Source organism: Triturus cristatus, chromosome 5_1 (assembly GCF_964204655.1).
Source record: "Triturus cristatus chromosome 5_1, aTriCri1.1, whole genome shotgun sequence".
NCBI lineage: Eukaryota > Metazoa > Chordata > Amphibia > Caudata > Salamandridae > Triturus > Triturus cristatus.
In genome coordinates this window covers 19,358,747-19,430,835 of record NC_140587.1, presented here as the reverse complement: position 1 = coordinate 19,430,835, position 72,089 = coordinate 19,358,747, and the positions used below count along the sequence as shown (strand labels likewise).

At 42.9% G+C, this 72,089-nt stretch overlaps 1 protein-coding gene across 1 annotated transcript; it reads right to left on the bottom strand.

Moving 5' to 3' along the window:
* Positions 1–14,679: 14,679 nt before the first annotated feature.
* Positions 14,680–59,403, bottom strand: LOC146829977 (fish-egg lectin-like). The gene is made up of 5 exons (XM_085604006.1): positions 59,365–59,403; positions 53,513–53,525; positions 49,930–50,172; positions 43,523–43,862; positions 14,680–14,824 (listed from the first exon to the last, which is right to left on the bottom strand). Exons 1-5 carry the CDS (start codon positions 59,401–59,403, stop codon positions 14,680–14,682), a joined length of 780 nt encoding a protein of 259 aa, XP_085460132.1.
* Between the last annotated feature and the right edge of the window lie 12,686 nt (positions 59,404–72,089).

The following is a 72,089-nucleotide window of genomic DNA, read 5'->3' as shown; positions in this document are numbered from 1 at the left end:
TATGGTGTGTCAAACCCTGATGCTAATCACAGGTGGCCGTAGGACGGGGAGCTCGTGGGACCGGACTGACCTGGGGCGGTGGAGCCAAATCGCATAGGTCACAGAGAAGTCAATGGAAGGCGCATGTGTTCTGAAGGCCTGCACTTGTCCTTAATGTGTAGCCTATGTGAGGGCAACCATAAGATGGCCACTGCTCCAAGATGGAACCCACGAAGTCAATGTGTAATATCGTATACAAAGTGCATTTATCGATGAAACGTTATGCAAAACACTTGTACATACCGCATTGGCCATTCGCGGTTCGCTGTTACCGGAATAGGCAGGGTAGGGCCCTGCCTCCTATGCGGTCCCAAATTGTGTATGACACAGGTGTTTTGGTATTTCCCACATCTATGCTTTGTCAATGACATACGTACTCTTCCTCTTATGATGTGTTGCAGAATTTGTGCATGTGTGCTGGGCTTTGTGCATGTCTTTTGCAATCACATTGGTGTAGCTCCCTACACACTCACAGTCTGGTATGTATGTTATCTTTTTTTATAGTATTTTTAGCGATGTGCTCCTAGTGCCCATCTCATTTGGGCACCTGGGAATAGCTGTGAGTAGCAGATTGTTTTACTGCTTTGATTTGTGCCTGATCACATCATGTATATTGTCCTTGTCCTCCATGGACAGATTAGTTAACCAAGTCTGCCTTCTTGATTTTTAGTGGCTTGGAGCTTTGAGGTACAGAGGTTTGTGTGCTTGTGTTCTGCTGCTGGGACTTGCACCCCTCCTCCGCACCCAGGCCAGCTTAATCCTCATAGACAAAGGCTCACTGACAGTGAGGGGAGTGTAGTGGCAAGAAGGCTGACACTGCTGCGTGATGTAGAACTTGTATACAACTCCCAACAATGCCTTGTGCACTTGACTAACACAAGGAGATGATGGACGGAGCGCTGAAACTTTGCAGACACTCACCCCCAGTCACTGATTAGGCTTAAATCAACATTCTTCAGCTCATTTTGCCACCTCAGTTCAGACCCAGCTCTACACAAATCAGTCTTGACCCTGTGCCTCATGGTATCAGTCCAGTCCAAACTGCAAGCCAGGTCTCCCTTGAACCGGAAACAAGCATCCCGGGAGCGGTTTCTGGGTAACACCCTTCTTCAGCAGGCTAGCTTGAATCCAGGGGCAAAGTGAACAAAGAGACCCACGTCTGGGCATACCCTGCCAACTTAGGGTGAACAAAGTAAAAGACAAGGAGATGATGGACGGAGTGCTGAAACTTTGCAGACACTCACCGCCAGTCACAGTTCGAGGGTGAATCCATCATCATTCTTTAGCTCACTTCGCCACCTCAGTTCAGACCCAGCTATATGCAAATCAGTCTAGACCCTGTGACTCATGGGAACAGTTCAGCCTGAACTGCCAAGCCAGGTCTTCCCTGAAACGGAAACAAGGATCCCGGGACCGGTTTCTGGGTAAAACTCTTCTTCAGCCAGGCTAGCTTCAATCCAGAAAAACAACGCAACAATCTTGCTGGGTCACTTCCATTTACTGTCTGGTAGCCATTAGCCCTGATGAACGGGTTGCATTTGGTGTGTTTAGGGATGTATGCCATGACTCAAACTCCCACCCTGCCCTGTCCTCCATACACCTTCCCAGCCAGACCAAGCAGCACACCTGTGACTATGCATTCTCTGAGAGTTAATGGAATGGAGTGCCAGGAAGATGGGTGAAATTGGTGACCGCTATGAGGAGCACAAGCTCATGATGTCAGTTTGGCTCAGAGCAAAGTCAAGTCCACAGTGTCAGCCATCTTGCTAGTACTTTTCCAATCACTGTGAGATGAGCACAATTCCCGGTGGTCTTGTTGGGCTATGTGGGAGGCAGAGTACTTGCACTGACTTCAACTCCCATCATACTCTGCCCTTCACAAACCTGTGCAGCCAGACCAAATAGCACACAGAGAAATATGCAGTCTCTGAGAGTGAGTGGAATGAAGTACAAGCAAGATGGTTGACACTGGGGACTGGTGTGATGAACATTGGGCCTTGATGGAAGTTTGTGTCCCAGCAGGTACAAGCCCCCAGTGTCATCCATCGTGTCCACACACTTTCTCTCCATCCCAGGCAAGGCGCGTCACAGAAAGCCTGTTAGGGATGAAGTGAGAGACTGAAGGGACCCTGTCTTTGTCTTGAGATGGACTCCCCGCAAGGGATGTCAGACAACTGCGAGCTGGAGTGACTGCGTGCAAAAACCTCAGCATCTCGCATCAGTGTGTCAGCAAGGAAGTCCTTTTCTCCTCTGACTACCTCAGCAACATATGGTGTTTATAAACCCAATGTGATACCCCAGTGGATATAGCTTGCTGTGTCATGTCCAACTAGGATGATGGAAGGAACGACCCTTATACATAGTTATTATGCAGGTCATGTTGTTCTGCTTTGTCCTGCTGTGATTCCAAGAATCTTTATGCATAATGGATGAGGCTACGTGTCAGAGAAAACCCCATGTCATTTAGGCATTACCGTAACTAGGTAAAAGGTCAGTCCCAAGAACCGTTATGTAGTGTAACGGCAGGGGAAATCTAGGTAAAAGGTCAAATTGCTACCTAAGTCTATATCGGGAACCTGTATGAAACATAACAATTTCCCAAATAATGTAGTAGACAGTCATCATTTGTGGCCTTGGGATGTTGCACACAACTCAAGATCAGAATATGTACACTGGCAACTTGGTTGCATGTCTGTCACATCAACTCTGAATCTAGCTACAAAAGCTGCAGTTTGTGCAGCTAATGACTAATGCCATTTTTACAATGCAGAGTGTGTACTGCAGAAGACTTGGAAGACACATGAGTCACCAGATAGAGGATACAACAACAGGGTTTTGAGGCTCAAATGCACAGTCAAACATGTAAGAGAATCTTTCTGCACTGGTGACAACACTAGTGGGGGCCTAATCTGTGGCTCACAAACACAATCCGCATAGCTAGTCGCAGTCCATGGGAAATGGAGACATCCGGTGAGGATGGAGGACATGTTCAGAATGGAATTTGCATTGACCAAATTTGGCACTTGAACACTTTTTCCAAATCCTTGAATCCATAAAGGAGACCTACAAATAATACATGTTGCCCTCAGACTCCAGGGCAGGGTACAATGTATGGATTGGGAGCACTCATTTATACCTACAAGGCCCATCCTTACCAGACCAGGTAACAGATTACAAAACTGCTGATAATACAAACACCAATGTAACTGGGTGAAATGTTTCTGTGTCACATGTGAGTGTGCTCACAGCGCAGGCTGTTCTCAGCACAATCAGGGATGTCATCGCAATGAGTCCACTTGCCTGGTGCCCCCACACCTTGTAGAGTCAAAGTTAAAATACCATCATTACCCACATATTTGTAGTCCACGGGGAAGCGCAGGTGGGATGTCAACACACATACCTGCATATTCACTAAAGGGGGCAATACACCCTTAAGCAACGTGCTGCCAGCCAATGTTCACACATCATGACTTAACATCAGAAGCAAGCACCACCTCCATCTAAGGGCACCATCACAGGGCATTGATGACCAATCAGTGACCACTACTGACCACAAAGTGCAACTTTCCACTTATGTCCACACATGACTCACACAAGCCAAGGCCAGGTGGAGGCTACTCCTCCTGTGATGTCAATAGTAATGCATGGGGGATATGTGTGTCCATGGTAGTTGCTGATGTGAGAGGAGTGCAGGGTCGAGTTTGGTATGTGCGAACTCGTGAGATTGAACGCTGCGCGATGATGCGTGCGGCGTTACTGTGTCTAGTGTAGAAGTGCCACTTCTAGAAGCTGGCATGTCTGTGTAATAAATGTGCAGTGACTGTCTGGCTTGTGATTGGCCTGGTGTGTCTGGCTCCAGGAGTCAGGATGGGTCTGCCCCGGTGGTGAATGGAGAGATCTGCATGTGATGGCAGGGAGGAGTACACCTGGGACTTGAATAGGGCTGGGCTTTCCCTACACAATGCTGGCCCCACCCCCTGTGGTGCGTCTAATGTCCCTGGCCTGTCCTGTGAATAGGGAGATGGGCTGAGCAAAACAAAGTGCTCAGGAACCAGTTGCATCTGGTTCGCCCCTTCCCTGCACCTTTGGGTACAAAGGATTTTGTGTATAAAAGAGGGGCTGTGACCCCATGAAAATGTTCTTGTTCTTGGACTAGAAACTACAAGGGGTGTGCTGCTGCTGGGGCTCAGGGGAAGGCTTGCCTCCCTGGGCCCTGCCCAGCCCCTGGATGCCCTGGATGCTGGAGGACTTCTTCTAGACCCTCCTGCCTGGCCTGAGGATGGCTGGGAGACTCTCCTTTCCCTTCCTTCCTAAGGACTTATTTTAATTGCTGAGGACTTTGTACTTTACTCTCAGCGCCTGGTGGGCGCTGTGTTTCCTCCTGGCAGCGCTGGGCTGCAATCTCCTTGGAGGGAATCCCCAGCTTAGGGATTCCCCCGCATCGTGTCCTTGAGCGGGTGCCCGCCCCGCTTGCTATTTCTTTATTCGTTGGTTGCGTATTGAGGGAGCCTACCCCTCATTGCCCTTTAAATAGCAGGAGCTCACCCTGCTTTATCGCCAAATTTTCAAGTTGTAAACAAAGCGGGTGCCACCCCGCGTTTCCCCGCCGCGGCCCGAGCCGCGTTCGAAGATTGCCGCCGAGTCCACAGCCCGCCTGGTTGTGGGCAGGGCCGCTGGACAGAAGCGGAAGTGCGGCAATATGTGGGAAGAGGAAGTCCCAGAGCCTCACAGGCTCCTCCTGCAAAGTCCCGGTCCCGAGATGGGGGACCGGGTGAAGACCGGCGCGTCGAGAGGACGGGGCTCTCATGAGGTGAGAGAGCCCCGCCATGACCGCTGCCTGAGTGAAGAATGCCGCCGCCTGAAGGAGAGCCCCGCGGTGCCAGCAGAAGAGAGAAGTCCTCCTCCCATCAAGAGCCGGTGAGTTGAGACGGCTACGGGGGAGGCTGGGTGCATTGTTAGTGCCGATCGCGGCACTGTGCTGGACTATTTTCTGAGTGGCCCCCACCTGATAGGGGGTCACTCCAACGAAGGGGGCATGTTTTGTCCGTTGGTGCTATAAGGGCCCAGAGGGGCCCGTGCTGTTCCCCTGTGCCCCTACCAGTTTTGTGATGTTCCCAGCTGCCCCACCTGACAGTGGGCAGCTGTACCGATGGGGGCAATATGGTTTAAGAAGCCCAAGAGGGCACTGTTGTGCCAGGGCCCCTTTCGTCCTTCCCTCAGACAGTTCATTAGGGGACATGTTTGTTTTCAGAGCCAGATGGCTCCAACGTGGGGCCCATTGATTTCCTCATATTTGACTTCCACAGCTGCGCAGCACTTAGTGCCAGCTGCAGCGTTTAGGTCCTGTTCTTGTCCCCAGCTGCCCAGCAAGTAGTGGGCAGCTGCTACGTTTAGGTTCTGGCGCAACCTGGACCCTAATGTGATTGAAGTACTCAATGAGAAAAATAGGTAGTAGTGTCCCTGAAAACAGGGAAAAACGGCACACCAAAATGCAAGATAATTTAGCCAGTAAATTTTAGGCGTCAACAATATGTAGAAATAAGTAAAAGGCTGTAGGGTGCTTAAAGCTTCAATTAGTGTCCACTACCTAAGGACACCATCCATATGTACAAGACATACAAACGTGAATTACTACAATTTTTAGAAGACTAATATTGCACACCCACACAATATATGGGTAAAGTACCCAACTGATACAAGTTTGTCAGTTCTTAATTAGATCATATATGCCTGTCACAATGTCAAGAGAGATGGAATCAATTTCTTCAAATCATTAAGCTGTCACAAGTTAAATCCAGAACCCTTGGAGTAATAGTTGTTTTTTTCATCCTTTCTTTATTGACACATGATAGTGAATTCCAAATACACGGACCAGCCGACACGTGTTTCATCTTACAAAAGACTTTTTCAAGGCAATAGGTTCAACGAGGTAGTTGATAGAGTATCCATTCATGTGGTTCGTAAACACGAATTCCCATATAAAATCATCCTGTGTGAGATCACACCATCCAATTGTAGTATATGCGCTTCTCTTGTCTCCAAAGTTCAATAAAACGTAAATACGAGCATCAAATAGTATCTTCCAAGTGACGTGCTAACTCCGTGATACGAGACACGTTCAATTACTCGAGTAATTGAACGAGACGGAAGGCTGTTAGATCACTCGACCGGCGGAAACTAGCAGTGAGTGCGCTCGTATCACGGAGTTAGCACGTCACTTGGAAGATACTATTTGATGCTCGTATTTACGTTTTATTGAACTTTGGAGACAAGAGAAGCGCATATACTACAATTGGATGGTGTGATCTCACACAGGATGATTTTATATGGGAATTCGTGTTTACGAACTACATGATTGGATACTCTATCAACTACCTCGTTGAACCTATTGCCTTGAAAAAGTCTTTTGTAAGACGAAACACGTGTCGGCTGGTCCGTGTATTTGGAATTCACTATCATGTGTCAATAAAGAAAGGATGAAAAAAACAACTATTACTCCAAGGGTTCTGGATTTAACTTGTGACAGCTTAATGATTTGAAGAAATTGATTCCATCTCTCTTGACATTGTGACAGGCATATATGATCTAATTAAGAACTGACAAACTTGTATCAGTTGGGTACTTTACCCATATATTGTGTGGGTGTGCAATATTAGTCTTCTAAAAATTGTAGTAATTTGTGATTGAAGTACTATTGTGGTTTAATGCTTATGTGTTAGGAAATGTACTGTGTGTAGTATGTTTTGCGCACCCTGTGTTAATGCTTATGGTGTTAGGAAATGTACCGTGTGTAGTATGTTTTGCGTACCATGTGTTAATGCTTATGGTGTTAGGGAATGTCCCGTGTGTAGTAAGTTTTGCGAACCCGGTGCCTTATACCTCTAGATATGATTTCTGCATAGGAGGTTGTTTTACCTGTTTAGGTTTACGTCAGGGAGATTATACTTCCCTGTGTGATGTACGCCCCTAGTGTCATTATACTTAGGAGGTAGGGTCTAATACGTTAGACTTGTGAGAGATTGCATAAGGTATTTATGACCCTGTGATGTATACAGGGTAGGTTTTATACCTGATTCTATTGTGATAATGCTGAGGTCATTATTGCGCCAGTAGTTACTGGTTGTGCTCTACAGTTGCAATTTGTGTTACAGTTGGTATATGTTCTACATTTACTATTGGTGATTTGTGCTAATTCTGACAGCGGTCCATGTGGCCCTGTCTTATGTAAATAGTCCCCTGTAAAAATCTGCCTAGTGCCAGTTGGCACAGTGTAAATTATGTGATTATCATCTAATGTGTTTATTATAATACAAAGGCTATTTTTTATATATAACCTTGTGTGGAGTTTCTTTTGTGGTGGGCCTAGGGTGTTGTTGCTGTGTGCGCGCGCAAACGCTTTACACATTGCCTCTGGGATAAGCCAGACTGCTCGTGCCAAGCTACCAAGGGGGTGAGCAGGGGTTATCTTTGGCGTGTAACTCCCCAGCCCTGACTTAGAGTGGTGGTCTCTGCCTGGCTTTGGCGCAAGCATTAGCCAACCAGAGATCCCATTTCTAACAAGAGGGTATTCTATTTTCAAACAATCTTGAAAAGCAGGTACTGGTGATCATGTTCCTATTTTGATTTGTAGGTTTTTCTTGAGACATCCTGAGAAACCCATAGGTTTGGAAGGGAGGTACACAGTTAGGTGGCAGGGTTTCAGGCGCTGGCGTCCCAAACGCCGAGTGGACGACAGCCTTTAACCATGCATTAACTCTGCGTGACGCCCATGGTGGGACGTTAATGTTTGTCCAGCAGTGTGCCTCCGGCCTCTGTGTGTTCTCTTCCATTCTTGTGTGGGTGCTTAGGGGCATATCAGCAACAACCGGCGATAATTATGCATTTATAAAACATTCCAAGAATGCTCCCCTCGTGTGCACAAGCTTTTATAAGACATTCTAAAAAGGTGTCTTTACCGGACTCCACTGGACAGACCACAGCTGCGTCCACTTCAGCTTCAGAAGGACCACGACCCACCACCACCACCCGCAACAGGCTCTCTGCAGGAGCTGGAACAAGATCACCACCGACCAGCTCACCACATCCCTGAGCCAGAACCCTCCCGCCAGCCCAACGGACCCCAACACAGCAGCCAACAACCTCACACAGTGGATCACCAACTGCGCAGACGACCTCGCACCACTGAAAAACCATCCCAGCAGGCCCAGCAGTAAAAGAGCCCCTTGGTTCAACGACGACCTCAGGAACTCCAAGAAGAACTGCCGTACCCTCGAGAAAGCCTGGCGCAAAGACCTGACTACAGACAACATGACCGCCCTCAAGCACACCACCCGCAAACACCACCAGCTGATCCGCACCACCAAGAAGACAGCATTCAAGGAACGACTAGACAACAACGCCCACAACAGCAAGGAACTCTTCAGCATCGTCAAAGAGCTCTCCAACCCCAGCGCCGGAAACAACGACATCACTCCCTCGCAAGACCTCTGTGACTCACTCGCCTCGTTCTTCCACAGCAAGATCGCCGACATACACAACAGCTTCGGCGCACAGATCACGCACCCAACCACCAAACCGACGCCCCCCACTACCACCCTCCGCGCCTGGACCCCGGTCAGCACCGAAGACACCATCCACACGATGAACACCATCTACTCCGGATCCCCAACCGACCCATGCCTCCACCACGTCTTCAACAAGGCCGACTCCGTCATCGCACCCCAACTCCGGGACATCATCAACTGCTCCTTCAACACCGCCACCTTCCTGGAGAGCTGGAAGCATGCCGAACGCAGCGCCCTCCTGAATAAACCATCAGCGGACCCCACCGACCTCAAGAACTGCCGCCCCATCTCGCTCCTCCCTTTTCCTGCCAAAGTCATCGAGAAGACCGTCAACAGACAGCTTGCCGCCTTCCTCTAGAAGAACGGATGCCTCGACCACTCGCAGTCCGGTTTCCGAGCCAACCACAGCACCGAGACCGCCCTCATCGCAGCCACTGACGACATCCGAGCCCTGCTCGACAATGGGGAAACAGGGGCCCTCATCCTCCTGGACCTCTCCGCAGCGTTCGATACTGTCTGCCACCGCACCCTTGTGCAGCGCCTCAGCAACATCGGAATCCAAGAGAAGGCACTTGAGTGGATCATCTCGTTCCTCGCCGGAAGAACCCAGAGAGTCCGCCTCCCCCCTTTCAGATCCGAGGCCACCGATGTCATCTGCGGTGTACCACAAGGATCATCACTCAGCCCCACCCTCTTCAACATCTACATGAGCCCCCTCGCGGCCATCACACGCCAACACAACCTCAACATCATCTCCTACGCCGACGACACCCAGCTGATCCACTCCCTCACCAACGACCCCGCGACCGCCAGAACCAACCTACACGAAGGGATGAAAGACGTAGCCGAGTGGATGATGAACAGCCGCCTGTAACTGAATTCAGACAAGACGGAAGTACTCATCCTTGGATCATCACCCTCTGCCTGTGACAATTCCTGGTGGCCCCCTGCCCTGGGCAGCGCACCCAAACCAACGGACCACGCACGCAACCTGGGCTTCATCGTGGACTCCTCCCTCTCGATGACCAGACAAGTCAACGCCGTCTCATCGTCATGTTTCAACATCCTACGCATGCTCCGAAAGATCTTCCGATGGATCCCCACCGAAACCAGGAAGACGGTCACCCAGGCACTCGTCACCAGCCGACTGGACTACGGAAACAACCTCTACACCGGAACCACAGCCAAACTACAGAAAAGACTCCAACGCATCAAGAACGCCTCCGCACGACTCATCCTGGACATCCCCCGACACAGCCACATCTCCGGACACCTGAGAGACCTGCACTGGCTCCCCGTCAGCAAGAGAATCACGTTCCGACTCCTCACCCACACACACAAGGCCCTATACGACCTGGGCCCCACGTACCTCAACGACCGCCTGACCTTCTACACTCCCACCCGCCAGCTACGATCGACCAGCCATGCCCTCGCCGCCGTTCCACGCATCCGAAGAGCCACCACGGAAGGAAGATCCTTCTCCTACCTGGCAGCCAAGACATGGAACTCCCTCCCCATCCACCTCCGTCTGACCCAAGACCACCTCTCCTTCAGGAAGCAACTCAAGACCTGGCTGTTCGAGCAGTAACGGACACCCTCCCCCTAGCGCCTTGAGACCCTCCGGGTGAGTAGCGCGCTATACAAATTTCTTGAGTGATTGAATGATTGATTGACCCGTGTATGCACAAGCATTGAGAAGCATCAGTGTCTATCATGCAATGTTTTGTCTTATAAACAATAACCATTCCAAGATGGCTGCCTACATGTGCATGTGCATTGCGTCACACACGCAGTCACCTCTGAATGCTTTGTAATGCATTAGCAGCCTTTGTTTTTTCATTTTATTTTTCCAAAATGCCAAGGCAAACAAGCATTGGCAAAGTCAATCTATCAAGAATCGCTTTTTGGTGAGTGCTACTGGCTTTGCCAATGATTAAATGGGGTGGATGTCTTTCACCAGCACTGTCATTGGAGTTCTAGAGCTCTTGAAGGAAATGAGGAGTAGGGCTACCACCAGTACCATCTCTGACTCCAGCCTTCTCAGAGAGGCGTGGGAAACACAGACCAAACACCACCAGGTAACACTTTCCCATACGATTTTCCAATGCTGTCACTGCAGTGTTGATAGAGCTTACAGAATAACATAAAGCACACATTTTCAAAATCACAGACACACCTCAAAGTAAATTCAGTTCAGACATTCAGAATCCAGCAGTCAATCCTGGATCCAGACTACAGTTCCACAATCACTACCAAAGAAAGTGAAAATTCAACGCTCCTGTCGGCTGGCCTAAAATGTGAAAGATATGAGAAATAAGGAATGTTTAAAAGGGTTGACCCAAAGCAAGCAATGACTGAAGAGAGCTGAACCTAAGCAACCCATGGCTGAAGAGGGCTGACCCAAAGCAACCTATGGATGATGAGGCTGAACAAAAGAATCCACTGATTAACAAGGCTGAACCAAAGAAACCATTGGATGTTGAGGCTGAACCAAATCAACTAATGGCTAACAAGGTGGAACCAAAGCAACCAATGGCTGCCAAGGCTGAAGCAAAGAAACCAATGGATGTTGAGTTTTAACCAAAGCAACCAATGGCTGACAGGGCTGAGCCAAAGAAACCAATGGATGTTGAGTCTGAACCAAAGCAACCAATGGCTGATGAGGCCGAACCAAAGAAACCAATGGATGTTAAGATCGAATCAAAGCAACCAATCGCTGATACGGTGGAACCAAAGCAACCACTGGATGTAGAGGCTGAACCAAAGCAAACAATGGCTGACAAGGTGGAACCAAAGCAACGAATGGCTGACAAGGCTGAAGCAAAGAAACCACTGGCTGGCAAGGTTGAACCAAAGAAACTAATGGATTTTGAGTATGAACCAAAGCAACCAATGGCTTACACGACTGAACCAAAGGAACCACTGGGTGTTGAGGCTGAATCAAACCAACCAATGACTGATGAGGCGGAACCAAAGCAAGAAATGGCTGACAAGGCTGAAGCAAATAAACCAATGGATGTCGAGTCTGAACCAAAGCAACCACTTGCTAATAAGGCTGAACCAAAGAAACCACTGGCTGGCAAGGCTGAACCAAAGAAACTAATGGATTTTGAGTATGAACCAAAGCAACCAATGGCTGATGGGGCTGAACCAAAGAAACCAATGGCTAATGAAGCTGCACCAAAGAAATCAATGGCTGGTGAGGCTGAACAAAAGAAACCAATGGCTTACAAGACTGAACCAAAGGAACCACCGGGTGTCAAGGCTGAATCAAAGCATGGCTGATGAGACTAAACTAAAAGAACCACCGGGTGTCGAGGCTGAATTAAAGCAACCAATGACTGATGAGGCCGAACCAAAGAAACCAATGGATGTCAAGGCCGAATCAAAGCAACCAATCGCTGATACGGTGGAACCAAAGCAACCACTGGATGTAGAGACTGAACCAAAGCAACCAATGGCTGACAAGGTGGAACCAAAGCAACAAATGGCTGACAAGGCTGCAGCAAAGAAACCACTGGCTGGCAAGGCTGAACCAAAGAAACTAATGGATTTTGAGGCTGAATCAAAGGAACCAATGACTGATGAGGCTGAACCAAAGAAACCAATGGCTTACACGACTGAACCAAAGAAACCAGTAGATGTTGAGGCTGAACCACAGCAACCCATGCCTGATGATACTGAACCAAAGCAACCAATGGATGAACGTGGCTTAACCAAAGCAACCAATGGCTGCTGGGGCTTAACCAATGCAATCAATGGCTGAAGAGGGCAGATCCTAAGCCCCTCTGTGTTTACTGTTCATGTCATAACATATATTGTTAAATTTACCCCAAGGGCATTTGAAGCTCAAATATGGTTCATACACCAGACTAAAAAATGATTCTGCCATCATTTTCCTTTCTACACCTCCAACTTACTGATTAATATATTCATCATTTGTAGTTTTGAGCACCTTACAAGTAGGTCTCTTGCAAATAGTCAACATTGCAGCATGACTATAATCCACCATCTATTTCCAGAAACAGAAGGCGTGGTGACCCACCAACCTCAGAGTTCACTTCCAGTTCCTAAAGTTGGACTTCAAGGCAGTGGTTACTTATATCCTCGCGCCTCCGTACCCTCTTCCACCAATCCCACTGCCTCTCTTTTTCTGTCCTCTATGCTAACACTACTGCCGGAGTGTGTGGCTTTGCATTTTCTGCTTAATTATTGACCTATTACACTTGTCACATATTCATCCCACTGCAACAAAAAATTCAACTACCTCAAACAGATGAAAAGCCAATTAAAAGGCCTATATAAATGAGACACATGATTAACCGGCCAGCTATCTGGATGCTGAATGAGGTGAAATATTTGCCTAGAGAGTATGAAGATCCCCATCTACAGGATGAAAGCAAATCCTACATTATTCATGCAAATACAGGTTACAACAAGGATATTGCTGTGAAATCAGCAATTATTTCAAAAAGAAACCTGGAATTACAGAAACATTTGATGGATTTTATGGCCCGATGTCTGAAAGCCTGCCAGTGTGACACATACATTAAACACATGAATGGTCACCTTATGACCAGCAAGGCTGCTTTTAAATAAAAAGGATATACTGCTCGGAGACTATAGTGTAGTCTGACAACACAAATTTAAATCAATTCTGACATATAACCTATGTTAGAAAGAATAAAAAAGGGACGTATCTTGTTACATGGAGTGTTTACATGACAGTTAGGATTCTGCTGAGTGAACCCTTGTGTGTTTTGCACAAAACATTTCATCCTGGGAGTTAAAAGGGACATTTCTACAACATTGGAACTATCCTGAAATACAGTTTAGGTGACGCTGCTCAGGGCCTGAATGAAACCAAAAATCAATCCTGGCAAAAATGGTCAAACCAGATTGGCCCTATGGGGGGCAGTGACTATAATGGGGCCCCAGGGACATGGTAGGTCATAGCAGCACATCCTGATCTAATAGCAGCCCTGGGCATGGAACATACCAGGGAAATGCCAGCGTGGCACAATGGCCAGTCCAGCCCTGACCATGCCTACAATTCTAGTGGCCTTTTTGGTTGGCGCTTCTTTGTGTCCGTGGATGCATGTCCTATGATTTTATTTTTTAATATGATCAATCCTCACATTCCCCAAAAAAAGTAAAATGTCTCTGACTAATGTATTGGTTGCAAAAAAAGCAGTAGCCTGCTTCCCACGTCACTAAAGCTATCAAGTGTGCTTCGCGGTTGTCGGCCATGTTTTTGCCAGCAAGGATTGCACTGAAAGGATATTAAGAAACGTTACTGCTCTTGTCATAGGTCACCAGGATTGGCTTGCACACTTCTGGATGAAGGTTTGAGGTGTCACAATCTCCTCATGTAGTTCTGTATAGAGCACTCACAACACTCCACCCACCGCCAATGGACTCTCGGAAGATGGTCATCTGAAGATCAATGAGCTCTTATAAACTGCTTGTACACATGCGCACAGTGGAAGTCAGATCAAAAGGGACCAATAGAAGTGCAAGATTTGTGACGCACGGGTTCAGATCAAAAGGGACCAATAGAAGTGCAAGATTTGTGACGCACGGGTTCAGATCAAAGGGGACCAATAGAAGTGCAAGATTTGTGACGCACGGGTTCAGATCAAAAGGGACCAATAGAAGTGCAAGATTTGTGACGCACGGGTTCAGATCAAAAGGGACCAATCGAAGTGCGAGATTTGTGACGCACGGGTACATTGGTAAGAAGTCGTCCTTCTGAAAGACACTACAATGCTGACTTTTATTTTTCAAATATTTGAGATTTTCCATTTCAGAATTCATGAATACAACACCAGGCGGTGTACGTGAGATTGTGCGAAGGCAATTGATTGGGTCAAGAACATGCAGGTTGGACAAGAGAGGGTGTAAGGATGTGACAAAAGAGGGAGGCAATGGAGGTTGGAGGAAAGAGAGAGAGGCATCAGGGACAGAGGATCCATGAGAGAGACACGTGACCTGGAGCAAGAGAGAGGAGGACATGTCAAGGGCAGTGTGAATCTTGTTGATGGTGGTTGGAGACGCCTCTTCACTCTCTTTGGATTTAGAGAGCGCATGTGAAGACCCTCTGATCATTGGTGACCAGCCAGAGTCGGCCCTGGTCTTCTGTCACGTGAAGGAACTTGAGTGATTTGTAGTCCAGCTGATCCCAGCCTGTTCCAACAGGGTTATCATCGCTTATTCCAGCCCTAAGAACAGGTCAGAAGATGCTTATTGTAGAGATCTGCTGGAACTGAGTCAACATTTACAGTACATGCACCATTAGGACACCTCAAGCCCTCATCCACCCCACAAGAGGGTTGTCCAGTCTGGCTACAGACATTTGGCATGCCACATACCGGCAGGAGGCTCCTGTGCAATAACGCCCCAGAATCAACAAAGAGTAATAAACACACATTGAACCCAAATGATCTGTGGGAAGAGCTTGAAACATTAATACCCATACACATTTCTCCAGACCGAAGCGGGTATAATTCCCTCCTTCAGTCCATGACATGATTTTTTAACATATAGCACCAGAACCCAGTGAATAAAATTACCCTTGGAGTCTCTTGAAGCTATTTTTAGATCACATTCACTTCACTCCACTACTACTCACAATATACAAGTAATATTTGAGAAAACTGTGTATGCGCGCCCATGTGCATTTTTTTGGAGAAATGTGCATGCGCGGGCACGTGCACACTCGCAGTTTTTTTAAGCATTACCGGTACGGCGAGGAAGGGGAGGAGGGCAGCCCGGTGACGCCGCAGTAAAGAGGTAAGTGGTTTTACGTTCATTTTTGATTACTGTTAACTGACTCCTAAATAGGGGTGTAGAGGCGGGCGGTGTAGCAGATCCACAAAGTTTGTTTGCAACTCCGTGGAACTCTGAATAGACCCGCTACACCCACTATGCCCAGGGTTACTATTTAGCGCCTGGAGTTCAAACTCTTCTTCCTTTCATCCCCTCATAGCAGCAGCATACTCTTTTGTTTTGGATTATTGGTTGGGGCCTATATGCTGGACCACCTAAGCCCCTGTCCCTCCTCATGATATTCAATTACATTTATTTATTTTGTTTTGGAACTCCTACGGAGGTCCACAAAAACACATCAACAAATTAAAAAGACAAACGTTACATACAATACAGAATTCCTCCTTATACATTGCTATAAAATTATTATATCAAACACACTGAAAGATGTGCAAATAATGCTGGAAATACATGAGACAATCAAATAACCAACCAGTAAAAAATTATTTTATCAAACATAGTAAGAGATGTGCAAATAGTGCTATGAATACATGAAGCAATAAAATAACCAACCAGTCAATATTAAGTCATAACAATAAAACTACTCTTACAACATTTTCTAATAAATAGGCAGAAATTTTTTAAAAAAATGATATATCTTAAAATATACCATTTCATTCAGAGGGGACAACACCAAAAATCGTGCATCCTGAGCAGAGTGAATATTGAATTTGGTAAAAACTGGCTTTAAGAACACTCGTCTGGCACTTTGCAGCTTTGAACATACAAATAAGACGAGATTTAGATCTTGGATGTGCAACTGCCACAATTCACAAATTCTCTTCTCTCCGGGTGTTTTATCCCAGATGCCAGTAACATCTCTTAAAGACAGCAGATTGAATCTCAGTAGGAGTATCAGCCCTCTAATCCCATGAGGGATATTGTAAGTTAAATTCCCCAAAGCGCTCCCACTGACTGCCACATTACTGGACCTGGACTGGCTTAAAGCAGCGTCTCTCACTAAACTGATAGGGTATCTAAGCTTCTTTAAGAACTGTTTCAGTATAGTTTTAGAAATGAGAGAAACGAGATTCAATCTAAGACTGAAAGTACCATTTGCGTATACAAAAGACCTAAAAAACGTTGATTGTTCTTTTAGTGTGCCAAAGATTTCTATTCTCAGGGTGGCACTAAGTGTACCCACATCCCCAAAAAGGAGGGAGTTACCCCACCTGAGAACTGCTGCCTGGGATAAAATGAAGGACAAGACTAATCCAAATTCAAGACGCAGTACATGTGGGGCAGCCAAAGAATTTAAATTCCAAAGTGAGTTGGGTCCGGGACCAATCAAATATGGGGTTCAAAAGAGACTGGAAGGAAGTAATTGTTAGAAAAGCATGTTCCATCCAAAGAAGACAGGAGTCGGTAAATGAAGACACGACGTGAAGTTTAATGACACGTCTATACTCCACAAGTTACAGGTCAAGAATACCAACCACCCTTCCACCAGTCGCATGCCCAACCTTCCACCCTTTTTGAAACTACACATTCTCCACATGACACGAGCTAATCACGAGCTGAGGTAAAGATCCACGCTCGTGACAGCTCGCGTCATCTTACATTGTTCCCAACACACCTTCCCCCCTTGAAAGAAAAACAAAAAAAAAAACACATAAACTTAAGCATAATATCCGAAGATAATTACTAAATTATCCCATGACAAAATCCTTGTACTTTTCAGGAAGACGATGTGAGCGTACCATCCTAGAATTACCAGAACTACAAGTAGGAAAAGACGCTTCCTCACGGCTGTCACCACACTCAAAATCAAGAAAAACATTGCTGCTATAATCTTCTTGACCACTAACAACTCCTTTAAACAAAGAGACTCTGTTTAGATTCCACACAGAGGCACCATCAATTCTGATGGCATTCTTGAATGTCTCAATTACTTTTCTCGGACTTGACCATATAGGACACCCTTTACCAACACCTTCTTTTTTTTTTATGCGTATCAAATCTCCCACTTTAATCACCTGTTTAGTTGGTGGGCCTATTTTTTTTTTCATATCATGTTTCATTTTATTCTTGTACAATTCAACTCTCCGTTGGACAGCATCATAATCCACACTAAAAAATTCATTGGATTCATTCTTACTTTCTCTCATCCACCAGGGTGTTAATTTAGTGCTAGGTTTGCGCCCCCTTAGGAGTTCAAAAGGACTAACCAAAGTGACCGAATTTGGAGAAGTTCTATATGCCAATAACATAGAATGAAGTGCATTACGCCAATTTAAACCACCCTTAACAGATAGTTGAATAGCTTCTTTAACAACACGGTTAAATCTTTCAACTTGGCCATTAGCCTCTGGATGGAAAACAGAAATCCTCCTGTGGATGATTCCACACTTAACAAAGAAATCATTCATTTCTTTGCTAACAAACTGAGGTCCATTATCAGTTACAGTTTCTTTCGGAATTCCTTCTCTCCAAAATATCTCATCTAAAAATTCAATCACACTATGGGAAGTAACTTCCTTGACCATCTTGACCTCAGGCCATTTTGAAAAATAATCAATAAGTACTATTCCAAACGATTCATGTTTGGGTAAAATGTTAAATGGACCAATGATGTCTAAACCAAGTTTACGCCAAGGACCACTCGGAAATTCAACAGGGTGAGGTTCCGAGCGTAGGGCAACAGCAGATTTGTCACTATCCGCACATTGAACACATGAACGAACAAAATGATCAACATGATTATCAATGCCCGGCCACCAAAATGATTCCTTGACACGTCTCCTGGTAAAAGATATTCCCAAATGCCCTTCATGAGCAATTTTAAGAATAGTATTTCTAAGGGAGAAAGGTGGAATAAATTTGTCTCCTCTTAAAATCAAACCATTTTCAACAGCCAGTTCATCCTGCACCTTAAAAAAACCCATCATGTCTCCAGATAATTTCCTCTGTTCCGGCCAACCTTGCAATAAATACTTCTTGACATTAAGTAACTCTATGTCCTTTCCCATTTCGGTGAACCAAACATCCTCTTGTAAGAAAGAATGTTGACCCAACACTGAATTAACGTCACCCATGGTGAAAGCCACTTCACATTCCTCATCTCTGCTGTTATCTGGAAATTCTGTAGGAGAGATCAACCTAGACATACAATCAGCATGTACATTGGCTTTGCCTTGAACGTACTCAATCTGAAATTGGAAAGACTGTAGTCTGGAAGCTAGTCTAGCAAGACGTGCGGACATGGTTCGCCCCCCACCAGGTGACATTAAAAAAACAAGAGGTTTATGGTCAGTTTTAATCACAAATTTTGTACCCCACAAAAACGTTCTAAAATGTTCAGATCCCCAAACGCAGGCTAACAACTCTCTCTCAATGACAGAATAGTGTTTTTCAGCATCTCTCAAAGCCCTTGAAGCATAGGCTACAATCCACTCTCTCCCATTGTCTCTCTGTAAAAGAACACCACCTAACCCAGTGCTACTAGCGTCTACCATAATGATGCACTTTTTTCCACAAACAAACGGCTTAAGACACGAGGCATTCACTATAAATTCTTTCAACATCCCAAATGCTTTGGACATCTCTGCAGTCCACACAAATTTAGCATTTTTCTTCAATAGACCTCTGAAGGGGTCCACTTTAGAACTAAAATTCGGTATGAATTTTGCGTAAAATTCAATAAGACCGAAAAAGGCCACGAGTTGTTCCTTGGAGGTAGGTATGGGAGCATTTACAATACTTTCCACGTGATTTTGTTTGGGTTTGATTCCCATTCCACTAATAGTGTGCCCTAAATATTCTACCTCTTTTTTCTTGATCTTGCATTTATCAAGACGTAGAGTAAGACCCTTCTTTGATAAGGCAGCAATAACACCTTCTAAATTGGAATCATGTTCTTCATTGTTTTTCCCATAAACAAGAATATCATCTTGAAATGCAATAGCGCCCTCCAGTCCCTCCAAAGTGTCTCTCATGAGTCTTTGAAAAACTGAGGCAGCACTGGCAAGACCAAAAGGCATACGACAATACCTGTACAATCCTTCAGGAGTGATAAATGCAGTGATGTTTTTTGATTCCTCAGCAAGAACAAATTGGTGGTAAGCACTAGCCAAATCAATACACGAAAATACCTGAGCACCCGCTAATGTGGAAACCATCTCATGTAAATTGGGTAAAGGGTGGGCATCCACCCAAATGGCATTATTCACACTGCGAAGGTCCACACACAACCTAAGTTCACCTGAAGGTTTAATGGAAATCACAATGGGAGAAACCCAAGGAGATGATTCGATGGGCTCAATAATATTATTTTGACATAGTTCTTTTAGTATGTCCTTCAATTTGTTTCTGTAAGTGAGTGGGACATTCCTTACTCTATGACGGATAGGGACAACATTGTCATGTAGTTTTATTACATGTTCAAACCCTTTGTACATTCCTAATTTCCCACTAAAGACATCAGGAAACAACCCTTTTAATTTATTGACAATTTGAGAATCGTCATCGTGGGCAATATCACAGGACTCAACAACATAGACAGGAGGATCAGCTCTAGGGTCAATTTTGATTCCTAATTCCTGTTGGTGAGGCCACCCTAACAGTCATAATCCTGACCTTGCCACATATATTTCCCAAAAGTATAACGACCAGAAAATTCTAGATTGGCACAAAAATAGCCCATAAGGTCAATTTTGTGTCCTGTGTAACCACCAGGGGAAACATCCGGTGGAAGCAAGGTTTTCGTAGACCAATTTTCATTAAAAACACTTAACGAAATGATGGTGTACCAGGCACAAGAATCAACCAGGAATTCTAGGTTAACATCATCTACAGTGATAAAACATGATGGGAATTTAGTGCACTCTCCACTATCACACACATTAATGACGGTGTTAACCTCATATTCATTGTCATCACCTAAGTTATCACTTTCATCATAAATACAGTTCACTTTTTTAGGTATTGATTTACAAAATTTCCCAAAATGACCCTTTTTATTGCACTTTGAGCAAGTTCTCCCGATAGCTGGACAGTTCTTAAAATCCGCTAAGTGTCCGTCGCTTCCACATCTATAGCAAAGTAGTTGATGTTGATTTTTCTTCTCATATTTTGTAAATCTAGATTTATTATCGGTCTTTGAAGAATTATCATTTCTCTGTGGGACATACTTTCTTTGCTTATCAGCATCCTTAGTAACGTTAAAAACATCACTTTTTTCATTTCCTCTAATTTCTTTCCCGAATTTTTCTGAATGTTCAATTGATTTAGCAATGTCAATAGCATTGTTCAAAGACATGTCAGACGTAGTCCACAGGCGTTCTTGAACATTTTTATTGTTTGTTCTCATCAATATTTGGTCTCTAAGTACTTGCTCATATGATATGTGCTCAAAATCGCATGTAACAGCTAAGGATCTGAGAGCTGATACGAAATCTTCAACAGGTTCACCAGGTCGTTGTTTACGTGAGTAAAATATATACCTTTCCATCACTATGTTTTTCTTTTTTCCATACCGCAGGTTGAGTTGTGATGAGGCATAGCTATATACATCAATATTTCCTGGATTGACTAAGGCAGGTAGAGTTTTAAATTCTTTCAAAGCAATTCCGCCCAAACAATGCTTTAGAAGGGATAGTTTCCTCTCAGGTTCACATTCCTCACCCTCCAAAACTTCTACATATGCCATAAAAACAGGTTCCCAAATTTCCCACGGCATGGGAGGATCACCAGGAGAGGATAAAAATGATGGAGGAGGAACAATGCCCGACATGGTGAAATGTCCAACGAAAAAGAACTGATATCATACAGTATTCCAAAAAAAATAAATATATATATAAATAAAAATAATAAATGTGCTTAAACGACTTATTAGGCTAAACTTAGACTCAAAATGAGAAAGAAAATGTTACAGCAATAAATTCCCTCTTTAAACGCTTCGTTTTGGCACCTTTTTGTTGATTCACGTTGATCCCGAGTTGTTGCTAGGATACCGTGCAACAAGATGGTGTTTCCTGCTCCTTCACGTTGAAATGACGCGTCGCGCAAACGTCAGCGTGCGTCTGACGCGCATTAGCATACGTATGATGCTATGCGAGATATGAACTCGTTGAGGGTTCCGACTGCGGAATAAATTCCTTACTTCGGCTGTAATCCCTGAGCTTCCTGGATTAATGCCACCACTCCAGTACAGCCGTAAGTTTCTTTTTTTTTCCTCGTTGCGAACCAGTTCACATCCTCATGCAAAGTAACGTTTCAAAGTGAACTTCTTCCGTTTTTCAAGAAAACGAAAAAAAGAACAAAAAAAAAAATAACCAGGCTGGTTCGATTATAAATGGATCCCGCTCGTCGCCAGTGTTAGAAAAGCATGTTCCATCCAAAGAAGACAGGAGTCGGTAAATGAAGACACGACGTGAAGTTTAATGACACGTCTATACTCCACAAGTTACAGGTCAAGAATACCAACGACCCTTCCACCAGTCGCATGCCCAACCTTCCACCCTTTTTGAAACTACACATTCTCCACATGACACGAGCTAATCACGAGCTGAGGTAAAGATCCACTCTCGCGTCATCTTACATTGTTCCCAACAGTAATGATTCGCAGTAACCCACAAAGACATAGGTGGCCAAGTGGTACTTGATGTTGGTGCAAAAGGAAGAGGGCCTCAATTCACTGCCAGAACACATTTTGAAAGAAGACCTACCTCCATCAGATTCTTTATTGCTCTGGCCAGTATCAATGTCTACACTTGGTCTTTTGTGAGATTTGCACCCCTGAGAAGAAATAATCTGTTTACTCTATACAGGGCTTATTGGTCCCCTAGAAGTTATCCAAAATGTGGGAGAAGAATATCTGGATTTGCCCAAAATGCGATCTTGAGAAAGCAGATGATGTATACATGTTCTGGCAATGTCCAGGATTCTAGGTTTTTTGTCACAGAGTGGGTAAGATCTTAATACCTGTTATGAAAAAGGATATAGAGGTAAGCCTGACATTGATTATATTTGGGGTTTTAGAGGGTAAAGGTCCTAAGGGAAAGAGAAGGTAATCGTAAGATCAATTACTACTTATCCTAATAATAATTGCACGTAGGGAAATTTGCATCAATTGGGTATCTAGGACCTTATAATCTTGCTTGGACTGGTTAAACTCGGTAAAGAGTATTGGTAGATTGGATTGAATAAATGGCTAAAAAAAAAAAGGATAAGCACCTGGGAACATTTCCTATCATACCTGTCAAATTATACCTCAAATTAAAAGAGACATATAAGCATAAGGCGGAAAAGGAACTCTAATGGTCCAAGGATTAAAGCCATCTTCAGCAAAGGAGAGGTTGGGTGGATTGTCCCCCACAAACCTCTAAAAATTGGATGAAGGAGACTAATTCAGGAGAAGTTAATACCCTGCAGGGTGTGGGTATAGAACTCTAGAGTCTAAACATACATCTCCTACTTAGCTGTTGCATATGAGTATCAAAATTAAAAAGAAAGCAGCTCTAATACATTTTGTTTAATATATTAAATTGCAGATATCCTTAAGGCTTTATATGAACTTTTCTACTGTCTCATGGTTAGCCACTCTCATTTGAACTTAATTAAATACTTTCATAGGTAGGCAGACGATCTTAAGGTCGGAATCAAGGATAGTGAATTTCTTGAGCTACTGTAGTCCCTAAATATCACACAATTATTCCATCCTCCTCGTCGTGACTCAGGTACTATTCTGCATATAGTATGAACGTGTCATTTTTAAGGGACGGGCCTCTTTTATTCTTTTGTACAAAGTTTGATCACTCCTGAACTTGCAGTTACAGATTGGTGTAATTTAACAAATGCCCAATAAAAGCAAAGCGCTGGTGGCAACATTTTAACCCCACAGATTTTAAAAAAACTATCTGACTGACCTTATGAAACCCCCACCTAGGTCAAGATGATGACTCATCCTTGACAAACCAACTTAATGATGCACTTGTCTAACCGGTGCCCCTGACTAATGCTTGAGCTAGGAGAAGGAGTAATCCATCAGTGGCTTTGAGCTGCATGTTTCTGTGACCTCATGTCTCATCAGTGGCTTTGAGATGCATGTTTCTGTGACCTCATGTCTCATGAGTGGCTTTGAGCTGCATGTTTCTGTGACCTCATTTCTCATCATTTGCTTTGAACTGCATGTTTCTGTGACCTCATGTCTCATGAGTGGTGTGGAGATGCATGTTTTTGTGACCTCATTTCTCATCAGTGGTTTTGAGCTACATGTTTATGTGACCTCATTTCTCATCATTTGCTTTGAACTGCATGTTTCTGTGACCTCATGTCTCATGAGTGGCTTTGAGCTGCATGTTTCTGTGACCTCATGTCACATCAGTGGCGTGGAGATGCATGTTTCTGTGTCCTCATTTCTCATCATTTGCTTTGCACTGCATGTTTCTGTGACCTCATGTCTCATGAGTGGTGTGGAGCTGCATCTTTTTGTGACCTCATTTCTCATCAGTGGCTTTGAGATACATGTTTCTGTGACCTCATTTCTCATCATTTACTTTGAACTGCATGTTTCTGTGACCTCATGTCTAATGAGTGGTGTGGAGCTGCATGTTTTTGTGACCTCATGTCTCATCAGTGGTTTTGAGCTACATGTTTCTATGACCTCATTTCTCATCAGTGGCTTTGAGATACATGTTTCTGTGACTTAATTTCTCATCAGTGGCTTTGAGATACATGTTCCTGTGACCTCATTTCTCATCATTTGCTTTGAACTGCATGTTTCTGAGACCTCATGTCTCATGAGTGGTGTGTAGTTGCATGTTTTTGTGACCTCATTTCTCATCAGTGGCTTTGAGATACTTGTTTCTGTGACCTCATTTATCATCAGTGGCTTTGAGATACATGTTTCTGTGACCTCATGTCTCATGAGTGGTGTGGAGCTGCATGTTTGTGTGACCTCATTTCACATCAGTGGCTTTGAGATACATGTTTCTGTGACCTCATTTCTCATCATTTGCTTTGAACTGCATGTTTCTGTGACCTCATGTCTCATGAGTGGTGTGGAGCTGCATGTTTCTGTGACCTCATTTCTCATCATTTGCTTTTAGCTGCATGTTTCTGTGACCTCATTTCTCACCAGTGACTTTAAGATTCATGTCTCTGTTGAGACAGATTAGAAAATTGGAACCTTTCTTAATGTTTAATATGGTGACTGTAGCCTTCATTGGCTCAATACTTCTTTATTCCAATTCACTGTACCAGGGTCTCCCCACTACAGTGATACCTAGGGTACAAGGTTCCAAGAACGCAACTGCGTGCCTTGCATGATACATCCAAAAGAATTCCATGCTATCCATGACCTAAACTTCTTTATTGGCTAACTATTACATTTAGGGTGCACTTTATGACTCCCTGTATTGTCTCCAAGGCTGTTAATAGCCTTGGTCCCTCATCTATTTCCAAGAGCATTACAAGAAATTCTCAATTTTGCGCTCTAATGTCCTCTTCTACACTCTTCTTGTCTATCCAAGAATTGCTAAATCGTTTCCATTTGCGCACCATCTAATCGCTGCCTCTCACAAAAGCCTTAAAAGCCTGGCTGCTCTTCTCACAAGTCTTTGCATGTGAACCCAAGCAAGACTCCCAAATTATTCACAGTCGCACACCATGGTGATTATTTATACAACTCTGGCAGTCTGTGCCATTGCAAGATCTACTTCTTTTTGGCTGTTTTTGAACTTGCATTTATCACATATTACTAACGTACCATCTCACAGTATCACATGTAGAGTCAAATATAGCACCACAGGTGACATCACAAAGGAGGTTCCCATTATGTGCACTGCAATAAATCTTAATATGTCCTGTGTGGTAGGTGTGCAGCTGGAACTAGCAATATTGTGGTTACTGGTAATTCTAGTATTTCCATATCAATCCTCTATTGAATGTGGAATAACTCCAACTAGTGTTACTGCACCGATGTTTATATTGGGACTTTGTGCAAGGACACATTCCTCTATGTCTGACCCGGACAATTTGCCCCCCGAGTACAGGCAACAGTTTTGGAAAAGAGAAAACTAATTTAGAGTGCAAAAATTTCATTTTCATAAATTCAACCCCCACCTAGAACTTTTTTATGGAGAAATGTGCACATTTGTTGCTGGGTTGATTCCATTCTGGAGTGCCTGTAGTCCATGAATATGTCATTTAGCAGTAGGTAAGAATAAAGGGAATTTATTTTTAGCAATATTTCTGTCACACATGGAGATCAGTATTTGTAGGGCGGGTGAACTAGTACACCAGAGAAGAGGCAGTAGTGTTGTGGGGTCGAGTGCAAGGTACACAGTGTGGGTGTTGTAGAAATGATCAGAAAGTTGAGTTTGGGAGTCTGGAGAAGAGGGTAGATAACTTGGTCCAAACGAATGGAGCACGGTCTGCATTATGTTGGATTTAGTATAGAAGATTATCCTGATCCTAGAGGGTACATTTGTACATTTATTTTTCTCAGATTTATGCTGAAGTCAACTATGAAGAGCTGTTAAGGTGGGCTCTTCAGGGAAAGTTCACAAATCGGGAGATCCTAATGTCACTGGCCAGGTGAGGTGCAGTGGGAGACAGGAGGGGAGGGATTGTAGACACAGCTTGGGCTGAGAGATCAAGGCCTTCCATGTTAGTGTTCTTAAGGAGGAGATAGCATGTGTCAGAGGGTTTCTGCATCACATTGTGCTGAAGGCAGGATCTCTGCTGGCTTATACCTAGAATCAAAACACAGATTGTGGGTGGAGAGTGGGGGGCTTCGCTATAAGGTGGGTAAGAAGCAGTGAAAGAAACTGAGAAGAACCCACGGGGCTGTTGGAACATGTCTTGTGGCATTTAAAGGCAGGGCGGACTTTGGGGGGAGCTAGGGTGCTGGGATAAGTTGTTTGTGTGTCTGTGTGTGTGACTGTCTGTGTGGGGGTGTGTATTATAAAAGCCCTTGCAATTAGGGTGATAAGACACAGGTGAGTACAATGGTGAAGAAAGAGCTGAGCGCTAAAAATTCAGTAATTCTGACATGATGTGGATTACCGTATGAAGGGACACACCTTTTCACATTTGAGCAATAATTAATATATAGTGACTGAGAGCAGACCAGCTGGCACACACTGATCTGTGAATAAAACTTGAAGACTTTTAAACCCCACGCAGATGCTGACAAAGCAAGTGTGAGGTCCAAGAGTAAATATGCTCCATTAAAAGTGTGATCAATTGAGGAATACAAGGGTGGACACTGATGAAAGTGTGTTTATGTAGCAATCCCTAACTTCCATTGTTTTCACATATTCATACAACAGTTTTGAAAAAAACATTGCTAGAAAAATCATTAATTGACCTATCTTTATGTATGTAAGTATTACTAATTCTAGTTGGAACTACTTTTTGTGAACTTTTCCCTACATTAGTCTCATTCTCTGAATGTATTTCAAATCTACCTATAGTAACCTTAAAAGTAACTAATAAAGCTAAAACACCCCATAATAGCATTAATAATGCAGTACAGCAACAGCACATTCTACACCATCTTTTCAAAAAGGCACATCTACTTTGATTATTCTCTATGTTAGCCATTTCCCTACTTTGACCTTGTCTTTTGACTTAGCCTCTACTACTCCACTACTGAAATTTCTTGTACTTTGGATTTTTCAAACAATTAACTTTCAGACTTTCTTCTTTTCACTTTTCTCCAAATGATTTCTTCTGTTCACTCAATCCAAGTGAATTCTTCTTCTGTTTATTCAGTTTGGATACTTGTCATTCTTCACTTCAACTTCTTCGACATCAAATTGTATTAGATCTCCAACATCATCCTCAGTATCTGACTTTTCTCCAATATCAGTCAAGATTACTTTCAGGATTTCACCTGTACCTTCCTCAACCACTTCACGTATGGCCTCCTCTGGATTTCCTTGACTTCCTGTCTCTTCACCTTCAGACAGTGCCATGTACGTCCATTCCGGCGACCTATACTTCTGGTTAGGTTTTCTTATCCTCTTGATCTCCTCTGGTTCTTTTGATTCTTTTCATTTTTCACCTTTTACTGAATTCTGACTCAACACCTCATTCACTTGTTCAGCTTTCGAGGTATTTTCTCTTATCAGTCTGTATCTCAGCTTCTTTATTCTGTTGTTAGGCCAAAGATCTCCTCTTATAAGCTTTTTCGGCCTTATTTCTTTATTATTTCTTTCTCCAATCCAAGTTCTCTTTCTCAGAACTCGACCCTCTGATTTCTCATTCTCACTTTCATCCGATTCTGTTTCAAATGCCTCTTGTTCTTGTTCCTCAGCAGTTTTCTTTCGCTCCACAGTCTTTTCCACCACTGTTTGAGACTTCCCTATTTCTGTCCCTCCTCAGGTCTCCGACACGCAATCTTCTTGCTGTCTACTTGTCCCTTCACCTAGCTTATCAAGAATATTCCCTACACCTCCTCGGGGGTCTTCCGCAATCTGTCCCTCTCTATCTTGTTCTGACCCTGTTTCTTCAGGTATAATCTCAAGTGGTTCTTCAATCTCAATCTCCTCTTCTGATTCAGGAGTAGTCTCTGTGGAATTGCTTTTTTCTTTTCTTTTTCCTCCACTGCTTTTTGAAACTTCAGGCTCTCTTACAGAATCTGATCTCCTTTCTGAGACTCTCAATGGTTCTCTTGAAACCTTTTCTGCTCCTTTTCCTGAACTCTGATTCTTTCTCACTGATTCTGTGTCTTCATCATCACTGGAATCTGACTCTTCAAAATACTCCTTACCAGTCCTGTCTTTTGGGTTTGGAACTCTCAGAGTATGACTCGCATGTACCCAGTTTTTCACACCAGCGCACTTCACTGCAGTTGTCGCAGTCAGAATGACTTGTCTTGGCCTTCCCCACCTTGGAACCAAGCAATTTCTTCTTCTGTGTACTTTAATCCTCACCCAATCCCCTGGACTCAGATCATGAGCTTGCTTCTTCTCAAGTGTGGTAGCTTCTTCTCCAACCTGGTGAAACACAGAATGAACTGCGTCAGCCAGGCCTTTACAGTAATCCAAAATCATGTCATCAGTTATTGTCATCAACTTATTGACAGGTACAAATGCATGACGCATTGCACGTCCCATCAAGATTTCGTGTGGACTTAAACCAGTAGTTCTATCTGGAGTAGATCTAGTAGTCATTAGCACTAGAGGCAAGACATCAGGCCATTTCATTCCAGTGGCTAAACACATCTTACCAATCCTGTTCTTTATTATGCCATTTATCTGCTCAACCACGCCAGAAGCCTCTGGCCTGTATGCACAATGTAGCTTCTGCTGTATGCATAATGCTTCACAAATCAGACTCATGAGCTCATTATAGAAGTGTCCACCTCTATCAGACTCAATCGTTACTGGAAACCCGTATCTAGGAATCAGCTCTCTTAACAGTAACTTTGCCACTGTTATTCCATCATTTCTCCTAGTCGGATAAGCCTCCACCCATCTTGAAAACAAGCAAACTACCACTAGAACATATCTCAATCTGTTCACTTGGGGCATTTCAATGAAATCAATCTGCATTCTCGTGAAAGGACCACCTTCTCTGCCTATTGTTCCCAAACTCACCACTGTCTTTTTCCCAGTGTTAAATTGCTGGCAAATCAAACATCTTTGACAGATGCTCTCTGCAATTGTCCTGAACTTTGCATTGTACCAGGTTTGTTTAAAAGACCTGATCATCGCATCCCTTCCCAAATGTCCCTGGCCATGATACATCCTTGCCATTGTTGACAACATTGAATTAGGCATGACTGGTCTGCCATCTCTATAGACCCAAACATGGTCTGTTTCTCTTGGGGCACATCCTGCCTTGATCCAATCTTTCTTTTCTTCCTTTCCTGCCTCATCCTGCAACTGTTTCACTTCATCCCACGTTTCTAGGACATTAGTAAACATCACAGAACAAAAAGACATTTCCCCTTCTCGTTCCCGATTAATTGATTGGTTATTCTTTGCACAATACTGAGCAATGTCATTTGCGTATCTGTTGCCAACCGTTACAAAATCATCTCCTTGTCCATGAGCAGCACATTTCACAACTGCTAACTCTCTAGGCAGCTGTATCGCCTCAAGTAATTTCCCAATCACTTCAGCATTCTTTATTGGAGTCCCACTCGACGTCAAGAAACCTCTCTGTAGCCAAAGCTGGCCAAAATCATGAACAACTCCAAATCTATACTGACTATCAGTCATCACAGTCACTTTCAAATCTTTCCCAATTTCACAAGCTTTTGTCAATGCCACCAATTCAGCAACCTGTGCAGATTTCACTCCTTTCAATGATGATGCTTCCATTACTTCTGAAACCTTGCACACTGCATATGCTGCACACAGCACACCATCATCATTCCTCAGACATGATCCATCCACAAACAGCACATGATCACTCTCAGGCAATGGAAGATCTCTTATGTCTGGTCTCGGTTTTGTACAGTAATCCAACACATCCAAACAATTGTGATCATCTTCTGTCTTCACACCCACATTTTCAATATCCGGCAACAATGTCGCTGGATTCACATTCACACATCTCTCAAGAGTCACATTTGATGCTCCCAGAATGACTTTCTCATATTTAGTCAGCCGACTATGTGACATGTACTGGGTTCTGCTTCTTGTCAAAAGAATTGCCACATTATGAGGTACGAATACCCTTACAGGATATCCCATTATGATTCCCTCACTCTGTTCCAGGCTTCTGCATGTTGCAGCTACAGATTTCAGACAACCTGGTAAACCCACAGCTACAGGGTCAAGTGTCGATGAGAAGTACGCAATAGGCCTTCTCAGTAGTCCATGCTTCTGGATTAACACTGAAAGTGCACATCCATTCCTCTCACTGCAGTACAACTCAAACTCTTTTTCGTAGTCTGGCATACCCAAAGCAGGTGCTTCACACATTCTGTTTTTCAGCTCCTCAAATGCTGCCATCTGTTCTCCATCTAGTTCCAATGGGTCTGTCATCTCATTTGTTGTCAGCTTAATCAGCGGCTTTGCTATCAGGGAGAAATTAATTATCCACTGACGACAATAACCCACCATCCCCAGGAACATTCTCACTTCCCTCTGGGTCTTTGGGGCTTTCATTTCTCTAATGATTTTGATTCTGTCATCAGTCACCTTTCTCAGACCTTTTTCAATATTGTGCCCAAGATAATGCACCTCTTTCTTGCAAAATTGCAATTTGGCTGGAGATACCTTTAACCCTCCATCTGCCAGATGATTCAGTAAAGCTATGGTATCTACTTCACAATCTTCACGCGACTTTGATGGCACAAGTAGGTCATCAATATACTGCACTAGTACTGAATTCTCAGGCATAATCAAACTCTCCAATGACTTTTTCAATAACTGATTGAAAATCGAAGGACTCTCTGTATACCCCTGTGGGATTCGACACCATGCTAAAATACGCTGGCCAAACCTAAATGCACAAATCGGCTGGCTGTCATGATGCAATGGAATTGAAAAGAAAGCATGACACAAATCAATCACTGTGTACCACTCAGCATCATGTGGAATTTGATACAGGATCACTGACGGATTTGGCACAATGGGACAACATGCCACCACAATTTTGTTAACTTTTCTCAAATCCTGTTCAATCCTGAACTTTCCATTAGGCTTCTTTAACCCCATCATCGGTGAATTACACGGGCTACTCAGTATTTCTCTCAAAACTCCTTGCTGAATCATTTTCTCAATAATAGGAGTTATTCCTTCAATTATTTCTGGTGTCATTTTGTACTGAGGAATGTTAGGATAAGTAATTCCCTCTTTTATTGCAATTTTCACAGGATCTACATTATTCATCAATCCCACATCCTCTCCAGTAAAATCCCAAACTGTCCTTTTCACTGTGTCTCTCAGCTCTTGAGGCAAATCCTCCGGATCAAACACAGCATATGCACCAATTAACTCACTCTCTCTATTTTCTAGAGTCATTTGGTACAAAACATCCTTATCTGGTGTTTCAAAAGCTATTCCATCCGGTGTACAAAAAATTGTACAATTCATCTTACAAAGCAGATCCCTGCCTAACAAGTTCACTGGACTAGTGTCACAAACGATGAATCTGTGCATGTCCGAAAATTTCCCTATTTGTACTCTTACTGGTTCAGTAAGACGTGTCTTGATTTGTGTATTAGCTACACCAACTACTTGGATTGCTTCATCCGAGAGAGGAAGATTTCTAATATCTGCTGACCTGACAGTTGATCTTGTCGCACCTGTGTCTACTAAAAAACGTAACACTTTCTTCATTTATTTTCCCATCCACAAATGGTCCTGCCAAGTCTATTTCTAGAGTTGCACCAAGTATGCACTCTTCCTCCTCTCTTCGGCACCGTCAATAATCACCCTCAGACTCACTCCCTTCATTCTTTAACAAGTACTGTTGTACCTGGTTAGAACGCCTTTGTTTGTTTACCTGCTCATCATTGTAGAATCCTGAATCCTGATTGTATTTTTGTGACCCTCTATTCTGCGGCAAGGGCGGTTTTGGCTCTTGACTCTGCTGTCTCACAACTTTCTGTTGTTGCTGTTGATTATTCCCTTCATTCTGCACCTGTTGATTTAAGGGTTTACCCTCATTATTCACTAATGGTGGGTTGGTACATTCAGATCTCCAATGTCCCAGTTGGCCACAGTTGTGACACGGGAACTTTTTTTTGGCTTCCTCAATATTCCCCTTTCCTTTCCCTGCATATCTGGGCCTATTCCCTGCATTGTTTCCTGTATTATTCGCCTGTTCCACCAACTGTGCTTCCTGTCTTTCCGCAACTTTCACTTGTGCCCACATTGCTTTTTCTTTCAGCTTTCTCTGTTTTGCTTCAATTTCATCACTGAAGTATTTTGCATGTCTCAGAATCTCATCTATTTTCTTACTCTGCCAATCCACTGTATGCTCACAAATTCTTTCACTAATCTCAGGTCTCAGGCCATATACAAACCTGTATACAAAATGACTCAAATCTTTGTCACCCAGGTGTTCATCTCCACTGAATTGTTTAAAAGCCAGTATCAGCCTCTCATAAAAAGCATGAACTGATTCTTTCGCTTCCTGATGTGTTCGATCTATCTTAACCCAGTCTGTTTCTTTAGGAGGAACTTTACTTTTCAGGTATACAATCACCTGATCATACTTTCTCATTACCTCTGGATCTGGTGCTCCTGTTCTCTGATCTCTTGGATATTCCTCAGTAGGCCAACTCACAACTATCTTACACTCAGTCCACAAGTCTGCTGGAACAATTATATCAAACAGACTATTCAGGTCAACCCACAGCACTTTTGACAATTTCACAAACCTATCTACCTGCCTATACCACTCGACGGGCTTTTCTCTCAATCGAGGGAAATCATTCGTAAATGATAAAATATCCTGTCTAGTCCATGGGACATGTACATATCCACCTCCAGGTATTTCTCTCATAGGATAATTATCCACTGGTTTCTCCTTTTCTCTCACTGGAAATGCTGAATAAGTCTTATCTCCAGATTCTTCTCTTTTCTTGTACCACCTATCCTTCCACTTTTCTACATCACCCCATTTTCGCAATAATGCGATCATTTCTTTAATCTGTCCTGTTCTACCAACACCATTCAGATTTTCAATGTCTTTATCTGTGAAATCCATCCTGTAAGACTTCTGCAAAGTTTTCACTTTATCAATGTCAACTCCCTGCTCATTCGCTACTGCTCTTAACCTGTCATGTGTATTTCTAGCTCTCCAGGTGATATTCTTGCACATAAACAACAGTTCACCATCATGATGATTTTTTAGAATTTCTGTAGGAATTGTCCCTGCAACAAGCTCTTCTAATTCTACACGTAACCTGGCCACATCAATTGCCTGTGAATCTTTATCCCTTTTTTGAAGAACTTTCATCCATTCATTCAAATCTTCAGCTGTTATTTCAGTAGATTTTCTCACTGGAACCACTTTCTTTTGCGGTTCTAAAATTGGCATCCCTGAACAACTAGCTTCACTAGCATCCAATCTCGAATTAGACTGTACCTCTAATCCTTCACTACATGTGTCATGTCTGGATTGTCTCAAATCCTCATTTTCTATCCTTCTTCCTGAATCTCCTGAAGGACCAGCCAAACTTGTCATTTTATTTCCAACATATGGAATCACCAAACCATTTTCACCTATCCTCTGCTTATCAAAAACAGGCATAACTGGACCTATTGTTACAGGCACCGTAACAGCTTCCAGATTCTTTGTCAGCTCTCTTATCTTTTCAGACAACTCCGATGTTGTTCTAGCTAATTCTCTCGTATTCTCTTCACCACATCTTTTCTCTCTCTCCTTTTCCCTGAAAGGATTACCACTTCTTAACTCAGGTGTCACATTTTCTGTCTCAATGATACGCAATGTATCTCTTATCGGAGAAACAACTGGTGTGCTCTCTTCTGGTTCTGGTCTATATGGAGGTGGTCTCTTGTAAATCATGTCATTCAAGACCTCATCCTCATACTCATTAACTCCATATCTTTTCACTTCTGCCTCAGGAACCCTTTCTTCAACTGTTCTCATAGGATATAACCCCTCTGACATACTAGCATCCCGCCATCTCTTCATTCGATCATGATGAGTTTCACGATCATGTCTCCTTCCGAACATGTACCTATAATTTCCTCCAGACCTCTGCTTTTCTCGCTCATGTACTTCCTCTTCCCATTCCACTAAAGCCTCAAACTGTGTCGGCTTTGGTCTTGGGTCAAGACACAACATCTTTTCCCGTAAATTTTTCAATACGGCCAAATTAAATGAACCATGTTCTGGGAATGCTAGGACACCATCCTCCTTAGTATACCTAACCCAATTCTCCAACCATATACAGGTATGATACCCATATCTCGCAGCCATAAAGGATGCAGGCGTTTTCGATGGAGGTAACAATTCACCCTCTCTTGTTTTAACATCTTTATCCTTGTCAAACCACTTTTTGATCTTTCCGAACAAGGTTTTTTTCTTTTTCTCTTCTTGGTAATACATTTTAACTTTTACCAAACCTTTCTAATCCCTTCCGTATTACAACTGAATAGTACGATATTTTATCCAATAACTGCGCGACTCACACTAACGCACCAATCCTGGAGCGTCTACGTCACTAGAATCCCTTCCAATCCTTGCGCGGCTCACACCAACGCACCAATCTCAGCACGAGCACTGTACCGATCCAATATCCAATCAGAGCGCGGTCTGTTTGACGTCAGTAGTCGCTGCAGTCTCTCCTGCTCCTGTCTCCTATCACTCGTCTACCCCTCCTTTACAAAACGTTTCAGTAGACTTCGTGTCAAATTCTACAAAATCTATTAGTTACAACATATAAACATCTCCATTGTCTGCTTCGCTAACCACAGAATAGTAAAGAAAATCTATTTCACAAGAATCCCGTCTTTCACTCACTTCTGTTTCAGTACGGAATTAATACTTTCGTTGACACAGTAGCACATCCCTCTACTCTGCCCTTCTAATATGTATTCATTAACTGTTTCCTCTAGGACTGCTCCAAAGAGTTTTACAATCAACTAAATACTTATACATTCACGCACATTCATACAAGGAAATATAGTACATACATACAAAATCCTGCACACGTTAACCAAGCAGCTTACCTCTGCCCAGTCCTTCAGACAAGCTTAGAGAATACCTATTACTTCTCCCGCGATAAGCTTTAACGGTGAACCTTACGGATCCCTGGGACTTAAGACTAGAGTTTCACAGATAACCTTCGCTACCATACGCACTCCTTATATACCAGAAATATATCCCTAATAGTAACACACATCGATGTCACTGATTCCGAACCAGACAATGTGACGCGCAACTTCAATTGTCACACGTTTTTCCTGCATACATACAGGACCAACAATCCCGTCTTTCCCGAGAGCAGTATATACTTCCCTCTGCCCTACTACGGAACTGCTACTAGCTCCCAAGTTCCAGAAGCACTACGTATAACTCAACACGACGACGCCAACATATAATATCAGTACATATATCAACATCAATCAATAATCAAAAAGCCAATGTACAAGCAATCTAATCAGATCAAAACAATCTCCAAAACCATCCTAATTCTGCTACAAGGAAATTGATCCAGATCAGGGTATACTAATTCACCTTACTTCCACGGATAGAGTAAATTCACAGTTACACGCACATACACTCACCATACACTTGGGCCCATTTTACTAACATACAATCAATTACTCTATTACCACTAAACCTGTGGAAAGAAAACTCTTCTAAACACCCTGCATCTGCACCAAGGTCGATAAGACCTAAATGGAATTGTCTTGAGTCATGATTTAAACAACAATTTAAACAACAATAATCAAAATAGAATACTCAATAATTGACAAGAAATAATCACCAACACTGTATTAAAATAATGATAATTTTATCTAAAATTAGTCAAGGAAAATCAATCATAGCAAATCATTATTCTCATAGTTACCTATTCTAGCTAAATGTCAAAATGGGTCAGGACAAGTCTCTCAGTAGAAGTCTCCCGAGACGCCGTCCTCACAGCAACGATCCTCACCAACGCAGGTTTGGGAAGAAGTGGCATAGATGACCAACACCCTCTCTAGTCTAACAATATTTATAATAAATCTAACAAAAATGTTTTAGATATCCGCTGAACCACTGAGCAGAGCGAGAAGGAAAGGATGTAGCATCGCTACATTTGGAAAATCTCCGCTCAGAAAAAATCACAAAAATAAAAAGACGGAAAGAGAAGACTCAATTTTGAAAATGTTTCTTTTTTACATCCGCATTTCCTCGGAACCAGCATTGTGATCACATAGTTCATTTTGGCTCCCTTGTCCTCCAAGGTTACTAAGATGCTTTTGGATGCTCGCCCAGAGCTGCTGTCCTCACGGAAAACTTTCAACCAGGCGAAAACTGTGGTCAGATGACTCTCGACCATGTTCAGCAAGGCCTTCTCATCACAAATCGACAACTCAAGAATAGGCTTTAAATGGCAGCCATTTTCTACCAGGCCAAAACGCACAATCTTAATTAAAAGAGACAAAAACAACATTACCACAGCATAGTGATTAAACAGTGTTAACCCCACTAATACCCTTATGTGTATGTAATTATCTAGCCTTTGCAACACACGAAAAGCATTAGTACACGATGTTTTAAAAACGTTTTGTGCTTTAAAATAAACAGCACTCAGCAACATTTATTTAATAAACATGCACATTATTAGTAAGCACACGAACGCATCCCCACGTATAGTTTTCTCTTGTAAGTACGTATTAATTAGTCAAAACATTTACACAAAACAAATAATTAGTAATTATAATTTAATAATTTTAATTTCACCACGTATAGACAAACTGAAGCTTCAAAAACCCGATAAATTTTCAACAGAAAACTCTGCTCCAGCAGGTGCGCAGGTGTTCCTGTGATCTATGTTTGGTGACAACAGCCAGTGTTTTTGTCTGAACTCGCACAAATTACTGTGAACCTGCTAATAGGAGATCGGGGCTTCTGGTACTTAGATGGGCTGATGGGTACAAAGGTTTGTCTGGTGATTTATGTGTTTTCCTCCAAACTGCTGCATTTCATGCTCTGAGAGTACAATGTATGTCATTTGGATTCTGGTATTGTCTGCATGACAAGTACTATTTAATTTGCATAGTATGCACAGTATTTATGATTCATGTAGTTTTGGTCTATGTTTTATGTACAATATATGCAAACATTTTATATAATACTGTGTGGAGTCTCTTATGTGGTGGATTTATTGTGTTACTGGTGTGAGACTGTTGCGCAAATGCTTTGCACATTGTCTCCCAGATTAGTGTGACTGCTATTGCCCAGCTACCTACGGGGTGAGTAGGGGTTATCTAGGGCTTGTAACCCCCTTACCCTGACTAGAGTGGTGGGTTCTGCCTGGCTAAGGTGCATACCCTAGCCAACCAGAAACACCATTTCTACCACTACAGCTTAGATCTTGTCCACAGCAGCAAATTAGGTTCAGCGGTACCTCACAGAGAATGTACTAGCACCATGGAGAACTTTTTGACTAGAACGTGCATCCTTTCACCCCTGGAGGAATCCAAGCTCTAAACAAATGTAGAAATCTCTTAGGCAGGTAGCTGACCTTCTCTGGGCATGAAATTCAAATGTCTTCCACTTGGAGCTTGCCACCAGAAAATCAGAAGCTTCACCAAGACCTGATCCGGCATCTATCCAATGAGGTGGAGCTCTCTACGGCCACAACATGCTTCCTTGTCCTGCTGAGGATCTTTGACTTTCATTTCAGAGTCTATGGGGCATATTTAGGAGGGCCTTCGATCATGCTCGCACCAGGCAATGTGGTACATGCATGACGCAAAACCCCAAGTGCCCCAAGTGATATTTATGAAACCACAGAAAGCCACTTCACGTGGCTTTGAACGGCTTCACAAATATGGAGTAATGCAACGCAGCGCAAACCGCTGCATTGCCTTACTCTGTGCAAGGGTGGTTGTGGTCCATGGGCATTATAGTGGGTGTTCCCACACAACTCCCATAGTTTGTGATGCATTCCCAGATTTACAAGGACCTGTAAACGTGGGAATGCATCAAAATCTTACACCGCCCCATGTGAAGCGTAACATGGAGAAATGTGGAATTGCTCCTGCTTTTTCCACTTTCTATGTGTGCTGTATGCTGCAGCACACGTAGAAAGTGGAAAATGCCTCTATGAACTATTTTTGTGAGGATGGTGCCCCTTACAGCACAAAAACCATCCTGCCTGTAAAGCAGGCACCCTTGCATCATAGTGCAAGGGTGCCTGCATTGGAGCTGGGCTGCCGAAACAGGGCCAGTGCAGAGTGAAAGGACAGGAATCTACCCTATTGGATTAATATGGTGCATTCCCACCCTTGCACTGTGAAGCAGAGCAGCGCAGCAAGGTAACTTGCTGCGTTGCCCTTCACCACCATTCTGGCAAATACGCCCCTATATCCGAAGGTAAATCTTTCAACCAGGTTGAAACTGGTTTCTATATCTGAACATGCGCTCCATCACTGTGAGTCTTAAAATGCACTTCTATACAAGTCAAGCGCAAATAGTTGACCACTGTTGGCGCTTACTGCTTTTATGTGGTATTTTTAACCTTAAACTTTGAAATTACTGACTAGTTTTTCATATTGAATCTTTGATTTAATTGTGTCATTTTATTTATGAAAATATTCTCTATTTGTTTTAATTAGTGTGGGATTTTTCTTGCTTTGTGTTTTGACTTTATTGCTGTTTTGATACTGAATAAATACTTTAATCTTTGCCTCTACATTTAGCCTGCCTGCTCCGTGCCATAGCTACCACGGGTTGAGCACAGGGTGTTTTAGTGACAGTGCTTATTATGTGGGGTGGGTACCTCCTCCCCTCACCTAATACTCTTATAGTGGAGATATGGTGAGTGGATCATTGAAAACACTTTTAATCTTGCTATCCAAACTAGTAGGTAAATTAAAATAAATTGGAGATGCTTGGAAATAGATGTTGAAGGGTGAGTACAAAATAACTTTTATATTTTATATCATAAAGTTAGTATCATATTTTAAGAGAGGCGCAGGTCCTTATTAGACTAAAAATGAGACCGCTTTAGTGAGTTATATTGAGTGTGATAAAACCAGCTAGTATACAGGTCAATCATTGAAAGATGTATCACATTTTAACAGCGAATCACTAAAGTGTTGAGAATCATTCACTTTAAACTTGTTTGGAAATGGAAGAAAACATTTTGCTTAAGAAATGGATTCAAGAGTAGTTATTTATAAGTTGTAGTGTAGGCCGGATGTTGACTAAAATAATATTCACATTTGCAATCAACATGTGACATGACTCTATTGTCCCTACACATATGGTGGCATCCTAGTGATGAAGGTGGCTTGTAATGTGACTTGTACTACTAATGAATGCAAATGTTTAGCCCTCATGTACGCCAGGGTCTCAAATGCAAACTCATGGGAAGTATTGGGAAGAGTTCCTTGCTATCTACAGAGGCAGGCAGGTGAAGGACTGAGTGGATGTCCATCTGCACCAGCAATGTGACGGTATGCATCATGTGAAAGGATGGACTAGTCAGGTGAAGGTCTGAATCATGATGAAAGGATGGACTAGTCAGAAGAAGGTTTGAATCATGATGAGAGGATAGACTAGTCAGAAGAAGGTGTGCATGATGGTGAAAGGATGGACCAGTGACAAAGGTATGCATCAAGGTGAAAGGATTGAACAATGAAGTGAAGGTATACATATTGGTGAAAGGATAACCCAGTGACTAAGGGATACATTATGGTGAAAGGATGGACTAGTCAGGTGAAGGTAAGCAGTATGGTGAACGGATGGACAAGTGACATGAAGGGATGCACCATCGTGAAAGGAAGGACCAGTGACAAAGGTGTGCATTATGGTGAAAGGATGGACCAGTTATGTGAAGGTATGCATCATGGTGAACAGATAGACCACTGATGAAGGTAAGCATCATGGTGAAAGGATGGTCAAGTGACATGAAGGTATGCATCAAGGTGAAAGGATCAACCAATGAGCTGAAGGTATACATCATGGTGAAATGATCAACCAGTGATGAAGGTATACATTATGGTGAAAGGATGGACCAGTTATGTGAAGGTATGCATCATGGTGAACGGATAGACCACTGATGGTGAAAGGATGGTCCAGTGACATGAAGGTTTGCATCAAGGTGAAAGGATCGACCAATGAGCTGAAGGTATACATCATGGTGAAATGATCAACCAGTGATGAAGGTATACATTATGGTGAAAGGATGGACAAGTGAAATGAAGGTATGCACCATGGTGAAAGGATGGACCAGTGATGTGATGGTTTACATCATGGAAAAAGGCTGGGCCAGTGACGAAGGTTTGCATCATGGTGAAAGGATAGACCAGTAATGCGAAGGTATGCATCACAAAGAAAGGATGGACAGGTGACGTGAAGGTATGCATCATGGTGAAAGGATGGAACAGTGATGTAAAGTTCTATATGATGGTGAAAGGGGGGACCTGCAATGTGAAGGTTTGCAACGTGATTAAAGGACTGACCAGTGATGAAGGTATGCATTATTGTAAAAGGATGGACCAGGGATATGCAAGTATGCCTCATCATGAAAAGGATGGACGAGCGATGTGAAGGTCTGCATCATGGTGAAAGGATGGACCAGTGATGTGATGGTATGCATTATGGTGAAAGAATGGACCAGGGATATGCAAGTAGGCCTCATCGTGAAAGGATGGACGAGCGATGTGATGGTATACAGCATGGTGAAAGGATGGACTGGTGATGTTAAGCTATGCAATATGGTGAAAGTATGAAACAGTGACCTGAAGGCCTGCATCATGGTGAAAGGATGGACCAGTGATGTGATGGTATTCATCATTGTGGAAGGATAGAAAAGTGACATGAAGGTCTGCATCATGGTGAAAGGAGTTATCAGTGACGTGAAGGTATGCAATATGGTATGCTCCATGGTGAAAGGATGCACCAATGATGTGAAGGCATGCATGATGGTGAAATCATTGACTAGTCAGGTGAAGGTATGCATCATGCTGGTGAAGGATGTTTGCTGCTGAAGGGCTGGACTAGTGAAGTAAAGGTGTATATTGTGCTGAATAGCTGTCCCAGTGATGTGAAGGTATACTCTAGATTCAAGTAGTTAATCAGTGAGGGGAAGGAATACACTGGGCTGAAGTACTGAACCACATGATGTGAAGGTAAATATTTGGCTGAAGTACTGATCCAGTGTTGTGAAAGTATACACTGGGATGAAGTACTGAACCTGTGATGTGAAGGTATACCTGGCTGAAATACTCTACTAGTGATGTTAAGGGATGCACTGGGTTGAAGTTGTGAACCAGTGATGTCAAGGTATACAATGTGCTGAATGACTGGCCCAATGTTGTGAAGGTATGTAGTGTGTTAAAAGGTTGTCTCAGTGATGTGAAGGAATAAATTGTGCTGACGACCTAGACCACTGATATACAAGTATACGTGTGATTGAAGGGCTGGACAAGTGATGTTAAGATATACATCGTGTTGAATGTCTGCCCCAGTGATGTGAAGGTATACAATGTGCTCAATGGCTGGCCCACTGTTGTGAAGGTATGGATTGTGCTAAAGGGTTGTCCCAGTGATGTGAAGGCACACATTGTGTTGATGAGCTGGACCACTGACATAAAGGTATACGTCAGTTTGAAGGACTAAACCAGTGGTGTGAAGTTATACATTGGACTGAATAATTGTAACCCTTGATTTAAAGGCATCATGGTGTTGAATAGTGAGACATGTGGTGCAAATGTATGCTGAAGAGCAGCAACAGTGAAGTGAAGGTATACATTATGCTGAAGAGCCAGAGCAGTGGTGGGAATATGTACATTGTACATTGGGATGAATGATGACTCAGTGATGTGAATGAAGACATCTTGTTGAAGGGCTGACCAGTGATGTGAAGTTATGTATCATGGTGAAAAGCTGAACAAGTGATGTGAAGGTATGAATCATGCTAAAGAGCTGGACTAGTGATGTGAAGGTAGGTATCGTGCTGAAGATCTAGACCACTGATGTGAAGGTGTGTATCGTGCTGAAGAGCTGGACCAGTGATGTGAAGGTATGTATCCTGCTGTAAAGCTGGACCAGTGATGTGAAGGTATGTATCATGCTAAGGAGCTGGACCAGTGATATGAAGGTATGTATCCAGCTGAAGAGCTGGACCAGTGATGTGAAGGTATGTATCCTGCTGAAGGACTGGACCAGTGATGTGAAGGTATGTATCCTGCTGAAGGATTGGACCAGTGATGTCAAGGTATGTATCCAGCTGAAGAGCTGGACCAGTGATGTGAAGGTATGTATCCTGCTGAAGGACTGGACCAATGATGTGAAGGTATGTATCCTCCTGAAGGACTGGACCAGTGATGTGAAGGTATGTATCCTTCTGAAGGACTGGACCAGTGATGTGAAGATATGTATCATGCTAAGGAGCTGGACCAGTGATGTGAAGGTATGTATCATGCTAAGCAGCTGGACCAGTGATGTGAAGGTATGTATCATGCTAAGAAGGTGGACCAGTGATGTGAAGGTATGTATCCAGTTGAAGAGCTGGACCAGTGATGTGAAGGTATGTATCCTTCTGAAGGACTGGACCAGTGATGTGAAGGTATGTATCCAGTTGAAGAGCTGGACCAGTGATGTGAAGGTATGTATCATGGTAAGGAGCTGGACCAGTGATGTGAAGGTATGTATCATGGTAAGGAGCTGGACCAGTGATGTGAAGGTATGTATCATGCTAAGGAGCTGGACCAGTCATGCAAGGGGTCTTCATCTGGCCCATACTAGGACGAAGGAAGATCCTCAGGAAAATGAAATTATTAAATGAAAGCATGGGGAGTTAAGGGCTTGTTTTGGGCTGAATTTCTTTTTATGTACTTTGATTGCCTGCAGAGTTTGTGGCTCCTGAGTGGGAACGTCTTTTTGGATCTGTCTTTACTTAAATGAGCCCTAATCAGTTTTCACAGCAAATTTCATTTCGTTCTGGCATTTGCTAACAATTGGACAGAATGGATGCTGGAAATGTTGTTTAATGATGTAAGGGTTTTCAATACAACATTTCTGCAAAAGCAGCATCGGGGAAAATAATTCAACATAGGTTCTTGTAAATCTATAGTACTACAGGGAAGTACAGCCACCCTAGCAGAGGAATGTCAGTGTAAAATAATGCAATCTACCTCCTCTGCCTGTGTATAGTAGACAGGGGTGCATATCACCATCCTCTCAAAGGGGAGTCAGGGTAAAATTCCTCAATGCACCTCCAGTGTGCAGCTAACATTGGACAGGGGAGCACAGATCTCTGGGCCTGGCCTCTAGTCTCTGTCCTGGCTCTGCGCCTAACCCCCCAAGGGATACTGGCTGGAAACAGATACTGTGTCACGTCTTCTGCATCACAGAACAACGAGTCAAGAGATGACTAGGCGTGGATGCCTGGAGTCATTACTTATCTTTCCAGGTACTATCCCTGTATAAGTGAATGATAGTACTGTTGGTTAGATCAAAGAGGTCTTCTTTAACACAGACTTTACCTGCGATAGAGGGCACCGGAGTTGCTCACCCCGTACACAGAACCTCTCCTGCTAACCTCAATCATGTTGAGGTTTCCATCAACGACCTCCCACTTGGTGCCACCGCAAGCGCCTCGCGTGGTGCCAGAACGGTAGTAGATGTTGTCGGTGGGATTCACGCCCCAGCAGGCTTTCGGACCACAGCTGTAGGACTTCATCTGGCCGTCAATCCTGGCCCAGGACAGTTCTGTATTGTGCTTTGCATCCTCTGCCTCCTTGGGACGCAGGCAAAACACTTCACTTCTGTGGCTGACAGCAGCTAGAAACCCATCTCCACCTGCATCGAGCTGCTTCATCATCTCTGAAAAGCAGTGAATGAGAAAGTGTGTGAGTTAAAACTGAAAGTCGGTCGATGCACCCCATGTAATCCTTCACTAAACATCTTCCCAAAGCAAAGAATAATTTCTCGTTATGGGAAGAAAGACATGATAACCAAATTCCAGGGAGGGTGGCTGTGAGTCCCACCACCAACCACATTTTACAATACTTTCACATTCAATATCACAATTTCAAAGTCAAGAATATTGACCTGCACCTATATCAACTCCATGGTTATCAACCACCAGCATATTGCCAAGATCGGCATATACAAACATATAGATTTACAATTCTTAACTTCATATTTACTTACTTTGAAGATGTGTTGGTATTTGATGTTGTGGAGCTGCTATAAGTGTTGGTCAGTCATTTGACAGACACCATGTGAGTCAAGCTCTTGATGTTATGAGACCAACCACAGAATACAAGTTGTCTGGCTTCCGACTGCACATTCTTGTATTTACCTATCACCATGTTAAATCATATAGTAGCAAAAGTTGGTGCATCACAGTGCAACACAAGTTTTGAAATGTTTGAAAATCTGTCATGCCAAGGCAGGTAAAACAGGACTACTACCATGCTGCAATGACACCCATAAGTTTTGTTTTACAGTCAAACTATAGCAAGACATATTTGTATTGATCTTTTAAGGTGATATGTAATGACTTTGAAGAATATCACCATATGAATGAATGTATTCATTATTCCAATGATTATTATTAAATGCGCAAGTGTATTGGAATTTTACCCTTTCCTTTGTATTTTTCTGTGGTGTCTTTAAGGGCACCATTTACACCTTACAGAAGTGATTGCATTTTATTTATCCTGCAGCATGCTCCTCTACTTTCAAGAATGGATTGAAACATGTTGACCAGCATGCTTAAGAAACAAATGAACATGACCATTTTCATATTTCTTGAACATAAACATGGTAATGCTCTTTTCCACTTGAAAATAGCAATTCAACACTTTTCATCGGCTTGTTGTGTGTTCAATATCGCTAACACGGTGCCATAAGTGTTTTTGCATTCTGTGCGGTCTTTTATAACACTTTATAACACATAAAGTTTACTACCCAACTTGCACCTTTATTGATCTGACTGCTTTCAATAGAGTGATGTTAATGTTTCTTGATCCGAGTGTGTGCTTTTTTGATGAAAATGAAAAAATATGACGTGTGAATTAGACATCGACTCGTGATATTTGGAGGCTCCTTGAAGTTTTAGTATTTTCTGATATTGATGCCTTTCATTACTGAACTAAACAAAAAATAGCATATTTAGGAGCTCCTTCCACTACCATCATGCCACTTTTTGTGATACAAACCACCAAGTCATATTGATACGGCAATGCAAAGCCACTTTGCATGGCTTTGAATGGCCCCATAGACATGGAGTAAGGCAAAGCCGCTCAAATCACTGTGTTGCCTTACTGTGTACTAGGGTGCTGTTCCATGGGCGTTGGGGTGGGTGTTTTCATGCAACACCCATGGATTTTGATCGATCCCCAGATTTAGAAGGCTATGTAAACCTGCAGATGTGCCAAAACCATGTGCCTCACCAGGGGTGGTGCAACAAGGAGAAATATCATTATTTCTCCTCATGATTTCAAAGAAAGCAGAAAAAGCCTGCCAAAATTGTTTTTGAGCAGGAGGGTGCCCCTTCCTGCAAAAAAACCAACCTGCCTGCAACTGAGGCACCCTGGCACTATGTTGAAAGGGGAATGCATTGGCTCTAGACAGCCAAAATGGCGCCAGCGCAGAGGGAAAGGACAGTAATGCTCCGTATGCCGTAGATACAGTGCATTCCTGCCCTTTCATTTTGATGCAAGGTGGCTCAGCAAGGTGACTTGCTGTTCTGCACCAATGAATATGCCCCTCAGTTTGCAGGAAGGTGAATATTTTTTTCTGATGGTGATGTAAGATATAGGGCCACAGGTATATAGCTTTTCTTTGGTCACAAATGGCCCAATTCACAGAATCGGGCCATTTGCAACCAAAACAAAGCATTTTCCGATGTACAAAACCCTAGTTTGCAATTCAGTAACCTTTTACCGATTTCAAAATGGGTTAGCGAGTCGGTATTCGGAAGGGCGTGTTGGAAACATCTCTTCCTAATAGCAATTCGCTGTGCCCTGTACAAATGTTTTGCGACCTTAATGTTGTCACAAAACATTAGCGTTTTAACACCAATTTTACTTTGGTGCTAAAGCTTTCGTAAACAAAAAGGGGTCCCCAAGAGACCCCTTCCCCAGTGTAAATCCACGCAAAATGTTTTTTAAGAGCAGGCAGTGGCCCCACGGACCACTGTCTATTCCTAAAAAATGAAAAGAATAATCTTCATTTTTATTTTTGAAACACATCCTGGGTTTACACCGGAACCCGGGCTTCTATGGGAATTCACAAGGGCATTATTTCAAGCACATTATCGACACTTTAATCAGCGATAATGTTATGACCGTTGCTTGTAAATATGGCCCTTAGAGTTTGAGAGTTAGAGTTTGAGTGTTAGAGTTATAGAGTTAGAGTTATAGTTAGAGAGTTAGAGTTTTCAAGATAGAACTAGAAAGTTTGAGTTAGAGTTCAAGAGGTAGAATTGGAATTAGAGAGTTAGGGGCATATTAGCAATCGGCAGCGATAATTATCGCTGGCCACATACTGCGTGCAAAATCCTAACGCCACCTAACGCCGGATTCTATCGCCCGGTCAGTGCAATATTTATAACGCGCATCACCGAAGCGATAGAAATCCCGGCAAAAGCGGCGATAGGCATAAAATATCGCAGGAATACCAGCGATATAACAAACAGTTAGAGAAAACCTTGTAAATAGGGAGAGGTGGATCTAGCATTATGATCCACCTCCCATGCAACATATTGCTAAGTCGTGAAATTATCAGGCGTAAGGAACCGGCGAAATACCCGGTTAACGCTACTTTTAATGTCGCTAGACGTGTTAGCCATTAACTAGTTAATAGAGAGTAGCCCTGTTAGCGATTATTCCCGCTGAGTTTCAGTCAGGAACGCCTACCTTGCTTCTCATTAGCGAGGTAGGCAATAAGAAAATGGGCACAAAGGCATGGATTCATGCGTTAGCATGTCCAGGGTGATAGGGCGTTAGAATTATCGTCGCTTTTAGTCCCAAAACAGACGCTAAAGCAGCGATAATTCTAACGCCGTACCTTGTAGACATACCCCTAAGAGAGTTAGAGTTTGAGATGTTAGAGTTGTTAGAGTTAGTTATAGTTAGAATAGGGAAATGCCTCTTTCTGCGTGATCACCTCCTAGTTGTGAACTGATGCTGCGGGTTTTTTACTCTGAGAGTGCTCTGAGGCCTGCTACCCAGACCTCAATGCCAGTGTTCTAAGCCCTTGCAAAGTGAATGTTGAAACGGCTACCCCCAGTTGGCATAGGCTGACTTACTGATAAGAACCTAGTATATTGTCCCCCCACACCCTCCCAAGAAGCAGCACTGGTGGTGCCACTCTGTGTGTGACAAAGTACACACATGGCTACCTGCCTGTCGCTGCAGCCTTTTGAACTGCTAGTTTCACTTTGCCGTTGAAACCAATGTCTATGCCCTCATTTCCCTTAACATTATATGTAAGTCTCCCCTAGGGAAGTTCTATGAAACCCTGGGTCAGGGAAATGTATATTATTAAAGTGGGACATATACGTTTACTATGTTCTAACAGTAAAATCTTCAAATTGTCATTTTTGCTGTGGGAAGGTTAGTACCAGTATGGCTAAGACAGAGTTATCGGCTGACCTCTAAGCCTGGCTATCTACTGAAATTAAGTATAAAATGGGTACTTTCCTGGATCAAATTCATTGTAGCAAGTACCAAGACTAATATAATGTCTTTTTTTTAAAAGGCAAATTTTAGAAAGTTGCCAATCTGTAGCGCAGTTTCTCCAGTGGACTCTCACAGTTGCTGGGCACCAGAGAGCCTTGCTCCCTCCTGAGGAGTAGCATGAATGATTCTCAATCTCAGAAAGAATGAAAACCATCTGCAGAGAGAGGTGTTACCTCCCGCTTTGCAGGAAGTCACTTATGGTGTTTTCCCAAATGGTGAGCTTCAAAGGCTTGGTGTCTTTAGTGGTCAAAAGGTGATCAAACTCCTGGATGGTTGCCTCTCTGTTCAGGTAGACAAGGTAGCAGTGGGAACAGAAAGGAGACTCTGGATTAAGCCAGAGGATTTACAAACGATTTACTAGACTCAAGCCAGTTTTTTTTAGTGTATTACACAGCACGCTGCACAACATTATCATATAATACAGCACAATACACACAGATAGTATTAGGCTAAGAATAATATTAAGAGTAAGAATAAAAGTAAGAGTTAGAGTTGAGTAAGTATAAGAGTTAAAGTAAGAATAAGAGTTAGAGTATGAAGGAGAGTTAAAGTAGAATGAGTGTAAAAGTTAGAGTAAGACTAAGTATAAAAGTAAGAATAAGAATAATTGCAAGATTAAGATTAAGAATTAGAGTAGGAATAAGAGTGAGAGTAAGGAAAACAGTATAACAACATCAAGAATAATAGTAAGAATAGGAATAAGAATAATCGTCAGATTAAGATTAAGTTCAGGAATAAGAATGAGAATAGGAAGAAGAATAGGAACAAGAACAGGAACTCGAGTAAAATAAATAGTAATCATAAGAATAAGAATGATAAAAACAATAGTAAGATAAAGATTAACATTTAGGATAGGAGTGGCAGTAAGAATAAGAATAACAGTAAGATAAGAATAAAAAGAGTAAGTGTAAGAAAAATAATAATAATAATAATAATAATAATAAGAGTAAACCAAACAGTAAAAGCAAGATTAAGATTAGGAATATGAGTTAGAGTTAAAGTTACATTTAAAGTAGAAATAGGACTTAGATTAAAAAGAATACAAATAAGGATATTAAAAATAATAGTAAGAATAAGACTAAAAAGAATAGGAAGAAGAATAGTAGGAGGAAAACTAATAGTAAGATTGAAAATAAGAATAGGAATATGAGTTATAGTTAAAGTTTGATTTAGAGTAAGACTAAGACTAAAACCAATGAGAATATCAGTTAGAATAAGAGTAAGAATAAAAAAAAGAATGAGCGTAGGACTAAGAATACGAATGATAAGAACGAAGTATGATTAAAATTAATATTACATTTAAGTATAAGAGTAGAAGTAAGAATGCGAATAAGTGGAAGAGTAAGAATAAATAGAATAAAAATAATATTGAGAGCAAGAATAAAAACACAAATAGTAATAATAATAAGGGTAACATTATGAATACATATATCAAGGATACCAGTAAGATTAAGAATAAGAATAACAAATAAGAATAAGATTAAGAATACGATTAATAGTAGTAAGAGTAAGCCAAATAGTAATAGTCAGAATAAGAATGATAAGAATAATAGTAAAATTAACAGTAAGTATAAGAGTAGCAGTAAGAATAAGAATCAGAGTAAGAGTAATAACAAACAGAATAAGAATAATATTAAGAGCAAGAATAAGAGTATGAATACAAATGATACAAATAACGGTAAGAATAAGAATAAGAATAAAGAGAATAATAGTAAGAGTATGTCTAAGAATAATAATTTAGCAGTAAGATAAAGTATTAAAAAGTAAGAATAAGTTACATTTAAAGTTAAATTAAGAGTTAGACTAAAACTAATAGGAATAGGGAGAAAAAGAATACGAATAATAGTAATTATGATAGTAAGAATAGGAAAAGGAGAAGTTAATTTTGGGTAAGATTAAGACCAAAAATAAAAAGAATATCATTTTGAATAAGAGTAACAATAAAACAAAAAATAAGAATAAGAGTACACATTTGGATGCTACCTTGTTATGAAGAGATTAATGCAAGCTTCTATTATTTCTAAGGTCTACAAATAGCATGTGTAACATTATTAAAAAGTTTATAATCAAATTATTAACCTCAGAAAGATAGAAGCTTGTGTAGGTTGTGCTGAAGTTTGAGCCTGCGTCCACCAGCTGACTGCATGCGTCAAGGGGTTCTGATCATTGACTTGAAATATAAATAAGGTTCCACCCACCTCCATTGGTCCTGACCCAGGCTCTGCCAATCATCTTGAAGACCTTGTTATTGGCGCCAACAGCCCAAACTCCTGCTTCACCGACAGTGACGTAGTGGAACTGTCCCTGGATCTTAGTCCAGATTGAATTTTTCAGGGTGAAAACATTTCGACTTTCACTCACTCCGAACACCTGGCCATTGCCAGCATCAATCTGCACCATGGTCCCAGCGACTTTATCACAGGTCAGAGATACAACAGAACCTACAGGGTGAGAAGAGGGAGAGGACACCTTGCAGCTGGGCACTGAAATTACAGACAAAAAAGCATCTCCTGCCTATTGTTAGGAATTCTTTAAAATAGACATTGAGGGCCCGATTCACAGAACTAACTTAAGACAAAATCCTAAACTTACTACCATTTTGGTATTCACAGAAGGCACTTACTCATGTTGGTATTCACAGAAGGCACTTACTCATTTCGGTATTCACAGAAGTTAGGAGTCCTAACTTTAGGACTCCTAAATGCCTTCTGTGAATACCGAAAGTCTTAAAATTATGATTTTTCTCAGTTTCATTCAACTCCTCAGCTTTTACACCTAGACGTAGGCACCACTGAGACCTATGGCTATTTTATTATTCATGCTTATTATGGCATGTTTGCATTCAGTGTGTTTCTTCTCTTTCAAAGTAATTGGTTCTGCCTTGATGGCCAGGGTTAAAGAGGGTGTGACGTGCAAAACAGAATTCCCTCAGGACATCTAACTGCTGTTAATGTACCGTGCACGTGAGCATCAGGGAGATCTAAGCTAAGTTTAATACTTATCAATGTGAGATGCTGCTGTAGTGTTCGCTGTGCAAGTCAGGTGTACAAGCGATGCAAATACAATTAAAATGGGGCCTCCTGTCTTACTGAGTAGGATAATGAAATATTGTAATCATAAATTACACATGAAATATGTAGGACTTTGTACCTCGATGCAGGGCAATGAAGTGCATTTTTAGACATGCAGCATGTTACACCAAGTGTGTGATTGGCAGAGAGTTGTATTTGTTGGGATCCTATATGGGAAGCATTCTGGTGTTTTGCGTGACTGACCACAGACTCTCCTCTGGAGAGCAGTACCTACCAATGTGACATAGGTGAAGGCTTTGAGACATAGGCATGCACAATTATATGGAGGTGAAGGGTTTGAGAGATAGCTATACACAATGTGATGGAGGTGAAGGGTTCAAGAGATAGACATGCACACTGTGTTAGAGGTGAAGGTTTTGAGAGATAGGTATGCAAAATGTGCCAGAGGTGAAGGTTTCGAGAGATAGGCATGCACAATGTGATGGAGGTGAAGGGGTTGAGAGGTAGGCATGCACAATGTGATGGAGGTGAAGGGTTCGAGAGAAAGGCATGAACAATGTGACTTAGGTAAAGAGTTTGAGAGATAGTCATGCACAATGTGATGGAGGTGAACGGTTTGAGAGATAAGTATGCAAAATATGCCAGAGTTGAAGGTTTCGAGAGATAGGCCTGCAAAATGTGATGGAGGTGAAGGGTTTGAGAGATAGGCATGCACAACGTGATGGAGGTGAAGGGTTCGAGAGATAGACATGCACAATGGGATGGAGGTGAAGGGTTTGAGAGATAGGCATGCAAAATGTGACGGAGGTGACGGGTTCTAGAGATAGGCATCCACAATGTGTTTAAGGTGAAGGGTTCGAGAGATAGGCATGCACAATGTGACAGAGGTAAGGGTTTGAGATATAGGCATGCACAAAGTGACGAGGGTTAATAGTTTGAGAGATAGGCATGCGCATTGTGACAGAGGTGAATGTTTCGAGAGATAGGTATCCACAATGTGATTGAGGTGAAGGGTTCAAGAGATAGGCATGCACATAGTGATGGATGTGAAGGGTTTGAGAGATAAGCATGCACAATGTGACAGAGGTGACAGGTTTGAGAGATAGGCAAGCACAATGTGACAGAGAGGAAGGGTTTGAGACATAGACATCCCCAATGTGTTGGAGGTGAAGGGGTTGAGATTTAGGCATGGACATTGTGATGGAGGTGAAGGGTTTGAGAGATAGGCATGCACAATATTAAATGTGACAGAGGTGAAGGGTTTGAGAGATAGGCATGCATATTGTGACAGAGGTAAAGGGTTTGAGAGATAGGCATGCACAATGTGATGGAGGTAAAGGGTTTAAGAGATAGGAAAGCACAATGTGACAGAGAGGAGGGGTTTGAGAGATAGGCATGCAGAATGTGATGTAGGTGAAGTGCTCAAGAGATAGGCATACACATTGTGATGGAGGTGAAAAGTTTGAGAGATAGGCATGCACAATGTGATGGAAGTGAATGGCTCAAGGGATAGGCAAGCACAATGTGACAGAGGGGAAGGGTTTGGAAGATAGACATGCACATTGTGACAGAGGCGAAGGGTTTGAGAGACAGGCATGCACAATGTGATGGAGGTGAAGGGTTCGAGAGACAGGCAAGCAAAATGTGACAGAGAGGAAGGGTTTGAGAGATAGGCATCCACAATGTGTTAGAGGTGAAGGGTTTGAGATATAGGCATGGACAATTTAAGTGAGGTGAAGGGTTTGAGAGATAAGCATGCACAATATGAAATGTGATGGAGGTGAAGCATTTAAGAGATAGGCATGCATATTGTGGCAGAGATGAAGGGTTTGAGAGATAGGAATGCACAATGTGATGAGGTGAAGGGTTTAGGAGATAGGCATGCACAATGAGATGGAGGTGAAGGGTTTGAGAGATAGGCATGCACAATGTGACAGAGGTGAAGGGTTCAAGAGATACGACGCCAGCACCCTCCATGCCCTCAACACCAGCCGACTACACACCTGCTTTCGGGCAACCCTGAAGCGCACCCAAGGACCCTTCTCCTGCCAGAACTGCAGATACATCAGCCTCCAGACCACGCTCATGCCCACCAGGGTAGGTCACAAAACAACGTGCGATGCCTCCTACTCAACACCCGCTCCGCCTGAAAGCATGCCATCGAACTCTGGGACCTACTGTACTCCAACTCCCCCGACGTAGCCTTCCTGAAGGAGACCTGTATGAACCCCTCCTTGGCACCAGACATCTCCATAGCCATCCCTGATGACCACAAGATCACCTGCAGGGACCGCACCAACGGAACAGGAGGAGAAATTGCCATTGTCCACAGAAACACCCTCAGAATCTCGACCAGCACCGACGAACACCTACACTTTCAGATCCGCACCGACCCCAGCACCACCCTCAGAGGAACCCTCCTCTACAGACCCCCTGCCCCCGGCCGCAGTTCAGCGACTCCATGTCTGACTTCGTAAGCATGCACACCCTTGCGTCCACTGACTACATCCTCCTCAGAGACCTGAACTTCCACCTCGAGAACACCAAAGACAGCAACTCCACCACCCTGCTCGACAACCTTGCCAACCTCGGCCTCAAACAGCTCGTCATGACTCCCACCCATTCTGCCGGACACACACTCGACCCCATCTTCTCAGCCAGCAACCACGTCACCTTCAGCCACACCAACGAACTCCACTGGGCCGACCACCGCTGCATGCACTTCACCTTTGAGAAGCCTACCACGCACCACTGCACACAACAGGCCCCCACCGCAGCTGGAGCAAAGTCACCGAAAACCAGCTTGTCACCACCCTCGCCTGAAACCCACCTACGGACACTACTGACACCGACTCTGCTGCCCTCAACCTCAGGCGATGGATCGACGACTGCGCCAACACTCTCGCCCGATCAAGAAACCCTTGAACAGACACACCAACAGAAATGCCAGCTGGTTCACTGCCGACCTCCAGGCATCCAAGCAGGCCAGCCGCAGGCTCGAGAAGAAGTGGCACCATGACCAGACACCAGACAGCAACACAGCCTACAAGAACGCCATCCGCAGACACCACCAACTCATTTGAACCGCCAAAAGGACCTCCTTGAAAGAGCGCATTGACAACAACGCACACAACAGCAAAGAGCACATCGTGAATGAATTCCTCAACCCCAGCGCCAACTTTTACACCATCCCGCCATCACAAGACCTCTGCACCTCCCTAGCCACCTCCCTCCACCGCAAGATCACAGACATCCACAACAGCTTCAGCACCAAGGCCCCCTGGCAGACACAGACACCTCAGACTCACCGCCCCCCAGCCATATCGACATCGAACCCCTGCTTTCCTGGACCGAGGGCAATGACGAAGACACCATCAAAATCATGAACACTAGCCACTCCGGTTCACCTTCTGACCCCTGCCCACACAACATCTTCAACAAAGCAAGCTCCACCATCGCTCTCCATCTCCACAAGATTATCACCGCTCCTTCGAGACCGCCACCTTCCCGGAGAGCTGGAAGCACGCCGAGATCAACGCCCTACTCAAGAAACCCAAAACTGACCCCAAGGACCTCAAGAACTTCCTGTCCATCTCCCTCCTCCCGTTCCCGGCTAAAGTCATCGATAAGTTTGTCAACAGGCAACCGCCGACATCAAGACCATGATGGACAATGAAGAAACCACGAACCTCATCCTCCCGGACACTCGGCCTCCTTCGACACTGTCAGAAACCACACCCTCTGCACACGCCTTCACAACACAGGGATCCGCGACAAAGCACTGGACTGGACCACCTCCTTCCTCACCGGCAGAACCAAGAGTGTCCGCCTCCCCCATTCCGCTCCAAAGACACAAAGATCATCTGCGGCGTACCCTAAGGATCGTCCCTGAGCCCAACACGCTTTAAAATCTATATGGCACCGCTCGCCAACATTGCCAGATCACACAACCTCAACATCGTCTCATACGCCGACGATACCCAACTGATCCTCTCCCTCACCAAGGCCCCCACCACCGCCAAATCAAACCTCCACAAAGGAATGAAGGCAATCGCCGAATGGATGACGATCAGCTGCCTGAAACTGAACTCGGACAAGATAGGAAGTTCTCATCATCGGATCCACCCACTCAGCCTGGGACATCTCATGGTGGCCAGCCGCACTGGGAGCTTCACTGACACCCACCAACCACGCACGCAACCTGGGAGTCATCCTGGACTCCATATTGTCAATGACCCAGCAAGTGAACGCCGTCTCCTCCTCCTGCTTCAACACTCTCCGCATGCTCCACAAGATCTACAGATGGATCCCCACTGGTACCAGAAGGACAGTCACCCAGGCCCTCGTCAGCAGCAGATTGGAATACAGCAACGCTCTCTATGTAGGAACATCAGCCAAACTCCAGAAATGACTACAAAGCATACAGAACACCTCTGCACGCCTCATCCTCGACATCCCCCACCACAGCCACATCACAGCCCACCTGACAGACTGACAGACCTACACTGGTTCCCCATCAACAAGACGATCACCTTCAAGCTCCTCACCCATGCTCACAAAGCTCTCCACAACACCGAACGACTCACCTTCTACACCCCGAACTGCCACCTTCGCTCCTTCATATCATGTAATTTGAGATGTCATCAATGATGTCACTGACCATGTCATGAATGATGTAATATGTGACATCATCAGCAGTGCATTGCGGGCGCGCGAGTTATAGTTAGCAGAACTAACAATAATGGAGGAATTTCTATGTTTTTGTACGAGTGAAATGTCCAGCTAACTATAACACCCCTGAAACCTATTTTTTTTCTGTAAATTTCTAAGGTTTTTTAAATGCTAATTTCTAACTATAACGTCTCTGAAACTTATGGTTGTTTCAGTGAATTTCAAAGCTTTTTTAAATGCTAATTTCTAACAATAACGTCTCTGAAATCTATGGTTTTTTCAGTGAACTACAAAGGTTTTTTAAATGCAAATTTTTAAGTGTAATAGTAGTTATATCTATAGTTTTGTACTGATTTTCTACAGTTTCTAACTGTTTATTCATAAATATTTTATTCATTAAATAACATTATATATTTTTCTGAAAATTGCAAAAAATAAATTACAAAAAAATTAAAACTGAAATATTGTTTAATTTTTTTATTTTAATATATTTCCCAAAAATGTTCAGAGTCGAGCACCCAAAGCGCACACATCACGGTGGGTGCGTAGAAACAGCTGCCATTTTAGAAACGTTGTGAAGGATCCGCGTACGGTGTGCGACGACTGCGTGTTTTTCAGTTACATCATATACATTTAATATTACGTGATGTGCGCGATTGGTATGCAACCAGTCCGTAACTCCTGCTCCCACGCATTCGTGGCACATGCGCATTACAGTACGCGGCACTTGCGCGGTGGCGGGTCCCGCGTGACGTCATATACGTACTGGGGTGCGCTGGGTGCGCGACTCCTGCAAAAATATTTTATGTTCTAAAATGATATGTATGTGTGTTTAATATACATATTATGGCAAGAGACTATCTAACATATTCATAAAAATAATATATTTGTACTATAATAAACTTATATTATTTTTAAATATATTTTCGTGAAGTCGCGTCGGGTGCATGCTTCGTGAGCGCAGAGTGCGTGGATCACATGTGACCTCAAAAAAAAAGATTTCATTGGTTCATAACATTTCCCACTGTAACTATTGAAGGACCCCACCCATTTTAATCATTCTTTTTGGAGCATCTTTAGAGAGACATCTCTTTTCCTACAAGAACCCTTTTTGCTTGTTTTTTTTTGTGTTTTCAAAACATATCAAACAAAATGGCATCTGGACAGCAGCAGCAGGAGGAAGTATCTTCTGAAGAAGAATTCTTGCAGGAGGCACCACGTCCACAGAGGCCGGAATCTGTTGTTTGGAAATTCTTCACTTTTCCACCTGGAGAGAAGAAAGTAAATGCGAGAAAGGTTACGTGTAAAATTTATGACTGAGTCCTGTCAAGAGGCAGTGGGAAAAAAAATACTCTTGTGGCACTGCTTCTATGTACAAGCATTTCTGGACCACACATCCTCTCAATCTTGCTTGGGAGGAAATGAGGCGAGCTGCTTTGAGCCCCTCACCTGCTGTGGCAAGTACATCTGGAGCGTCCTCAGGAACACCTGCAATGGACATTAGGCCAGAATTCGCCTTTCTCGAGCAACACTGCGCGAAGTGTAAGAAACGTATATGCTTCGGTGAGCAGTCGGTGGATGCAGCTTGTGCTGCGCAATGCAACCATCGCTGTTAATTTTTTTGTTTTTTTGTTTTTGGAATGATAAGTAATTCCAAATGTTTCCTGTTTTATTCGTTCTTTTTTTTGTTCATTTTTTGAAAAAAACAAAAAATACAAAATTGTTCAAAAAAATAAGAAAAATACAAAAGAAAAAAGAAGAAAAAAGAAAAGAAAAGAAAAGTGTGAAAGTTTGGTTGAATATATGTATACAGCATGATTGACTGAAAGAATGCATTAGTAGTGTATGGTGAATTTATAGGTGAAGATTTATGAGGAAGTACTGCAGTGTGACACTGCAAGCTCTTTAGCTGCACTGCACTGTGGCACTTCCGAAGCACAGGGATGTGACATATGTACATGAATATGTTGCAACTCTGTGCTTCCCTCTGCACTGCTGCACAAACAGCAGCCATGCGGTGACGCAGGCACCCTTGCACCATGGTGCAAGGATGTCTGTGTCGTATGGAGATTGATTTTGTGCAGGAAGGGACACCTTCCTGCACAACAACAATCAGTAAAGGCATTTTCCTCTTTCAATGTATGTTGTGGAATGCAGCATGCATTGAAAGAGGAAGAAATGAGGAGAAATGAAAACAATTCTCCTCGTTGCTCCTTGCTACACCAACTCTAGGATGGCGCAGCATTCACACACATCTCCAGATTTACGATTTCTCATAAATCTGGAGATGTTTCTTCTACTATGGGTGTTGCCTGGGAACACCCACAGTAACACCTGTGGGACGCCCCTTCAACGCAAAGTTCTGTGTATGAAGGGGTCGTATTTACAAGGAGAGGAAAAACCACACAGGGTGGTTTTCCTGTCCTTTTAAATATGAAGGAGTGCCTGGCGCCATCACTACGTTACAAAAAGTGACGTACTGGTGGCGCAGGGTGCTTGTAAATCTGCCCCATAATTGCTTAGGTATTGGAAGACTGATACAATAAGAACATAGTGCTGGATGGGTGATTGAAGAAGTGCATGAGACTGACAGGAGGTATCCTACGCTGCATGGGTTATACTTCAGTATTTAATGGAGTGGACCAATCTGCTTAGAGATTAGTAGGGATTATGAGCAGAATATTTTATGTGTACTTGTGTTGGTGCCTATGTCATTTTATAAGAGTACCACTAGTAACTGGAATGATGACAGTTCTGCAAACAGAGTGAACACTTAATTTAGAAGTGCTTACGTATTGGTGGAGTGATAGGATAAGTAGATAGAGGTAAATAAGTGATTAAAGAAGTGCATGGGACAGACTGAACGATTTCTACACTGCATGCGTACTAACTGGGTATTTAGAAGAGTGTATCAATAGTATGTAGCTAGTTAGAGGTCTGCTTGGATAGTGCACAAAATATTATAGATGTACTTGTGTTAACAGCTAGGCCATTCCATAAGTTCATAACTAGTAACTAGAATAATTACAGTATTACAAACAGAGTGTATAGTGAATGTATAAGTGCTTAGGTATTGGTGAAGTAATAGGATAAGTAGATAGTGCTGGATGGGTGATTGGATACATGCATGGGACAGACAGGAGGATTCCTACACTGCATAGGTACTAACTGGGTATTTAGAAGAGGGTATCAATATCAAAATTGTAGCTGGTTAGAGGTGTGCATGCATAGTGTACAAAATATTGTACCTGCACTTGTGTTTTTGACTACGCCATTCCTTAAGTATACGACTAATAACTGGAGTAATTTCAGTGTTGCAAAGAAAGTGCGTGCTGAATTTATAAGTGCTTAGGTATTGTGGAGTTATAGGATACGTAGATAGTGCTGGATGGGTGAATGGAGAAGTGCATGGGACAGACAGATGGATTCCTAGACTGCATAGGTACTAACTGGGTATTTAGAAGAGCATAACAATAGTATGTAGCTGGTTAGAGGTCTGCATGCATAGTGTCCAAAATATTGTACCTGCACTTGTGTTAGTGGCTAGGCCATTCCTTAAGTATATGACTAATAATGGAGTAATTTCAGTGCTGCAAAGAGAGTGCATGCTAAATGTATTAGTGCTTAGGTATTTTCAGAGTGATAGGATACGTAGATAGTGCTGGATGGTTGAATGGAGAAGTGCATGGGACAGACAGAAGGATTCCTAGACTGCATAGGTACTAACTTAGCATTTAAAAGACTGTATCAAAGCTATGTAGCTGATTAGAGGTCTGCATGCATAGTGCACAGAACATTGTAGCTGTACTAGTATTGGTGTGTCTATGGTTTCGAGAATGGTAGTCTGTATTTTAGGGTGTGAGGAGGTGCATCAGATGATCAAGTAGATGATGTCATCAGTGATGTCATTTGAGATGTCATCAGTGATGTCATCAGTGATGTCATCAGTGATGTCACTGACCAGGTCATGAGTGATGTAATATGTGACGTCATCAGCAGTGCATTACTTTAATCCAAAAAGCTGGCGGCCATATTGGCCTGGTCACGATGTGAAAATTCAGGAATTGATACAATAAAGAAAAGAAAACAAGTGTTAATATGCACACAATGTCATTTCAGCATATCTTGCCCATGACCACCATACCTGTATGTTTGTCAACGTGACTTATTCATAATAAACATACATAGAATTGCAAATACCAACATAAACAATGGACTACACATTACTTTAAAGTGAAAGGCTATCGGCCATATTAATCTGGGCACGTTGCATATTATAATGGTTCTTACACGAAAGAAAAGGAAAAAAGGGGTGTTAATATACACACACTATCCCTAAATAAAGTTCTAGGGCCCGATTCACAGAACTAACTTAAGACAAAATCCTAAACTTACTACCATTTTGGTATTCACAGAAGGCACTTACTCATTTCGGTATTCACAGAAGTTAGGAGTCCTAACTTTGGGACTCCTAAATGCCTTCTGTGAATACCGAAAGTCTTAAAATTAGGATTTTTCTATACTACTACTAAACTGAGAAAAATCCCAATTTTAAGACTTTCGGTATTCACAGAAGGCATTTAGGAGCCCTAAAGTTAGGACTCCTAACTTCTGTGAATACCGAAAGGAGTAAGTGCCTTCTGTGAATACCAAAATGAGTAAGTGCCTTCTGTGAATACCAAAATGGTAGTAAGTTTAGGATTTTGTCTTAAGTTAGTTTTGTGAATCGGGCCCCTTGTGATTATAGTTCCATTCCATTCACAGCTCATTAGAGATGTCATGAGTGATGTCATGAGTGATGTAACTGACCATGTCATGAATGATGTAATGTCTGAGGTCATTAGCAGTACATTGCGGGGGCGTAATCTATAGTTTGCTCAGGTAACTATAACTGCTGAATTTCACTGGTTGTGTATGAGTGAAATCTGAGTCTAACTATAACGTCCCTGTAATCTTTGTTTTTTTCAGCAAATTTCTAGGGTTTTTTTTAACGTTAAGTAAGATGCATATCACAATGGATGGTGGGGGTTGGAAGCAGGGCCTGGCATTGTGCTGCCCCCACCCAAGCTTGCTGCTCCTGCCTTCCCTCCTCCTAGCCATCCATTGTCCAAGTCAATGTCCCTGCTACCTTATTACAGCCCTGTGTGGCCGTTGTTCTGCCTCTGTCCTTCCCACCTTCTCTGAACAGTTAGCTTGCTGCCCCATCCCCCACCTCCCTATCCTCTGTTGTCTGAATTGATGGACTAGCCTCCTTCCTCCTGCCATGCATGGTCTGATGTGCTGCCACTGCCCTCCATTTAGCATGATGTACCAATCCACTCCTCCTGTCCTCCATTGCCCAATTCTATGCCCCATCATTGACGTCCTGCTTAGCCTCTGCGCTTAGCTTGCTGCCCCTATTCTCCTTCCCCCTGCCCTCCGATGTCTTTGTGCATGCCCCTGCTCCATCCTTTTTGCCCACCATGTTCCATGGACCAGCCACTCCTATCTACTCTGAGTGTTCTGTTGAGCTGCCACTCCCCTCCCACCTGCCTAGCATTGTCAGATGACTGTAACCTGTCCCTGCCACCTCCACCCTGCCTGTCCACATTCCATGCCCCTATCCCCTTCCTCTTGTCCTCCATGGTCCATTTTACTACCACACCATTCTGCCCTCCCTGGTCTATTGTGATGCAACTGCTCCTCCTGCCTGCCCCGCGTGGTCTGTTGTGAGGCCCCTTCCCCTGAACTCTCTTGTCTGTGCCCAGGTCCTGACTCTCCCTTCTATCCTCCATGGTCCTTTGTGCATGCCCCTGCACCCTCCTTCTTGCCCATCATAGCCATTGTGCTGCCACTAACCCTCCCGCTTGCCATGCATGGTCTTCTGTGCTGCCACAGCCCATCCCACCTTCCATGTGTAGTCAGCTAGCTGCCCCTGACTCCCTCCCACCTTCCCTCCATGGTCTGTGTGTATGCCATCATAGTCTCACTGTTGCTCTCCAAGGTGTGTCTTGCTTCTAGTGCCCATTCTGCCTGACCTCCATGGTCATCTTGCTGCTCCTGCCCTGCCCCCTTGCCCCCAGCCATCTGTTTTCATGTGCAGACCCCTTTTCCCTCCCTCCTGGCTTGTCTGTTCCATTGTAATGCCCCTGATCCGTCCCTCCTGCCCTTTATGGTCTGTTATGCTGCAGCTTTCTCTCCTGTCTGTCCATTATGGTCAGCTAGCTACCATTGCCTCTTTCCCCTCTGTTCTGTGTTGTCCATGTGCATGGTCCTTTCCCCTCCCTATTGCTTTCTATGGATTGTTGTGCTGCACTCCTGTCCCGCATGCCCTGTGTGGTGTATTGTGCTGCTGCAACCCCTGATGCCTGCCCTGTAGGGTCAGCTTGGTGCACGTCTCCATGTCCCTCCTGTCCTCTGTTATCCGAGTCCATGTCCCTACCCCAATTCCTCCTGCCTTCCATGATCCAATGTACCATACTTGTGAACATTTTGAACTTGGTAAGAAGGAGATTTTTAAAAAAAACTGGGGTATTGATTTTCCCTTTTGAGTTACATTGAAAAAGAGGCGATTGTAGACAGGAGACAGATCAAATAACGCCAATTCGAGCTTAAAAACATTGGACGTTTCCTGGCTGAATCATTTCTGTTGGCATGTATGGTTGTACTACCACTGCCTCTTCCTTCTGCCCACAATGGTCTATTATATTGCCACAACCTCTCTTGCCAGTCCTGTATTGTTGGTTTATTGCCCCTGCCCCCTTTCCACTGCCCTCCATAGTCTGTTGTGCTGCCACTGCCCTTCCTGCCTGCCCAGTGTGGTCAAATTGTTGCTTCTGCACCCTCCTACCTGCCTTCAATTTTCAGAGTCCGTGCCCCTGGCCTCTGCCTCTCAACAGTATTCTAATGAACAACTAGATTGCTAACATTCTATATTTATTACAAAATTGTGCAACGCCTGACGTCACCTTGATGTAATCAAAACTGTAATACCTAGGGCATTTCCTTTAGAAATTACATATATGAGAGGGTCTTATTTGCATAAAAAATATGGTTAGTGCTGTAAAAAACTAAAATGAGGACATATTTTCTGAGTTTTCAAATAGCGACAAAGCACTTTTAAATTATTTGTTAGCTTTATGTTTTATATCCAGTTGACCACTTGATTAAATGTTGCACTTAGGGGAGAGGATGTGGAGTTACTTCCAGAGCTGCAGACTTTGCAACTGGGGAACCAGGTTGGAGTTTCTGCTTCAGCTTGACATTCTGTGATTCTGGTCAAATCACTTAGGGGCATATGTATCAAACAAATTTTTTATCGCAAATGCTGCGATTCGCAAAAAACAGCGTTTGCGATTAAACATTCGCAAAACGGGATGTATGAGGCAAATCCTCATCGCAAATTTAAGGAATCGCTAATATAGCGATTTCTTAAGTTTGCGTAAGCATTTAAGAAATCGCAAATTGCGATTTCTTAAATGATATGTACCACGCACCAAAGCATTGCGACTAATCCTTAAGAAATCGCAAATTACCACCAACTTCTAGTTGGTGGTAATTTGCGATTTCTGTTAAAAATGCACTTTTTGTAATTTTACAAATTGCCACGTGGCGCACATACATGCCCTTGGGGCATGTATGTGCGCCATATGCACACACCTGCTCATTTCCGGGGTGCATCAGGGTGTCATCATGACACCCTTGCACCTTTGAAATTATTCTCAAATTGCGATTAGCAAATTGCGAATCGCAATTTGAGAATTACTTCCCATAGATTCCTATGGGTCTCCTGGCCCATAGAAATGAATGGGAAGGTATTCCTTAATTGCGATTTCACAATTTGCTAATCGCAATTAAGGAATTTTAAGAAATCGCTAAAGTTTTGCGATTTTTTAAATACATCCCATTTTGCAATTCTCAAATAGCGATTCTTTAACAATCGCTATTTGAGAATTGCAAATGGAGATGTTGATACATATGCCCCTTAATCTCCCCTTGTCTACAACCAAAATGAATTTGTTCTTGTGTGATGTAACCAATGCTCATGTAAAGCACTCCAATACCTGACAAGTCTGCACTATATAAAACTGCAAAAACACAAAAAAAAAAGTGTTTTGCACACTTCTGTCATTGGGCTACATGTGGGCTACATGTCAGGAACCCTCTTGCTTGCCTCAGTGCCATTCACACGCAAAGACTGTACCCTCGATGGAGAAAATCGAGTCCTGGATGGAGAGCTGTTTTGCGCGCGATCTTGCAGGCGTTAAAGCATCACAGTTGATCGCCTTCCTTTCCTGAGGAGTTGGCGGTCAAGTTGTTTTGGTTGCAGTCTTAAGCGGCGTTTAATGCGCATGCGCGACTAGCGCGCTGCGCACTTCAACCGTTGAAGAAATTCCTGTCAGGAGTGCCTCCCTCTCGCGCTCTGTCGTTTGAACTTGGGAGTGGTGTATTGAAGATTCGACACCTCTCTTTTTCTTTGTTAAAGAAAGTAAGAAAGGCTTACTCAAATCCAGTAAGCTTAAAAGGTTGCTAACCCAATTTTGAATTTATAGTTTTCAGACTCGTCTTTTTGCCGCTTTGGAGAATTGGGTTTCAGTCGTCCTTGTGAGAGGAAGAGGAGTCAGAAGGGTACCACAAGGGCACATCAGGAAGAGCTACATGAGGAGGAGCGCTAAAGAACTTTTAAAGGAAGTCGCTTCTGTGAAGAGAAGCACTTTGAATCTAAGTAAGCGTATTCAAGCTGTTTCTGAAGTAAACCAAAAAAAACTGTTGTGTGTTCTTCCAAGTTTCCTGAATGAGGAGAAATTGCTAAGTAGCTCCAAGTACCTTCGTGGTTTATCTGTGGGGTGATGGGTTTATCCTAAATCAGTTACCGTCACCTTTTAAAAAGAAAACAACATTGCAAGCGCACTAGGTAACTACTCTGAGGAAACCTTTTGGCGCAACTTAAAAGAACTTTTCAACAAAGACAATAATCAGGAAGTCCCCTTGAGAAAAGACTCTGAAATGGCAAATGCCTCAATCTTAAGCACATTTCTAAAAGTTGTTGCTTATTAGAAGATTGGTAAAAAATATAACAGCACGCATATGCCAGGGGTTCTTCCGATGAATCAGATAGAATAACAGCTACTAGACAAAACATTCAAGAGAGTGGCAATTCCCTAAATAGTTGCAGGTAAACACCATACAACAGGAGTAAAATTAAAAGTGAGCATTATACAGCAAAAGGGGTAATGTTTGTGCTTTTCTTGCAGGTCTCTTCCTAAACCCCGAGTGACGTTAGGAGAAGAGCCAGCAGCAGGGAGCAGTCTCTCTTGTTTTGTCTTCCACTTTCCCTTTCCCCCGGGCTGAAATTAGAGATAGTAATTAATCGCCTGTCTCTGGTTTCGGTTAGCGGGATCTGGGGTATTGTCATCTGCTTCCGAGGGGATCGTATCTTTTATCAGAGAGTATCTGACATACATCTGGGTGATATTTGTGCTGCATTTGGGCTCTTTTGTCTCTGGTGGCCATCTTGGGAGATTTATTTGTTATGAAGTTTCCTAATTTCCTCATTTACTGCAGTCTCCTTAGTAGGAAATGCTTTCAGTATTTTACTTTGATTCCATCAAGAAGGTATTCAGATATGTCACACATTTGCCATAAATTCTGAATGGTAGCACTCTAGTTGCTCATTAGATCACTGTAGTAAAGCTACTGCTCACCAGGGAAGTCTGCTTCTGGTATTAAAAGTGCATGTTTCAGTCTGCATGTAAGAATTTTTTTATGAAATAGGACAGGATTTGAGAAGTCACTCAAAATGTGCCTTAATTTTTCCTTCTTCAGCACTAATCATAATTTCTATGGCAAAACGAACCCCCTCATTGTGTTCCTTTTTAAATTAAATGTTTGAAGTGTTATCAGTTTATTCCAATCAAGATAGATCAGATGATGAGAATCAGATATTTGTATTTTTTATTAGTAGCTACAAAAGAAGAAAGGATGGCACAGCCAACACGTGTTTTGCCCCCTAATTGGCCATCAGGCCTGGGGCTTCCTCAGGGCTGTACATATACAATGTGAAACCAAGGGTTGATTAAGACACGGTGTGGTGAGTCATGTGTATATCATGTACATAATAGTGGGTGGTCAGTAAAGAAGCAAAGCGTTAAGGGGGAGGAAAAATAGGTATGGGAAGAGAGAGTGGAAATAAAGTGAGAAGGGGATCAGGGTAGACGTGCGGCGGAGTGACAAGATTAAGGAAAGCAAATTTGTGTGGTGTGATTAGGAACGGAAGTGTATGGGTGAGGGAGACAGAAGTATAGTAAAAAAAAGTTATGCAGAATAAGGTAAGTTTGGTAGCAAAGGATAAGCGATGTGATTAGAATGTTGAGAGTAGAAAACTAGAAGTGGGTATATTTTGTGGAGATGGTTAACATTTTACAATTCAAAGAGCATTTTACAGTTTAATAAACAATTCCCGGTTATCAGGGTGTACGCTTGCATCCTAATGAGCCATGTGGAAAAATTCTGGCTATGGGACCCTGAATTCGCTGAATACACCGCCCATATCGTAATGTGGCGACGCTATATAGACGACATCCTCTGTATCTGGCAAGGAGATGAGACATTGCTCAAAAGATTCTTGAAGCAATTAGACAAAAACCCATGGGGAATAAAAACAACCCATACTTTCTCCAAGGAAGAGATTAATTTTCTGGATGTAACTCTCTATGTCAAAGACAACACCCTACAAAGGAAACTATATCGGAAAGAAACAGCTGCCAATTCCATTCTACGCGCTGATAGCTTCCATCCACGACACAACATAAGAAACATCCCAAAGGGAGAATTGCTAAGAACACGCAGAAACTGCAGTGAGGACGAGGTCTTCAAGGTGAAAGGAGAAGAAATGGTGTCTAGACTCACACAACGAGGATATGAACAATGAGTGCTGAAAAACACAATGACTACAGTTGCCAAAATAGAAAGAAAACAGATGTTCAGACAAAACAAAGGAGAAAAAAAGAACGATTCAGCTATACGCTTTATAACTGATTACAATAACGGCCATCACCAAATCAGACAAAGCCTCAAGAAACATTGGCACCTGTTACGACAAACACCAAACCTCACTCATGATCTAAAAACATACCCAGAGATAACTTTTAGACGCGCACCAAATCTGAAGGATATGCTGTGTAAATCAGAATTTGTGGACAAACGAAACATGGTCACTACATTCCTGGACAGGCCTCCAGGATTCCATACCTGCAGAAATTGCAGCATTTGCAAACTAAGCTGCAACAAAACAACAAGAGTCCCGTTAACGGAAGGACGAGAATTCATTATAAAAGAATGGATTGACTGTAACAGTAAATTCTGTATTTATGTGATAATCTGTCCCTGCAATCTTCCGTACATCGGCAGTACAATCAGACCTCTACGGACCAGGATTCAGGAACATTACCGCAACATCCATAAGTACCCTTCAGGCCATCCACTCACTGAACACTTTGAAAACCATCATCCTCACAAAAAGGACTTCCGCTTTTTTGGTTTGGAGGTTGTACACCAAACAAAAAGAGGGGGAGACAGTGAACTCAAATTACGAAGACGCGAAAGTGAACTGATAATGAACTATAGAACCACAAATCTGGGGCTCAATAAGGATGTGGAAATGCATATATGGTTGGGAGATGATTAGTTGCTCCCACACACTGATCCAACCGCTATCCTTAACCCAATGATAACACCACCTGTCTCTGTTAACAATTCTCAACCGAGGTTCCCCTAAGGCAACCAGAGAACATACAGCGTGCCCTCCTGTTTAATGCAACTCTTTCAAATATGTGCACATACCAGGCGGCAAACCCCATGACCACTGGGCGTTAGTGTGTGAATTTAACATAATTCTGCCCTCCATATTTTGATCCTTGATATTCTGCTTTTCAGATTTAATTTACAAATGTGCTGTAAATACAACATTCTCGCAAATGTTTCTATGGGTTACATGCCTGACACACTATATTACTTTCCTTAAGTGTCAACTTTCCTCATACCTCCACCAACATACTTTTCTCTTCCATCACTTCAAATCCTTTTCTAAATTGACGATCGATATTTCCATCCCGCCTACCCCCCTGCAATCTCCTTAGGTATATACCCCAATCCAATATGGCGCCCAGCGAAAGCACCTTGTTACTTCCGGGTCACCAACCGGAAGTTTTCACACACGACTCCTTTTCACTGCTCGCTGCTACGGGCTGTCATTACCACCAAAACACGGACACCAGCAGCACCTGGCATTAGCCGAGACCAGAGGTAAGAGACACCAACCCCCGCTCCCCCCTTCCCCCTCCCCGCCTCCTTTGCATTATCAGACTCCCTCCCGCTTACACGTTTCTATGCTTGTTCTCCCTTGTCCTTTCTCCGTATTTTAGAAATCTTCGGGTTCACAAACCCTCGTTCAAAATTACCACTTTACCTGAATACCTGGTAAGGAAATCCTGATCCTGCTTAATATTTAAATCGAACTTGCTCACCTCACCGTTTAGAGCATGCGTATGCCTTGCATTACTCTCAACACTATTTTGAACTCCGTATAGGCTAGCATTCACGCTTGGTTTTGACCACCTACAGTATATGGAAAATCTAAGAGCACCGTTTTCACTCGGCGATAGTTCCACTCTTATAATCATGTGCTTACTTCTTTGACAGAGATCGTACCTACCGAGGAACTATCACCTGTATAAACTTAACCTCTATTCGATTTTTGCATGTCACATTAGCCTTAAAAAATGTAAAAAACTAGACATTGTGACCCATGACGCGCCGGTACCTCGAATTACACGAAGTCACTGTTTCACTTTTCGGCGCCACATACCTTTTATCCTTTGTCACATTTTCCTTTAAAAATGTAAAAGATTAGACATTGTGACCCAAGACGCGCCGATACCTCGAATCACACAAAGTCACTGATTCACTTTTTGGCGCCACACACCATTTTACCCGTTCTTATTAAGACATAACTAATGCCAACTTTCCTCTCTTTTATTTCGTGCCTGACCCGGCAACCTTGATGTGGCTTTCTCAATTCATACTGTAACTATACTTTTATCTTATATTTTGACACTCTGCCTCTGTTTTAAACATACACCCGTAATGCCGAATTGTGAATATCTACAACTTTCTTAAATGTTGATAACTGATTCTATACGTCACATGATCGCGTCATTTCATTACAAACCTTGGAAACGCTTAATGACTTTAACTTAATACTGTTGACTTCCTTTGACTACTCTGCTCCTATTTGACATACAATTCCTATTCTATTCTATCTCTATATGACCGCTTGACGTCAAATTTAAACAATGTAATTGGTACTATGTTTTCCTCGCAAACATACACCCTGATAACCGGGAATTGTTTATTAAACTGTAAAATGCTCTTTGAATTGTAAAATGTTAACCATCTCCACAAAATATACCCACTTCTCGTTTTCTACTCTCAACATTCTAATCACATCGCTTATCCTTTGCTACCAAACTTACCTTATTCTGCATAACTTTTTTTTACTATACTTCTGTCTCCCTCACCCATACACTTCCGTTCCTAATCACACCACACAAATTTGCTTTCCTTAATCTTGTCAATCCGCCGCACGTCTACCCTGATCCCCTTCTCACTTTATTTCCACTCTCTCTTCCCATACCTATTTTTCCTCCCCCTTAACGCTTTGCTTCTTTACTTACCACCCACTATTATGTACATGATATACACATGACTCACCACACCGTGTCTTAATCAACCCTTGGTTTCACATTGTATATGTACAGCCCTGAGGAAGCCCCAGGCCTGATGGCCAATTAGGGGGCGAAACACGTGTTGGCTGTGCCATCCTTTCTTCTTTTGTAGCTACTAATAAAAAATACAAATATCTGATTCTCATCATCTGATCTATTTGCATCAATTGGATTTTTATCCCAATCAACGGAAATTTATACTCTAGCCCAGATACACCCACAAAAAACTCACTTCAATTTAGGGGGAAAGGGGCATCTCCCCCTGTCTCTGGGCAAGAACCAGTATAAGAAGGATACTTGCTTATTAAATGATGAGTAAGGGATGAGGATCTTTTTTCCCCTCACCTACATACAACTATTCCAATCAAGATGGCTGCAGGTGTGCCATACCATTGTCATAAGTAAAACAGTAAGCGCTCTAGTTGTTCTTAAGAACACTCTGGGGCATTCTGTCATTGGGCTATACTTGGGCTACATCTAGGTGATATTTGTGCTACATTTGGGCTCTTTTATCTCTGGTGGCCATCTTGGGAGACTTATTTGTTATGAAGTTTCCTAATTTCCTAATTTACTGCAGTCTCCTCAGTAGGAAATACTTTCAGTTTTTTACTTTGGTTCCATCAAGAAGGTATTCAGATGTGTCACACATTTGCCATACATTCTGAATGTTAGCACTCTAGTTGCTCATTAGATCACTTTAGTAAAGCTACTGATCACCAGGGAAGTCTGCTGCTGGTATTAAAAGGACATGTTTCAGTCTGCATGTCAGAATTTTTTAATGAAATAGAAGATGATTTGAGAAATCACTCAAAATGTACCCTAATTTTTCTTTCTGCAGCACTAATCACATTTTATATGGCAAAATGAACCCCCTCATTTTGTTCCTTTTTAAATTAAATGTTTTAAGAGTTATCACTTTATTCCAATCAAGATGGCTTCGGGTGTGCAATACGTATGTCATTTGTAGGACTGTGAGCGCTCTAGTTGTTCTTAAGAACACTCTGGGAAGCTGCAGTAGAACACAAACGAATCAACTGACAGTCTCTGCCCTTGTTGGATGTACATGTTTTACTGAGAATGTCAGACTTCATTCTCACATTACTGAGAAAGATAATGTGAATTTACAGAAAATATGTTCTCAGTTTAGCTTATAGATCACCTTCCAAACCTCTGTGGTAAAAGCATGAGAAAATAGTTTTCTCTCAAACATGATTCATGATATCCCAGCAGAAGGCTTTTTCACATGGTAAAATCACCTTAGAACACACCACAATTCCTAAAATGAGCATGGTACCATCAACAAATGATGTATAATGTAACTAAAGTCTTAAAACCTTCTATTAACTGCAATGCTTTTTAATGAGGTGCTATCATGTATAATGGTCCCAAGATGGCTGCCAACACTTCTTGGATGAAGTGCTGACAGCCAAACAGATCTCACGATGAGATGTGTGGTTAGGCTCCACCCAGATATATATGTGATTTTACTTTTGATTGTCTCAGGAACTACTGAACGGATTTACACCATTTAACCAAAAGGCATGACTCTGAACCAAGGGCTACCTTTTTGCCAAATTTGGTGCAATTCCGTTGAGCAGTTCGGGCTGTAGCTGCGACTAAAGGTTCCTATGACAAATTGCATAGGGAAAACACGTTGTGGGACCCCCCTTTTTCTTGGCCCCTGCTTGACAAATCACCCCGAGACTTTCAGGATAGGAGTGGACCGGAGCTGGCCAAATGTTTTGAAAATTTCGTGAAGATTCGTCGACCGGCGCCAAAGTTATTGGGAATAGAATGTTGTTGATTTCCTATGGAAAATAGGTCCTAACTATAACTACCCACTGGCAACCGCCAGTAGGTAATATATATATATAAATATTACCTACTGGCGGTCGCCAGTAGGTAGTTATAGTTAGGACCACGTTTCCATAGGAAATCCGCAACATTCTATTTTGAATAACTTTGGCGCCGGTCGACGAATCCTCGCACATTTTTCAAAATAGGTGGGGCGCTACGCTCCGCTCCTACCCTGAAAGTCTCGGGGGGATTCGTCAAGCGGGGGCTGAGATAAAAGGGGGGTCCCAAAACGCGTTTTTCCCATGCATTTTTCCATAGGACCTTTAGACAGGGCTACAGCCCGAACGGCTGAATAGAATTACTAGAAATTTGGCAGAGAGGTAGTCCTCAGGTCAAGGAAGTGCCTTTTGTAGGTTTGGTGTAAATCTGTTCAGTAGATTTTGAGAAAATAGCCTTTAAATCAATATATATATCTGAGCCAGCTTACGGTGCGCTTACGGTACGCTTACCGTACGCGTACGGTGGCGTGTGCGAGCGCGATTATGATTAGCTCTTAGATCTTAGTAAACATTCGAATCTGCCGAAACCAGGAAGCGGCGGCCGCCATTTTCTCTCTCGCACTGAGAGAGATGATTAACAAACAAAGCACAAAAACATTTAAAGGGGCTGTTTTGACAGCTCCCACACACATAGCCATGTAGAGGGAGTCCCCAAAGATCCCCCAAGGCCAAAAACGGAATTTTTATTTTTTCGCTAATTTCGCCGATTACGCTTACCGTACGCGTACGGTAAAAATATATAAAAAACAAAAAATTATCCACACTAACCCCACCCCGTGTGCAATAGGTGACCGAAGGTCACCAATTGTGCATTGCTTATCACATAAGTAAAAAACGAAAATATAAAAAAATAAAATATTTAAAAAAAAAATTATCCACACTCTCTCCACCCCGTGTGCAAATGGTGCCCGAAGGGCACCATTTGTGCATGGCTTATAATTACTGCGAAAAATTAAAATATTACCTTTAAAAACGAAGTGCATCATATGTCCTCCATGTGCGCACGGTGCGCGAAGCGCATCGTGCGTACATGGCC

What these genes read in the sequence shown, in the direction of transcription:
- LOC146829977 (XM_085604006.1), bottom strand. Translation starts at nt 59,403, where the DNA reads ATGACCTGGTCAGTGACATCACTGATGACATCACTGATG. An exon ending in CTGGGTCAGGACCAATGGAG is followed by an intron (nt 43,863 to 49,929) that starts GTGGGTGGAACC and finishes ACTGCTTTTCAG; the next exon opens with AGATGATGAAGCAGCTCGAT. An exon ending in TCCGGTGCCCTCTATCGCAG is followed by an intron (nt 14,825 to 43,522) that starts GTAAAGTCTGTG and finishes ACCTGTTCTTAG; the next exon opens with GGCTGGAATAAGCGATGATA.